Raw genomic sequence first — 60871 nt, forward strand, 5'->3', positions numbered from 1 at the left:
AACAAATTATTACCGTTAGAAACAAGAGATTAAGTTGAGGAAAATGTTTTTGTGTATTATTGAGTATAATTAAGTTGTCTATTCAAGTTGTATGGAATAATACAATATAAAAAGATATTTATAGGTACTAGGAGAATTATAATAATAAAGACGCAATCTCCTATAATAAATATTCAGATATATTAAATAATACTAATTGATCCTAATTATATTCTAACAATTACAATAAACGGCCCAGCCTACATTCAAATTAACAAGTCTTGTTAGTTTATATAGCTCAGATAATATTGTTTTTCTATATTCATTTAGAGGTTGTGGGTTCGAATCTCACTCTTAATTTTATTAGAAAAAAAAATTTGTTAGTTTATATATTTGTTGATACTATGCCAAAATGACTAAAATTAATATCTAAAGTAGGTTGGTCATTTTTGTTGGTTTAGACTCAATGATATCAGCTAAAAATTATAGAGATGTGGGTTAATTTATTCGACTTATTCGGATATCATTATTTGAGTTCGATTTGATTTGGGAAGCAATAATAATAAAGAGCTCCCATCTTACTACTTTGATTATTATTTTCAATGAAATAATTGAGTCAATGTGGATTAAGTTTTTATCTAGTAAGAGAAAAAACTACTTAATAACTTAAAATAAGATCTCACTAAATGATTCTACTTAAACTCTTGCTTAACCGTTGAAATCCTTTACAAAGTGCCGCCTCCAACCTCCTCACAAAACTCATTTGTTCACAATTCGTTTTAATAAGTACACCTCGTAACAATATTAATTATGCATATATCTATTAAACTGTGATATTTCATTTTATTGTTGGGTTAAGATCTTCTAAAATGAAAAAAAAATAGTAAAATAATAAAGTGAGAATTTAATTACTCTTAAATTAAGACAGTGAAATACATATTTTATAGAAGTTACAAATTTAATAGTAATTAATGTTTTAGTTTATCACTTTATCAACTTTCTTATTTTAAAGAATTTAAATTTCTGTTGTCGTATCACATTCAGTAAACAAAAGAATATATATCTACGATTTATACAACATTATTATTCTGATTAAAAAAAATAATCTAGCTTACAAATTTACTTGAATTTATGAATTAAGTACATGGTATAGTTTAGGATTTTCTACCGTCCTTACAAGGGGGCGCTAAATGGCGGTGGTTTTTTTATGATTAACGGTGGTTTAATCAAAGGTCTGCAATTCACCTGACCGCCCTAGTTATGGGTGTTGGAATTAGATTTGGCGGCGGTTTTAGAAAACTGCTAGTATAATCGCCGCTAAATAAATATTTTGCGACACACGATTAAAAAATCGCTGCTAAATGTGAGTTACAGGATATGCTTCATGTTTACCGGCAACTTTGAAACCGGCCGCTACTCACCCACTGCTACTCTCTGCTTCCGCCGTAGTGCGTCCTTTTTACTATTAGTCAATTAGTGATTAATGATACACGTTATAAAAAATTATACCTCTAATATATTCTGTTACGCAAAATTTCTTTTGGAGTTTGTATGATTATTTTGTATTTTTTTTTTCTGTTAGCCGCCTTATACTGAAAATTTTCTTTTGAGTTAATAAAGATTGAACTCTAAATTTTTAAATTATAAAAATTTTGATATTATATCATCAAATTATTTTTTTAAAAATTTAAACTAATAAAAAAGACACATAAATAATTATATCTCAAATAATATATTTTTTTAATACGTATATATACACGCATACCATTATTTTAAAATTGGAGGAAGTATATAATTTTCGATAGAAAAAGTTGAAGGGCCAGCAATTTTATTAAATTCTGGTCAGCATGTAACCAGCAAAAAAAAAGTGAGCAATTAGATGAAATCTCACACAAATTTCACACCATTAAAACCATTATTAATGACTATTTGATGGTTACAAATCACAAAAGTTGCTGGGCTTCTAGCATTTCTCAATTCGATAATTCCAAGCATATACCTTGAATGACTGTTTTCATTGTGCATTATGATCATTAAACAAACATGATTATGGTCTTTTTCCTTGTGTTAAGGTTAATAATGATATTGTGTAACGTAATAAGAGAAGTAGGAAGTTGAGAAACACACAAAAACATGGGTTTTATAAACGCGCATGCAAGCATGCGGGAGGTAAACATGAATTTTGAAAGAAGCCCCATTGATGAGAAGGAATGATTATGAGTTTTATAATCTCTAAAAATGGCATAGGACAAGAAGTAGACAAACATATATAGGTGTTAATATAAAAAGCTTACACAACAACAGCCAGAAAGGCTTATACATTGGGATTGGAGCTCTAAATTAAAATTAGCATAATATATTGGTTTAATAACCATTAGCTTACTTAAAGGCATGGGCTGCAATCCTGTCAACAAATATTTTATATTGTGACATGAATTAATAATTGCATGAAGCCAAACCCCCATGAAATTCATAAGTGTAAATTGATTATTATAATGTTTTTCATTGCTAACCTCATATAAGTAGTGGAGAAGAATGGGTAATGCGAAGGAGCGTGTGAAATAAAAATGAAATGTTTCCTATGTCTATAACAAGTGTGTCTACTAATTAAGGGCACATGCATCTAATATATATGCTTTTATTATTCAATCCTCAATTACCCATAACTTTTTTTTTTTTACCAAAGATATGAAGACTCGAACCCGTAACCTCTTAGATAAATATGAGAAGATTATGCCATTTGAGCTATTACTCATTGGCTCAATTACCTATAACTTGCCTCTGCTTAAACCAAATTTTGTATATTTCACACAAATATTATACAACAAAACATTGTCAGATATCACACCCATCAATTAATTGTTTTAGCCTCTTTTTTTTTCCCTCTATTTTCCTTCTTTTTATTTTTCTTTTTAAGAGAAAAAAATATGATAAATAGAAAAAGTTTTTTTTTTATTGTAAGGAATTTATGTATTTTTTTTAACAATTAAAAAACTAACTTTGAAGTACTTAATTAAAACTTAATTACAAAAACATTTCTTGAATAATCTATCCTTTAGATGTTTAATGGACCATATATTAATTATTATTTCTGTTATGCAAGAAGTTTGGTTAGTTGGAATTTTATAAATGAATGAGAATACTTAGATTGAAAGAGTGTTATAGTAGGAGATTTTGAAGAGTTTGTGTGGCAAAGGAGCAATATAAAAGCTAGCAAGTGGAAGGAATTGAAGAATGAATGGGAAGCAGTGCGCACATACATAATTGGCACTATTATGAGCACTGAGTGGCCATCACTAACTCATTTTTCTTTGGATAAGCCTCCCAAATTACTCTCTACTCTCTATATCATATCACTCACACCCCCACCCATTTTATCTATCTATATTATAATTTATAACTCTCATCAACCATTATTTACCAAAAATATTTTCTATTATTACTTCCCCAACTTATATTCAACCTCAATAAAGTTTTCTTTTGATATTATTAGTTGCTCTCTCAAAATGATATAAACTTAGGGTTTGTCTAATCAATACGATAAGCATTAATTCAGTGCGAATCTAAATTTTATTATTAGTTAAAAAATTATTATATTTATAAAACAAATATTTAAATTTTTTAACACTTACTTAAAAAATAAGTAAATTGATTACTTGACCAATTCAAATTAAGTTATAATCTCTCGTCCTCATACTTTATTATAAACCTCATTTTAAAAAAATCTAAAAACTATGTTAACTTATTTATTAGAGTAAATATTTAAATTATTTTCGTGATTTTCAGAAACTAGGCTTTTTCATAAGCTTGAGTCTCTAATCTCTTTGGGGGTAAACTAAACAAAGCTTTTGATAAAAAGTTCTTATTTTTTTGATTTATATATATAAGGTTGTGAGAAATTGAGAATGTTAAATAAAAAAAAATGAAAGAGTGGTCCACGCGTGGCAGTCACGTGCCATGGCAGTGTTTGTGAATGGGGCGGTTTATATAAAGCCATGAAAGCAGAGGAAGGAGAGGGCGCACTTGAGCACACAAGAGAAGAGAAGAGAAGAGAAAAGAGTGCTTGCCTCTTGCTCACTCACTGAAGCAACAACAACACACACATATATAGAACTCAATAACTTGATGATGATGACATCATGATTCTGATGATTCTTTCCATGTCACACATTGGATGAGCGATAGGTTCAGCAAAAAACAATCCTTAAAATCTTTTAGCTTCAGCAGCGTTACGTTGTTATTGTGAGTTGAAGAGAGAATGGAGAATAATGGTGAGAAGAGGGTGTCAAAGTTCAAGAGGGTTTGTGTTTTCTGTGGTAGTAGCCCTGGCAAGAAGAGTACCTACCAAGATGCTGCCATTCAACTTGGCAATGAATTGGTAAATCTGAATCACCCCTTTTCACCTCATAAACTGCTACATTTACCTTAATCTTCTCTTCAATAAAAAACACCCCCTTTTTCTTTTCTGGGGTTCTAAAAAGCTTGCTTTTTTATTCACTTTGGGTTTTTGAGCTGTGTTCATCATTCATTGTTACCTGACAAGATCATTGCTTCTTAGCTAAGCACTTTTACGAATTTACAAAGTTCCCTGTGCTGATTGAGCTTCTTTCTCTTTTCTAGATTTCAAACAGTATAAACTGTTCTCATGCTAATATATTCTTCCAAACGAGCTAGTCGTCATCATTTTAGTACTTTTCTTTTTTTGGTTTTAGTATCATGGCCACTCTTATCATTTGCTTATTATTTGTGTTAAATGTCTCTCAAGGTTTCAAGGAACATTGATCTGGTTTATGGAGGTGGAAGCATTGGTCTAATGGGTTTGGTTTCACAAGCTGTTCATGATGGTGGAAGGCATGTTATTGGGTATGTATGAGTATGACACTATGACACTCTTTTTGAGTTTTGTTTCAATTCACTGTTTCTATGATTATTTTCTCCTTTCTCTTTCTCTTTTTTCCCCCAAAAGATGTGGGGTAAAAAGGGTAGAAGGATCAGAGTCAATGATTCATCTAACTATGTTTGATTGTTTGTTGGTTGGTCTCTACTTCTTTTACACTGTTTGTGATGTTACTATTTCTTTGCAGAGTTATTCCCAAGACGCTCATGCCTCGAGAGGTATGTCTGCTTCTGCTTCTGCTTCAGCTTCAGCAGTAGAAAAAGCTTCTACTCTTTTTGCTTCTCATAATAAAATATGCCTACTTGTTCTTCCATTTTTATTTTTTTTTAGTTTTATATGTTTCTCTACAACAAGGAGAGAGTAGAACTCAGATTTTGTTCCTTTTTTATTCTTTCTATGTCTTATTCATCTGTGTACCCTCTACTTATGCTTTTCTTGCTTATGTATCTTCATTTTTCAGTTAAAAGCCTACTCAGTTCCTCTGTGTTCAAAATAAGCTTCTTGACAATTTCAAAACTTGGCCCTTTGTTCAATTTCTTGCAATTTCTTTTGTTTTTTCTTCATTGGCTTTTACTATACTGAAACTTTACATGAGGAATGTACTGTAGTATATTAAAACTAATTACTTTATTTTTGTTTTCAACCTCTTTGGCTGCACATTACATTCCTGACGTCAACATTTCTAGATTAGATGCATCATGCATTGGATTACCTATCCTCCAAATGAGTAAAATATTATTTGAACATAGATATAGTACTTTGTGCCAACATATAGTCATTGGTTAGAATTTAAACTCAGATTAAATTCCATACTCTATCCAATAATAATGACAAGTATATGGCTTGAAATACAATAATGACCATGTTTAAGAAACATTTTTCTTTCTCAAAAACCTCATAACTACTAAACTATTCAGCTCTTCTTTCTTGTTATTTTCTGTTGTCTCAACTGTGCAAAATGGTACACTCTGCAGCTAACTGGTGAAACAGTGGGAGAAGTAAAGGCAGTAGCAGATATGCATCAAAGGAAAGCAGAGATGGCTAAGCATTCAGATGCTTTCATTGCCTTACCAGGTTAGCCTTAAAAAGAAACTCATTTGGTTTCATTAAAATAGAACTATATAAGGTATATGAAGAAAAAATAAAACATAAAAAAATAGAAACATCATGGTGCTTGTAGTTTTCTACTTTTATCATGTAAGCACTGACCGTATCTCAGTGTATGCAACTTTCAAGACTAAGTCTCCCAATTGGTGTCTGTCTATCGCCCTTTTTATATTCAGCATTTAACAAGACCGGTTATGCTTTTTTTTTTTTTTTTTGTCTTAACATTATTAAAAATTAAAAAGCTTATCACGCCTAATCATGAATGTTGTTGACAAGTTAATTAACTATATTAATATTGATATTATGTACTTGTTTATGATTTTGGAGCCATATATAAGTAATGGATGTGGACTAGTCCTTCCTTCACTTGTTAAGACATTTTTTTTTCCTTATTTTGGGTCTGACTTATTCATGAGTCATTTTGAAGAAACCAGAAGTAGACAAGGTTTTTCATGATTTAAAAAAGCGGATCGAATAAATAAAAACTTTTTTGTGCCAGTTATGTATATTCAATTCAATTTGACCCTGCTGCCAAAAAAACAATTTCTCTGTGACTTTATTTTTTTTTCACATATTCCAATGCTATGACTGTGATGATTGATTAGGGTGCCACTCTTTTCAACCATCTTTGGCCAAAAACAAAGAACTTGAGCTGCTATGAGTTTATCTGTGGTTCTGGTTGAATACCAATTTTACCTTTCACTTCAAACCATGACGTGATTGTACAAAAGCCTTACCCTTTTTCAAATGAAGAACTTTGACATGATAAGGTTTCTAATTAGCACCTGTACCTGAAATTGGAATGATGCTTTATCCTTTTCTAAGACCTTTTTGTTTTTTTCTTTCTAGTAGTTATCAATCTTAGTATTTGAGTGCTGCACTTTTGTGACAGAGTAGAGAGGAGGCACGCAAAGATAAAGCTCTTAATCACTCTATTGCTTAGATGACAAAAATATGGGAATAAATTTTTTTTTTGGGTACTTATTTTGATTTGCACATTAATTCGACACATACTTTTTCACTTTTTAGATAGAATGTGAACTTATTCAATGTGGATTTTATACTTAATCCAAAAGTGGATGAGTTTATGTTCATTGTTACACAATATACAGAGTAAAAATGTATCAAAGCTTGATCTTAATGGTAGGCAAAATGGCTTGTCAAGCTACGAACCGAATCCATAATGGCATGCATTGCACTTTATAAGGAAAAATGGATTTTTGGCTTAAACATTTGATGAGTAAAATTAGTGTTATACATTAAAATCTTTGTTGGATTTAAGTTAGTATTTACTTTCTTAGTGAATTCACTCTTTATGTAGAACAGTTAATACTAAAGTGAATTCCAATTTCTCTTTTTAAGTTGTTGAAAAGCTCATGGAAGTTACATGCAGGTGGTTATGGGACTCTAGAGGAACTTCTTGAAGTCATAACATGGGCTCAACTTGGGATTCATGACAAACCAGTAATAATACTTCACTTTTCCCATTTAATTGGAAACTCTATTACTATAAATTACTATAAGCTCAAGTTTACAAAGTTGCCTAACTAGATTTGATACTTTTCAACCTGTAGGTGGGGTTAGTAAATGTTGATGGATACTTTAATTCCTTGTTGTCATTCATTGACAAAGCTGTGGAAGAAGGGTTTATTAGTCCAAATGCTCGCCATATAATTGTATCAGCACCAACAGCAAAAGAGCTTGTCAAGAAATTGGAGGTGATTTCTCATAGCAACACATATAACTAATTAACTATATTACTGCTACCATGTTTTATCTATAACCTCATTTCGTTGCAAGTTGATAGATTTAGTATATTTAAACCTTAAAAGTGTGACATTTATTACTGTGGTAGAGAGAATGTATTTAATTAGGCAGAAGATGAAATAATATTCTTTGTTTCACAGGAGTATGTTCCCTGTCATGAAGGTGTTGCTTCCAAGTTAAGCTGGCAGATGGAACAGCAACTTGCTTATCCTCAGGAGTATGACATGTCAAGGTAGCTGCAATTTCTTAATCTGCACGGAAGATATGAGACTAGGAATAGAATTTTGGAGGTGGAAGAAGCTATAGTGTTATATCAGTATTCTAGCCTCTTTTTTATTTGGTGGTGAACTTCTTTTGTAAAGTACTTGTGATTGACCTGAAAAATGTGAAAGTACTTTGTTCTCCCTTCATGTGAAACTATGATTTCCTCTCAATTTGTAACTTGTAAGTACCTTTTTAGTTATTAGTATTACTCCATGTTAACTAATTTTACCTTTCAACCACTCTTCAGCGTACCTTTGACAGTATATTTTCTATTCAAGTAATTTTTGTTTGACTTGGCAAAGTTTCAACTTCAACCACACAAAAACACTTCATTAAATTTGTAAACAAAGATCTTCTATTTGGAAAGAAGAGAGACAAACAGAGGACACAATGCATGGCTTGGGAAGAGGTGGGGGAAGGTGTTCATGCAGAATATAGTCCAACTTGAACAGGATCAAGTGTTAATAATTTTAGAATGGGACAGATAGTGCAACAATCATGTTCATTGCTTGTCTTGAAGTAACTGCTTTCAAATTTCAACGGTTGTGATTCAGACCAATACTTGAGTGGGAGTACAATTTAGATATTTTTTACATGAATACAAATTTGCTATTTTATATTTACATAAATGATTGACAGTAAGAAGAGTCGCTCAAAATTTACTGTATTAATTTAGCACCACATCTTTTTTTGTGAATCTTAAACATTTCTGAATGCGATTTTACTTTATATTCTAATAAGTTGTTTGATTAACTTGGAATATGTTGTTTAAGATGATGGAAAATTTGATAGAATCATATGTTAATGTGAGGCATATAGAAAAGCATATGATTGATAAATGTGATTCTGTATTCTCACAATAAAATTTAGTTGCATTAATTTTTATTTAGAATGCACTTATTTACTTTCGAATCTTGCCAAGTTCAATTAAGATGATAAAGTATAATGTGTTAAATTTATATTTATAGAAATGAAATTTCTTCCCTCAGCCTAATTAGGCAAAGAAACTTCAATTTATCAACTTTGCATACCAATAAATGTTCAAGATAGCATGACACTCTTTTTAATAGCTTTTACTATTACTTGTGAACTCTGATATAAAAAAATAGATGGTTTAATTAATATACATAAAAGATTTATTAATAAGAAAAAGTTTGTAGGCCCTATACATCCTATCAAACATGACATTGCCATGTGTTAAGCAAAGGCCACATGGGATCCAAACTAGAAATGAAGTGATCATGTGCCACATGCGTGTAAGGACATATTATCATAGCATTCCCAATCCATTGATGTTGTTGGTCCCCGGTATCTTCTTTCAAATTGCCAGTTGTTGAAACAACTTCTTTGTACATTTTTGGGGTCTCTAATTCGATAAAAAGCTCGAGTAGTTTGTATTGGTAATCATGCTTTGATTTGAAGCCATGCTCAACTGAAACATGGCATGCCAAGGAGGAACACAAATTTGAAGCATCAAGGTCCTATATATACAACACTCTAGAGATGTTGATGGCGATGGATACAACTGTTCTGTGTTCTGCAAGAGAACTTATCAAATGTTTTAACAGAAACTAAGCTAGTTGTTGCATTGAAACTTATCAAATACTGCATTAAAAATGTATAATGTTGCATTAGTAGTATATTTCACGGCTTAAACTTGTGACCTTTAAGATCACATAAAGACAGCTCAAGTATTATTCTAAGACTGGGAATAGAGGTAAGTATAAATACGACAATTTAACATGAATTAAGGGTATACACAACATAGAGTAGGTTAGTTGAAAGTTGTTGTTTTGTGGTACAAAGTTTTTGCTTGAAATTAAAAGAATCTAGTAACGGCAAAGGGACTAAAGGATAAAAGGATGATTGTGTGATATGCAGTGATAGTTTGGGCAAACATCCACATCTTGGACCGCTAGCATGTAGAGTAGCTATCAACCACTATTTCATTGTTAGGTAAACATTGGTTTGCATATTCTGCCTCACATTTGTTTTCTTAAGTTAAAAGGACTTGCATTATGTATCCTAGTGTGTCAAATTATATTCCCTTTTCTACGGTTTCTGATCAATAAGGAAGATCTTCATGTATTAAACAGCAATCTTATCTTCATGCTTCACCATATACAGCATTTTGGTATATGCAAAAATGCAATAGTCCAATTATGTAACAGAGCATAGTGCTGTTCCTTCTTTTGTACTTTGGTTTTATCCTTTTCTGTAAACAGAACATTGGCCCTCTTTCTTTTTTCCTTTTTTTTCTTCCAATGAGATTGTCACATGGTGCTTCGTGCTTCTTGCTTTGGTTGTTGGAGGGAGTGGGGATCAATATACTATCATATTATATAATAAAGAAAATAATTAATTAATTGATTGATGCATTTACTCGACTTATTATAAAGAAAACTCTGCATTTATAAGGATTCAAAAAGTGAATGTCCTTAGCAACCAAAACAACATAAGCCATTCCTTTTAAGGTACTATGAAAAGCTCAAACTTTCCAAGTTCCAACTCCTCGTATAGTGATTGGTTTTCGACATTAATAATTAAAAATAAAAGATTGTATCACTAAATGTACATGATTGTATTAGATGAACTTTATTCATTGATATAATACAATGAATAAAGTTTTTACATGATTAAAAATAGCTAATGTAGATACACTTAGTGCAAGTGACAGTTGGTTGGTATAACTAACTCAGCTTTATCCAGTAACTAACTAACTAACTTGTCAATTAAGCAACTCAAATTCCCAACCGTCATTTGGAGTTTGTTGAGTTGGAAGGGCCACAAATATATATCCAACAAGTTGCAGAAAGTGTGGAATGATATTTAACATTATGAAAGTTATGCCCATGTCTTGTATGGTAAAATACGAAACTTTCCCAGTTCCTACTCGGCCTAAAGAAAGTTGAAGAATGAAGACTCACAAATAAGGGACAAGTAAACCAATACAATATCACTTTTTGGTGTAAAAAATTAAAACCCACTTTGAAGCCCAATAGGGTTTTTTTTTTATGATAGGAATATGAGTTTGGTTAAGAAAAAAGGCAAGGCCAATTTTTTTCATAAAAAAAAAACAGAAGTTCCGAGAAAAGGAAACATCTCATAAAGAACAAGATGACAAGTTTAACTACATCATGTACTTAAGATATTAAAAGTTAAATTTGAATTTTTAAAAATTTTAATCTCCTATCATTTAAATGTGGCTATTAGCCGATGAGCCTTAGCTCACATGGCATATCCCCCGTCCTCACCTCAAAGATCGCAGGTTCAAACCCTACCGGTTGCAATCAAGGAGAAAATATGGTAAGTGTGTGAGGAATGTGTGGGTGTGTGAGTGTACCTAGGATTGAGGGTTGTCCAATCTACTGACCAAAAAAAAAAAATGTGGCTATTAGATCACTTTAATGAATAGTAATGCACTTAGTGTTGTCCAAGAAAACATGATCTTCATTTAACAAAGCTATGATTTTCAGTGAACCATGTCAACAATTTTAAAGGAGTTATTTATTTATTTCAAGTCTTGGATTCACATGTCCATTACTCGGAAATATAAATCACGACTAAGTTGTTTTTATTCAAGCAAGTCTTTTTCAATTTTCTACCACTCAAAGTGCAATCAACGAAGAAGTCTGCAACATTAGTGTATATTTTCTCTTGCGCACACTTGATAGTTGATTTTACTATAATAATCATAGTCATGATATACTACATAAATTGTACAATTCTTCCAAGGAAAACACGAATTGTGGAAAAAGAAAAGGGCCATATTAGCAGGAATCCCTGATTTTATTTATAACTTTTGCTAGAAATAAATTCATAACCTCCACCAGTTTTCGGTGTCAAAATTTCATTGATCAAAGACCATAGACAAACATAAACCAAGCCTAAGACAATAATCAAGAAAGGGTATCGATTTGATTCGCAAGTGTGTTTAACACTACACGTATATCCTCACTTTGAGAATGGTCATTATCTCCAACTAAAAATTCATGGCTTTTACCATCCACTCTTATAATGCTAGAACCTGGAACCTTGTTTATTCCTTTCCTTTTCATCTGTCTCCTCAAGCTTCTCACCTCAGTCCATTTCTTGCTTGCTGCATATAGATTCGATAGAAGAACGTATATACCACTATCTTGGTATTCAAAATTTTGAAGTGATTTTAACATCTCTTGGGAGAATCCAACATTTTCATATGTACTGCAGGCACTTAAGAGAGCTCCTAGGATCTGCACATCGGGCGGCATTGGCATTGTCTTTATCAACTCCATAGCTTCCCCCACCAACCCAGCCCTGCAGAACAAATCAACCATGCATCCATAGTGTTCTAACCACGGTGAAATATTGTAACTTGGACTCGTCATCTGATTGAAAAGCTGACGACCTTCATCGACCAGGCCGGAATGGCAGCATGCTGTGAAAATGGCCAAAAACGTCACCTCATTAGGCCTGGTCCCAGATTCAATCAACTCTTCAAATTGTTTCAATGCTTCTTGTCCATGTCCATTTATTGCTAGGCCACCTATAAAGGCGTTCCAAGTTCTGATATTCTTAGAAGGCATATCATTGAAGACATGCTGTGCCATCTCTATGCAACCACATTTTGCATACATGTCAACCAATGCTGTTCCTATATGAACATCTTGTTTGATGCAGCTGCAATCAATGTATTCATGGACCCATCTACCATATTCAAGAAGCCCAAGACTTGCGGAAGCAGAAAGAACACTGGTCAGTATAACCCCATCAGGCTCAAAACCTGATGCCTGCATTTCATAGAACAGGTTAAGTGACTCATTTGGAAATTGACATCGCACCAATCCACCTATCATACTAGTCCAAGAAATAATGTCCTTCTCAGGCATCTCATCAAACACTTGCCTTGCATCAGCAACAGACTCACACTTCATATACATATCCATCAACGCATTGTCTACCACCAATTCCTTCCCATATGGACATTTAACTACCAACCCATGAACCCCTTTCCCTAAATTTAAACAACCCAGTTTTCCACAAGCCCCAAGAATGCTAACAATAGTTGCCAAATTAGGCTCCACATCCATTCTCAAAAACAATGCAATGGCATCATCAAACAACCCAGCCTTCACAGACCCAGATATCAAACCAGTCCAAGACACCACATCTCTAATAGGCATCTCATCAAACACCTTGCAAGCACTAGCATTGTCCCCACAAATGATGTACACATGCACAAGACTGTTCTGCACATACATGTCACACCACAAACCGTTCCTAACTACCACTGCATGCAACTGCCTAAGCTCGAAAATCCCAGAGAATCGAGCACATGATTTCAAGACAGCTGGGACAGTGAACACATCAGGAACAAATCCATTTTTGAAAACCCATCTATAGACAAGAATTGCAGCCCTGGGTGAGTGGGAAGAAGCATAGCTGGAAATGAACAAGTTGCAAGGGAAGGAGCTCAAGCTCCAATCCATTTGCTTCAAGTAATTGCTGGTGTAATGAACATTGATGACATGTTTACCAAAAAGATTTGCAACTTTGGCGACAACCAAGTCATTGGAAACAAGGGCAGAGGTCAATAATTGTGCATGAATTTTCTTGAAGGATCTCAAGTCCTTACATTTATCAATGAATTCCAACAGAACCCATTTCAGAGATTGCGTAGCCTTGTTCATGCCAATCAAGAATGCTCAATGCTCAAACATGATTAATCATTTGTTGCCATAACCAATGAATTATGTAATGACTAATATTAATGTTTTTTTGTCAACTTTGCATTCTGAAAAGTTAAAAAGCAATAAAAACAAAAGAAAAACACGTTTTTGGTGAATTCCTCGTCTCCTTGTTGCTATTTAAAATGGCCAAATGGGCCTTAGTTGGCGGACCTATGAAAAAGTTACCTGGCACTGCTTCTTCTTCTAGTGATGGTGTTGTGAACCATCCTCATTAGGCCATGTTGTGGTGAAGCTCCCGCCGCCTAGTTGTTCTTCTAATGGCTATGCTAACTCTTGTTCTACTTTGGCTCCTAGTTTGAGCTCTGGAACCACTGTTAACCAGTCCTAGTTTGGGGAAAGGGAAAAACTAAAATTAGAACAGTTTAATTCATAATTCAATTAAAATAAACAAGTTTAACAGGGGTTAATTTCAATTAAAATTTCAATTACTACTTTACTAGGGTATTTGCAATGTGGTTTGGTTCGGTTTTGATAGAAAAATATCTGACCCAGTCGTACAGAATTTAATTGGATTGATTTGATTCGGCTATTTTTGTCTGATCCCAATCAAACCAAACAGAATTTAATTTGATCGGTTTGGTTCGATTTTTCCAATTTTACCCGTCCTAGTCATATCTGGTGTATTAAAAACCTTGCCTATGCCATTTCAGCCAATAAATATATGCAATAAAATACCAACACATGAGAAGTAACAAGTTCAATTTCACAAAGTCACAAACTGCAGTCATAAAACACAATAACTAACATAATTGAAAGTTCAACATATCAAAATATAGGTGTTGATTTAAACACAACAGGTTCAGCCACAACAAAGCAAAAACAAAAGTAAATCAAATTACTTTGCTGTTTCTCCAGCTTGTTTGAACTACACAAATAAGTAAATCAAATTACTCTTATATTGTATTGTTGTCCATACTTAAACAAGCCAGAATAAGAACTTAAATGAACTAATCATATAACAACAAAGCGTCGCACCTGCTCTGATTTTCAATCTTGTTCCTCCCACTGCAAATAATGTCAAAACCACCCTGCAAACAGATATTGCCACTGTCAGATCTCAAAAATTTGCCATCATTGATTTAAGAGAGAACCACGGGTCCTACACACCAAAGCATTAAATATCTATTAATTAGAAATTCAGGACGCTACCAGTACTACACGGCCTCAGAATTCAGAAATCATATTTATATAAAGCATTTCCAGAATCCAGCTTAACTTGGACATTGTTCAATTTCAGTTCCAAAAGAGTGAAAATAAAAACTATAAGTATGGAAATGTACCTGATTTCTATATGGATAAATATAGTTCGATTTCAGTTCAACGTATTTGCTTCTAATTTTATCATGTTATAATTTATCACATTTCAGCTTTTGAAACTCGAGGTATCTTTTTTACATAACAAATTTTAGAGCTTGCTGAGTTGTCGTAAAGATTTTCTGATACAGAAAACAAATATATTACAACCAAATAATTTACTTGAGATTCAGAGCATAGTTATCATACCAAATCAGTAATCGAACTGAGCATGTGACTGAATAATCAGGTCACTGATTCTACTCGTGAATTACAGGTTGAACGGGTGGATTAGAGGTTGAACCGGTTGACCTGTGCATAACTAAATAAAAATAGGGTAAAGCATATTTTTTGTCCCTAAAGTTTTCGAAAAGTTTCAAAAATACCTTAAGTTTTAATTTATTTCAATTTTATACTCGATGTTTTAAATATGCTTTAATTATATCCTTTTGTTAATTTTTTGATAGTCAATTTTTTGTTTCCACAATTTTACCCCCTAATCCTAACAGTGTTTGGCACACTGCCTAATCCATTCCAATGCCTCCACCTTTCTTCCCAATCTCATTCCATTCCAACACCTCCACTTTTCTTCCCAATCATTGCTCATCCTCTCATCCATCTCTCTCGCTGCAACCACCGGCGCCACCACCAACCACCACCACCAATCTCTATCTCCGTCTCCCACTCTCTTTTCTCTCATGCCAACTCTCATTCTCCCTTGCTTCTCATTGTCTCACCAACCACCGTGCACAGCCAATGCCACTCATCCCTTCTTCTTTTCATTGTGCCGCCGCACTTGCCAGGTTACAATTATTAGATGACACTATTGTGATGGTTTCAAGTCCAATTATTCTTGGCTTTATGCTTTGATTATTTTCAATTTTCAAATATATGAATATCTAAAAAGTAATTAAGCAATGACATAGAAAATGTTTCAGATAAAGAAGGTCAAGACGTGTTCATCAAATTTATCTGTATTCTACAAGGCAATAGTTCAAAAAATTCAGTAATAAAATGATCCCTAATTCAGCATAAACCTTTATTTTAGACAATAAGGCATTGACTATATATTCATATTGCTAAACAGCCACGTATGTTAAGTTGTTAACTATTTCAGTATCCCAAGTGTGGGCAAATTTCATCAATTCACACATTTGGCTCAATTGTAGAATGAAGTGCCAAAGCTACAGCAATAGCAACGAGTTGAAAACACCAAAATTGAATATAAAAGAGTGATATTGACAAATTAATAGCAAAACCATTTGGGCAATTAAACCCTAATTGTAGATCTGATAAAGAAATTAAACCTCGTCGTTTCCATTGGGCTGTTTCTGAAATCAGTTAATGTTCAAGATCTGGACATGGGCAGAGGGAGAATGGGAGTTGAGGCTGTCGGAGAGGGAAGCCATAGCGCACATAACGGCGGACCTCGAGGCACGGTGAAACGCGGACGGTGGAGCTCTGGGCGTGGTGAATCGCGAGCGGCGGAGCTCCAGGCGCAGTTAATCATGGACGGTGGAGCATGAGCTTGAGGCGCCGTGAATGGTGGATGCTGTGTGAGACTTGAGTGTGTGGAACTGGGAGAAGAGAAACGTGATGAGTGATCGGTAGTCGGACCCTGTCTTTTGCTGCTTTATGATCATGAAAATGGAGATGGATGAGTGGTGAGGGAGATGGATGAATGATGTTGGAGACGAAGATGGAGATTGGTGGTGGTGGTGGTTGGTGATGGTGCCGGCGGTTGCAACGAGAGAGATGGAGAGAGGATCGGTGATGGTTGGGAAGAAAAGTGGAGGCGTTGAATTGGGTTAGGGAGTGTGCCAACCGCCAAACACGGTTAGCATTAGGGGATAAAATTAAAAATAAAAAGTTAACTATTGATTGATTATCAAAAAATTAACAAAAAAAATATATAATTAAAATATATTTAAAATGTCAATAGTAAAATTAAAATAAATTAAAATTTAATAATATTTTTAAATTTTTTTAAAAATTTTAACGATAAAAAATATATTTATCCTATTATAAAAGAGTAAGAGCAACCGCCAACATCGTTACAATTACAGTTACAGCGAAATGGCAAATTAATTAGTTTATCTAAAATTCAAAACTTCAATCAATTTTATAATTACAATTACAGCAAGAACATTACAACTACACCTAAAAAAACTTTATAATTACAATAGCAGTAAAATGGAAAATTAATTAGCTTATAAAAAATTCAAACCCTAAATCAACTTTATTATTAAAATCATAGGAAACTGGCAAATTAGGTAATTGGATGAAGAAGGCAAGAAGCTGTGAACTAGTGAAAATTGGAAAAGAGGGAACCGGGGGAAGACAGGGACTCACCATCACGAACCACAGGGAGGCCAGGAAGAGACGACAACGACGCACGAACCTGGGCGAGTTGCTGGCTGCTTCTGCTTGACTGAGCTAGAGTCAGAGACTGGACTCTGGATTGAGAAAGGAAACACTTTTTGGCGTCACAAATTAAAACCCATTAGGAACTCAAGTGTTGTAGCGGGTTATGGTTTGTTAAGAAAAAGGCAATGCCAAGTTTAACTACATCATGCACTTAGGATATTTAAAAGTTGAATTTAAATCTTTAAAAATTTTAATCTCCTATCATTTAAATGTAGCTATTAGATGACTTTAGTGCATAGTAATGCACCTTGTCCAAGAGAGAAGTATCCGCTTAATTAAACATGATCTCTACTTAAGAATAAGCTATGACTTTGAGTGAACCATGTCAACAATGTCAAAGAATTGATTTTTCCATTCAGTCGGCGCAATAGTACATAATATATGTTGATATTGCAACACTACTAACAAGACCTTTTTCTAAAGAAGATTCTTTGGAAAATGTTCCAACCTCTCTTACTCTTAGCTAGCTTATGGAGCTCTTTCCTAATACAGGTGCATTCCTTTTCAAGCTCTGAGACACGTTCCCTCAAGTTTCCACCACCTTGTTGTTGTGAAGGGTCTACTTGACCGTTATTAGCACTCCTTAAGTGACCAAGATTATTTCCATTAAGGCTGTTTTGTTGTTGTGCGTTCTCAAAGTTATGTGTGTCATCAAATAACCAGCTAGATATTGATGTTCTGAGTCTAAGTTGTTCAAAGAAGAGGACCTGCACAATTACTCTGAGTGGCAATCTCTCATTTTGTGCTGCATGTGTGCTTGCTTCCAATGACAGCTTTTGGCAGTTCATGAGTCTACAGAATTGCTCCCTCTCGGAATCCACTAGCCAAGGATGTGCCTGTATTAGTTGTCATAGATCAATGTGTTACATTATAAATATCAGCATATATATCACCATGTATATTTAGATTGCAACATGGTGTTACCTTGAGATACACATCTATAGCATGATATAAACCATCATCTATAGGCCTAGCATATTCTGGAATTGCAGTTGCAAGGGCCTGAAACTTTGGCAATTTGAAATTTACATCAAGAGCCACCTCAGCAAGATATGCATCTACCAAGTTGGCTACTATTGTCATAGGTGTTAGTGAATCAGCTGCACTCGCCAATGGCCCTTCTTCATGCATGCTTATGCACGGAGTAGTTGATGCAGTTGCAGGCAAGTATATGGACAGAAAATGATCTATAATCCTCTGAATGCAATCTGTATCGTAAAGTGTCTCAGCCGGTTGCCCCATGTTTGGAATCAGAAGATCAACAAGCATGGCTTGTTCAAGTTGAGAGCCAATCTTTTTCTCCAAAGTGTCTATGCATGCCTGACTTGCATGCAGAAGCATAGCTGTTCTTAGCATTCTAAGCAAATACTTGGAAGGTGTTACACCTTTCTTACTTGGAAGCATTGCCACAATTTCTTCAACCATAGCTCTTTGATCTGCTTCGGAATTTGTCCCTTGATTCACATCATTGTTGTTGTTCTTTTCCTTGAAGCTCGATTGCCTATTCATCAAGGGTACATATCTTGTAATATAACGTATCAAGGACCCTGCAATATTCTCAGGTTTCATACCTTTCGATTCGAGGGACAAAATTAGTCTCTTGTATAGTGGTAAACTCAACAATGATAGATCCTCATACCACCAGTCATCACCTTTGGTTTGTGATTTATCTTTTTCATTCAAGGAATCAGCTTCAGCCATTGTGGGCATAGGGTCAGGACATGCCTTGAGGGTCAAGAAATCAATGCATCTGGAAACTATGTTGAGTTGTTGTGCATAAGACATAACCTCTTCACATGATTGGAGAGCTTTTATTGTGTCTAGCCAATTGCTGAGAACTTGATTGAGAAAAGACTCTGTATGTCCAATGAGGTTGGATTCCCCATAGTTTTCATTCATTTCTAGATACTCTGCTGCACATCTTAGAGGTACTACATTAGACGCCACGACTTCGATTAGTACGCCGTAGCAAAACCTTGTTACAAGATCGAATGTTTTGTCTCCTCCGGGGACATCATGAAGTTGCAAAACACAGCTTGCTCCTTCTTCCTCCTCCTTTGAGGAGTCATTGATGAGTTTCTTGAGCAATCCACTTCTAGAAAGCAATGGGAACTGCATGCGTGCATCAAGCTTTACATATTAATGAACAAACATACTACCTCTGATCTCTAAGGTGTTGCATGAAATTAAAGCATATTTGGCATGCACCTTGTGGAGGAAAAAAGTTACTTGGCCTACTTCAATGGTAAGATCACTTGGGAGCCCCGTTGTACAATGCCTACAAAATTAACAAACATTTTGATCTGTGATTCTCATGTCTATAACAATTAATCGAAATAAAAGATGAATTTGGTTATTAATTACCAAGATTGGCCTTCTCGACGAAATGCATCAGAAGATTTAGATCCAAGCCTCAAGAGGGCCTCCATGTTATGTTTTACGTAAAAAGAACATTCAAGAGAATAGTAGAACGGAAAGAGGGAGCATGCATAGTGCAATTAGTTGCTGGTGTTGCTTAGCTAGATGATCCATTATTGTGATTATGGTCCAAATTAAACACAAACATGTAGCGAGTCTATAGCTCATAACTGAAAACGTAACCAACCCGAAACTAATGCTTAGCTTACGCACTTCATTTGCCTTCATCATCTTCAATAATTCTTAATCGCTTAAAAAGCCACGTAATTAATTATTATATATTAACATTAAAGTTTTCGCTACCTTGATTCTTATATATGCATGTAAAATTTCAATTAGAATTATTTGTAACTTATTACCAACAAGCAGAAGTGAACTTTATCCCCTAATAAGAGCTCGTTTGGGAAGTAGCAGAAGTTACTTTTTTTGACTTTTGGATTATGAAAAGTCATAATCTCTGTGATTGGTATCATTTTAAAAAAAGCTTTTAACTTTCGGAAAAGTTAATTTACAGCTTTTTGAAGAAGTAGAAATATATGACTTCTCAGCTTTTTGATAAGTCATTCTACTACTTTTTTTTTTTTAAATTAATTTCAAAACAAAAAAACTTTCCTTCTTGACTCTGTGAAAAATATTGACTCTTCACCACCATTTTCACTCAAGGTCTGCTAGAAGCACTGGCCTTTCACCATCATTCCACCATTATTCTCATGCAATGTTCCAAACATCACCATCATTTTCACATAATGATTCATCTGATAAAAGTATTGATCCTCTACCACCATTTTCATTTTCAGACAATATTGCATCTGAACAACCTACTGCATATATTCCTTCTAAATATTTTTTTTATCATTTTATCGCTCTATTTTTTATTATTAAAGTTGTATTTAACTGTAGTATGAAATTTTAGTTTTAATTTTATTTTTTTCACATGTGATTTTATAGCTTGCTATTATTTTCATAGTTAATTATAGCAAGTTCTTGACCTCAATAAAGGAGAAGGGAGTTCTAATAGGAGTAAAATAAAAAACAGCAACAAAATATACATTGATACATTTTATAGTTATTTTTTATTTTCACCTACCATATCATACACAATATTAGTGATTAGATTAGGTAAAATCAACATTCAATATTGGAAAATATTTGTTATCATCGTTATTTTAATATTCATCCTCTTTTGTAAAAAAAAATTATTTTTTGAGTTATTTATCCAAACACTACAACTTTAAAATAAGTACTTTTATAACTAAAAATCCAAACACAAAATAATTTATTTATAAGCTGCTATTAATAAAAGTCATTATGTTTTAAGCTCTTTTTCCAAAGAACTTATTTAAGTTATTTACCCAAACGGACCTAATTACATATGGTCCAAGTCACGAATCTGCCTCCCATCCGTTGCCTTTGTCCTTGACTAATCATTAGTACATGAAATATATTTTACAATTTTCATTCCTTCTTCCACATTATTGCAATCAATTTGCATCTGTTTCCGTCCTCTAGAAGGTGCAAATAGATACTTCTTAATTGTAACAATTCAAGTGGTGAAGCACTTGGTTTTGCATGACTATATAAAGCTACACATGCATATTTACAATTTTCTTGTATTTGTTTCACCAGTTAATTAATTAATATGGTGTCGTAGCTTTTCATTATTTAGAATTGTAATATTACCTGCACAAACATATTAAGTCTCTTCTGTTACTTTTTTATTATCAATTTATCATGGTTACTTTCAACATAGTATGAAAAATCTATTATATATTATATATGTTATTAATATTACAACTAAAATATATTATATATTACAATAAATTTTTTTTTCTAAAACTAAAAAATTTTCTCTTTCTCTCTTTTCTTTTTTTTATTTTTTTCATTGATTCTTTCTCTTATATTTTTTTTCCTAAGACAGTGGCATAATTATTTTATTACTAAAATAATTAAATTTGTTCAAAATTGGACTTACATTCAGAATTTGGGAGTCTCCCATAGATTGCTAAGCAATAGTACAAAACAACAATAGCGTAACTTCGAAAAAATTGAAGGAGTAACAAAAAAATCAAAGATGATCTTTCAAGGATTAGGGCTCAAACTCCTCTGTGAGTGGCGTTGCAGTTCAGTGCATAGCTTCATGACCGATTCTACCACTGCATTGGATGAGCTGTTGGTTTGTTCGAAGACTCTCAAATTCCTGCTTTTCTAGATGCTCCAATAGGTGATAGTAAGAATATTGAGCTCAAAATCTCCATGGTACTGTTGTGCTATATTTTCTTTCATTTGTGTCCACCACTCCCGGAAGGTCGTTGTTCTTTGCGGCGGTAATAAGCAGCTAATGTGCATTCTCTTCCACACTTTTTGAGCCTCAGAACAGTAGATTAGGCAGTGGGAGGTTGATTCCTCTTCCCGGTGGCAGACGGGACACTCCCCCGATGTTCCTGAAAACCTCCGGTGGATATTTTGTAAGACTGGGAGGCGGTCATGCAGCGACTTCCAGAGGAAGATCTTTATCTTATGAGAGATCTGGAGCTTACATAATCCCTTCCACAAGGGGTTTTGTCTGAAATAGTCTAGGCAGCTTTTGATTGGGCTGTGGAAGAAATTGTAAGCAACTTTATATCCTGAAGCAACAGAGTATTGGTGCGTATTACTCAGAGCCTAATGTAGCTTGTCTTCATTTTTCACCAATTGGATTGTTAATATTCGATTACTGATGTCCATATGAAAAATCTCTTGGATGAGTTGTTGGTTCCAGCTTCTCTGTTCTTGATTTATTAAATCCTTCACTTTGAATACTGGTAGTGTTGTGTTAGTGTGCAGGGGTATGGCAGAGGAAGCCATGGCTCGCCAACAATCTGGATATCCTCTCCAGTGCCAATTCTCCATTGAAGCCCTTTCTCCACCACTTTCCTGCCTTCGAGGACACTTCTCCATCCCCAAGAAGGTAATACTTCAACCTTTACTTTCATTACATCATAGTATTTGAAGTACTTACTTTTGAGGATTCTGGCTAGGAGTGAGTTAGGACGAGTAATTAATCGCCAGCATTGTTTTCCTAGGAGAGTAAGATTTTGGGCCCTGAGATCTTTTAGTCCCAAACCTCCCTCACTCTTAGGTCGTGTCATAATATCCCAACTAACCCATTGCATCTTCCGTTCTTCCCCCTTTTGACCCCACCAAAATTGAGCTAGGATATGGTGAATTTCCATAATCAGAGAATCCGGCAATCGAAAACATGACAGAGAATACATTGGTATAGCCTCTCCTATAGCCTTAATTAATAGATGCATGTCTTCCACCAGCCGAGAAGAGGTTGCGCTTCCAATGCTGAGCTTTTTTCCGGACCTTTTCTTTAATCAAGTTGAAGGTAGACCGCTTAGATTTATTAATCGTAGCTGGAAGCACAAGATATTTATCTTGCGTTCCAATGTGATCAATGTGGAGAGCATTAGCCAGTTGGCGTCGAGTCTCCATTGGATTGTTGTGACTGAAAAAGATTGCTGACTTGCTCAAGTTTACCTGCTGGCCGCTGCAACTTCGATAATGCTCCAATAGGTCCATAATTCTTTCACAGTTTGATGCTGTAGCTTTGCTAAAGAGTATCAAATTGTCTGCGAATAACAAGTGGCTGACTCGAGGACACCTCCTGTTAATCTGAACTCCTTGAATGAGTCTGTTTTGCTCCGCCTTGTGTAGCATAAAGGATAATCCTTCAAATCAGAAAAGAAATAGGTATGGCGATAGAGGGTCTCCTTGTCGGATACTTCTATTTGGTTTGAAAAAACTAAAAGGTTGACCTTCCACATTGACGGAATAAAAAACAGTAGTGACTAACTCCCGGATCCATGCTATCCATCTCTCTTCAAAACCCAATTTTTTCATAATGAACCACAAATAATCCCACTCAACTCTGTCATACGCCTTACTCATGTCCAACTTAACTGCTATTTCATACTCCAGTCCTTACCTCTTCTTCTTAAGATAATGCATGTACTCATGAGCAATAAAGATATTATCCGAAATAAGCCTCTCTTTAATAAATGCACTCTGAAACTGACTAATCAAACTGTTTATAATAAGTTGGAGTCTGTGAACAAGTATTTTTGACATGATTTTATAAATAACTGTGAAAAGACTGATAGACCAAATCTAAAATATACTGGTGATTTTTTTTCTTATATATTATTATTAATAACTAATTATTAATTTGATAATCAAATCAACCTTTGATTCTAATAATTTTTATTGGGTCAAGGCTTGAGATGTCAAATGACCACTTTACCTTCATCATAGCTAGACCCTCTTTGATTGAAAAACCTAATTATTATTTGTGGATGTCTGTTTCCATACTTACATTAATTATATTAGTGAAGGGAATAAATAATATAATGGACTCGTTTACTAGGGATTCAGAAAGCTAATATTGGAGATTTTATTTCAAAATCATGCATTTTTTTTCTTTTTTGTCTTTAGGTATATACTCAGACCCTATTGTTATCAAAAGTCTGACTAATTTATCTTAAGAAATCAATTATATTTTCCAACACGAATATATACACACTAAGCTCGTCAACTTGAAAACCATTGACAATCAGACACTGTCCTATATCTACCATTCAATCAAAACTGATAATAAAAAGAGCCTCATATATATCATCCATTCAGATAATTTCTTGAATTTTGAATGCATCAATTTTGTTTAAACGATGAGTTTTTCATATGTTGATTGCTTTTAAATTCAATAGTAATTTTTAGGGTAATTTATCTATTTAAATAAAGTGAAGACCAAAATTATCAGAATACACATTATGCAAACTGGATATCGAAATGCATTTTTTTCCTAAACTATGCAAACTGCGACAGGGTATCGCAGTTTACAAAATACACGTAATTCGCTATAGGGGAGTTGTGGATTACATTGGCGAAAACCATCACATAAACCACTAGGTGTCGCGGTTTATGTGTGTTTTTGATGCATGCATAAACCACTATAGGGGTGCAGCGGTTTATGCTGTGTAAACTCTGCCTATAAATACCAAGATAGGGAGTGGGTTATTTGAAGAGAGTCATTTTCACACTTTTAGAAATGGATAGAGAGGAAAGCTTGATGGTTCTAGTCCACTGTTCTGGTAAAATAAAAAAAAAGTAACATGCATGGTGTTAAGTTCACGGATAAAGAACCGTTGAGCATTTTTATCCGTTCGACTGATACTTTGTCGGATCTGAAGAGGAACATACTGCAGAAGGCAGGGTTAGCTGGGGCCAAGTCGGTGAAGAAGGTGTTCTACAAGATTCCGATGGCGGCCGTGTCGAGTGGTGTGCAGTATGAAACATTTGTCATCGGGTCGGATGAAGACATGTGGGTGTTGTTTCATTGTTGGCAGAGTTTTCCGGAGGTGAGAATACACGAGTTGTTTGCCAAGTTAAAAAACCGTGTGGAAAGTTCCGGAGCTTCAGTGCCAAATCCTCAGTCGACGACAATGGAGGGTGCTTCTACTTCGATGCCTGTCGTTGCACCTCCTACCTGCACCTCCACCTATTCTAGCACTGGCAGATATGTCACCCGGTTTGATTACTGGTTTTGTTGGGAGTGGTGAGCCGGATCACTATGAGGACGCGATGCGGGACTATGATTCGAACAATGAGCCCGATCACATATAAGGGGATAGTGAGGACGAGACTCCAGTGCCCTCACCTGCACCTCAGGGGTCATCCAGTTCTGGGTCCTACCAACAACCGCTGCATTTCTCGACGCTCAATCTGGAAGCAGTGAGCCAACAACCAGATGATCGACACACCTTCGACAACCGCGGATTACACGAGGGCAATGCTTCTGGCGAATTTCAGATTGGTCAATCTTTTCAGACTAAGGAGGAAGCTGTGATGAGTGTTAAGGATTATAGCATTCGTCGTGGAGTTCAGTATAAGGTAATGGAATCTAATCATCTGAAGTATGTTCAGAGATGCAAGGAGTTTGGAAATGGCTGCAGCTGGATCATCCGAGTTGCACTTCGGCAGCGAAAGGGTAATTGGGATGTTAGAAGGTACAATGGAGCCCACACATGCCTGGCCACGTCGATATTGAGCGACCACTGACAACTCGATTACCACGTAATTTGTGTGAGGATATATCCCTTGGTTAGGGCAGATGCAGCAATTACCATAAAGGTGTTGCAAGAAGCTACTGAGTTAACTTACGGATTCAGGCCTAGCTACAAGAAGGTGTGGAAGGCAAAGCAGAAGACAGTTGCCTAGATTTACGGGGATTGAGAAGAGTCATATGCGAAATTGCCCTGGTGAATCCTTGGGATGCAAGCAACGATGGACAGAAGCGTAGCTTTGTTGAAGACTTCTCCAGTGCGTGTTGGTGGTGAGGTTGATGAGTTTACGGAGTACTTTCATTGACTTTTCTGGACGTTCCCTCCATGCGTTGAGGCTTTTAAAAATTGCAAGCCACTTATCAGCATTGACGGAACGCATCTGTATAGGAAGTATGGCGGGACTTTGCTTTTGGCTATTGCGCAAGATGGAAACTTGAATATATTGCCAGTTGCGTTTGCACTTGTTGAGGGGGAGAATGCTGAGTCCTGGGCTTTTTTCTTATTCCACTTGCGTCAGCATGTGACCCCACAAGAAGGAATTCTGGTAATTTCTGACAAACAACGGCATTAAGGCTGCACAGGAGGCACCGGACAGTGGCTGGAAACCGCCTCATGCATATCGAGTGTATTGCATTCGACACGTTGCAGCCAATTTTGCTCTCAGTTTCAAGGGTCAGGATGCAAGGCGAATGCTCGTGAATGCGGCGTATGTGAAGACTGAGGCCGAGTTTGACTACTAGTTTGATATTATGAGGACTGAGAATTCGGCCATGTGTGATTGGGCCAACTGGCTGGAGTACGATAAGTGGACCCAACACCAGGATGGAGGCAGACGGTTCGGCCACATGACGACGAACATATCTGAGTGTGTTAACTCTGTACTGAAAGGGACACAGAATCTTCCAGTAACTGCCTTGTCAAATCCACATACAGGAGGTTAGCAGAGCTTTTTGTCGTCCGAGAGCAGACAGCAAAGGCGTAGTTGGGGTCAGGCCAACAGTTTTGCCAGGCCCTGGTCAAGGCGATAGAGCGCAATCTGAAAGATGCGAGGTGCTTCACAGTTACTTTGTTCGACAGACATCAGTCTGAGTATACCGTGGCTGAGACGACTCCTACCGGTAACTTCTCGCTTGGGACGTATCGAGTTTTCCTCAGAGATCGCACTTGTGACTGTGGGTACTTTCAAACTCTCCATTACCCTTGCTGTCATGCGATTGCATGCTGTGCTTAGTCCCGGTTAGACTGGGCTACATACGTTCATGAGGTTTATACCATGAGTAAGGTGTTCAGCATATACCGGATGGAATTTTCGCCCCCTATTCCAGAGGATCTATGGCCACCGTACGCCGGTCCTATTATCATCCCTGATCCTAACATGAGACGTGCCAGAGAAGGACGACTGAGGTCAACAAGAATCCGTAAACACCATGGATGAGGCTGATGCTAGTCGGCCGAAGCGATGTGGACTATGCAGACAGATAAGACACACTCGCAGGACTTGCCCTCAGCGAAGATCCACCCCCAGTGCCGAGGCATAGGTCAATTTAGGTCGTCAGGATTAGGTTGATCTTTTTCTCTCCTTGTTTGTGTTCTTGTTTTATCTTAGTATTGCTTACTGTTAATTGAAGTTGTATTTGCTGATCGATTCTCTATGTACTAATGATTCTCTCTGGGGTATAATTTTCTTGATAATTCTATGAGTACCATAGACTAATTTCAATTAAATCAATGCAGTAACCTATGTTGCGCTATACACAAGTTAAACTTTCATCCAAAAAACTCATCTTCTATAAAAAAAATGAACTAAGTCTTTATAAAGCATAAACCGCTACACCCCTATAGCGGTTTATGCATGCATAAAAAAAACACATAAACTGCGACACCCCTGTAGCGGTTTATGTGATGGTTTTCACCAACGTAATCAGTGACACCCCTATAGCGAATTATATGCATTTTGTAAACCGCGATAAGGACAATTAGTGTAAAATAAACACTTTTAGAACTAAAAACCTAAACACAAAATAACTTATTTATAAATTACTTTTAATATAGCCATTTATTATTTAAGTTGTTTTTTTAAAAATAACTTAATTAAGCTATTTACCCAACTAGACTTTAATATTACAAACTATAAATGTATAACCACATATAGGTATCATTTCTTTATTTTTTTAAAGACTTCAAGTAATGATTCACTTCAATAATGTTAGTAGTTGAAGTCAATACTATCCAACTTTAAAAATGATTGACATTAGTGAAGTATTTTAAGTAATCTTTTCATGATTGACTTTGGCTATTCAATAAAAAAACTCCAATTTTATAGTACCCGCGTTAAATCATTGTTAATTAAATAATATGCATTAATAGCAAACATAATTAATCTTAATATCACCTTACCTAAATTTTTGCTTGAAAAAAATTTTAATTTAATCCAAAAATCTCCAGACTAAAGTAAATATTTTACATGGCTTTGCCAAATTTCATTTAAAAAAAAACAGAATTTAAGTGCCTAATCTCGTCCACTATTTCTACTGCACAAATGCATCCCTCACTGTTAAAAAAAAAAAAAAAAACATATTAATTGTCACGCATATATATGTTTTGCTGATTCAACTCGCCTTCTTTTGCAAGTTAACAAATTGTCTTGTGAGTTTCAACCCGCTTTAATGACTCTAATTACAGGCAAAAGCATATATATAAACAGCTTAAAATGGTTGATCATAAAAGGTACTATTTTACTGGTCAAAATAAAAAATCTAATGCAACCTAAAGAGTGATAACATCTAAAAAAAATAGTTAGAAATTAAAAAACTTCGGTATATCATATCATGACATAACTGATGCTGTCCTTGCATCAATTGTTTAACATGATATTACTTATCTCAACGGTATTACTTAAGCACGAATGAGACAATAAGAAGATTGTACAGTCAAGTTAAGCCATACCTTATTGATGTTTGAAGCTGTAAAATTCATTCATTGTATCTCTAAACCAATCAAAGCAATTTTGCTCTCTTCTAATCAAATATATGCTTCAAGTGAATCCTTTGTTAAGCTACTGCATCAAACTGCTTTATTACAAATGCCAAATATCAAAATTTTGGTGTTTACTTAATAGAAAAGATGGTCTTCAAATTGAATTTTAGTATTGTGCAGTATAACATCAAAAAAATAGAAAGCAGACTACATATATAAAAGCCCCAACATGATCAATGTGTAGTAGCTACATATTTACAAATGCTAATGGAAGTAGTGGGTCCAACACCCAAGCCAATCAGTAGATAAAGCGGAACCATGGTCTTGAGAAGCGGAACCAAAAGGACCATTTATACATAATTTTGGACAATGAGCTTGTCTCTTTCTGGTATAGTGGAGATATATCACATTCTTGACGTCCATTCTCAACTTGAAAATAATATTGACATTATATTTGTTTACAATTGAATACAAAAATTGAGGACACATCAGAATATAAAAAAAGTACAAAAACAAAAAGAACAATGCTCATCAACACCATGTAAGCAAGCACCTTGAGAATAAATCGACATAAGGTAGATATCTAACCAAAAGAAAAGTGAGAAAAAAAAACAAAGAATGGGGTGTTAATTAAAGTGTGTTCAAAGTCAACCCTAAAGAAATTAGCCTTTTCCTAATTGGAAAAGTCACTAATTTTTCTTCCAGGGAAAGCACAACGTTTCTTTAAACCATTGGAGCTTGCAGCATATTTAGTCGGGAAGTCGCATCAGATTTTCTTAAAAATCCTAATAATAGCTAATGTTCAAATACAGATTTTCTTGTTTTAGGAGGCAAAACAAATTTTCATTGAAAAGTACTTGGTAGATACTTCTTAGGAACACCAAAAATATAGTTCTAGTGAAGGAAATGGAATGCATGCATTTAAATTTTACCTCGCATATGTATTTGCTTTTAAAGGTTGGAAGTGATTCCAAAGTGACTTTCAATTAATCAATCTAAAGATTTCACCACATTTTCTACCCACACCCATTCTATCTTCTTTAACAAACACAACCTGAATGTCATCTTCTAGAATTTATAAGGAAAAGTTTTAGAAAATTAAAAGACAATAATAAACCCAGAGATGAAATCATTTTGACTGGCAGATACATCCCCAAAGTAGTGATATGTCAGAGAAAGAACCATTGCATTGATCATAGTGAACATCTCATATCCTAGTTCGATATGTACTGATCTAGATGAGAAAATGGAGGTTGAGATCCAAAAGCATTATTACCTTATAAGTTTGTCAGGACTCTCAAGCCATCATGAACAAGCTACACTGGAATTCCCTCCCTAATCCCATAAATCGTAAAATTCAATATACAAATCCTAAAATCACAATGAAACTATCTCATCAAAGCATCATATGTTTAAGCTGCAAACAAAAAATAACCTGCTCATGCTCATCAAAATTCCATTTAATTAAACCAAAATCTTTTCTAGTTCTTATCAATGCTTTTAAATGATGAAATATATATTTTCCAAGTTTATTGGATCATACAAAAACGTCAGCATTTGACATTTTAGACAATGGAGAATAAAGAAAAGAAAAAAAAAACAACAAAGCTCGATCTGTTTGAGCTTTGTTTTCTTTCTTAATTTCATGTTCTAATCTCCTTTTAATATATATTTTTTAAGTCACAAACTTAGGAGGAATAGAAATTGCATCAAAGGTTATATATATAACAAAACAGTAAGTTCATAGTTGCACTTTTGTCTAGTAGCCATTACCACGAAATTGAAGTTTAAATGAAGGAAAACGTTGAAAATCATTGCAGCCGCAGTGGTTTGTTCATTGGTTATCTGGGAATTGGGTTCTTCACTTCTTCCTACAGCCTTACAGTGTACATCACAGTAAAGAGTAGCTTCTAGGTCCTGCCAAATTGGCTGTTTTTGAATTTTTCTCTGTATCTATACTTACTGTAAAAATTAAAATTAAATTTTTACGTTTAAAGAAAAAAGTAAAAAGACAAATGTATTGAAAAAAAAAATGCATAAATAAAATACTATAGAAATCCATAGTAGAGGAATAACAGTAAGAAAAAAATAGCAAGATAGTAATTAAAAAAATAAATTTAGCAAAAATAGCTCAGACAACAGTTATTTAATATGGCTAAAAACTTGTGAACTATATTTTCTAATGTATTTGCACAAAGAAGCAACTTTTTCAAACTCTGGACACCTCTATTAATGAAATAAGATTAATTTTATGAAGAAAAAGTAAGAACAATTTTGAACTAAACAAAGTAACCCCTTTAAAGTCTATTTGAATTATAATCAGTTACCTTAAGAAGAAGAGCATTACACACACTATAGTAATGCTTTATCAATGCGTTTTGCATTAGACATCAAGAGATCATCTCCAACTAACTGCACCAACATTGTAATGAATGGAAATCATCCAAATAAGGTTCCTTATGAATAACATCTCAAAGGTAACAAAAGTGATTAATAATCTGAATTTTGATCACAGCAGAACCAATTTAGTTCTCACAAAGCGTAAAGAGCATTTTAGCCAATTTTTTGTTTTAGGCAGTCACACACTTCAGATCCAGTTCAAGTAATCAGTATTGGACTGAAAATAGCAACACAAATTAGATCATTCATTAATTCTGATTAAGAAACCTATACAAACAGCCACAACTTGGCAGTACAATGATGTAGTGGATACCGAAATGGTATCAAATTCTAAAGTTTACATGTTTACTGACTGAATCGAGTTTGAGTTGAGTTTTACTATTTAAGTTTACCTAAGTTTACCCTAACATTGTTAGCATTAGCTTGCCATTTGTCTTTACATAAGCATTCAGAATTTCACCCAATTTGAGAACATGTATAAAATATCAGCTATATTTTAGCCAAGAATCATATTCATTGTTGAAGAGTTTCAATTTTTCAAAGAGTATTTGCCTAACATCAATGTCGTAAGTTTGTTAACATCAATGTTGCAAGCTTTTAAACCGTTATCAAATTCGCCACATCCAGGAACAGATAACACCTTTCAACCATCAAGGCCAATACTGAAGTTAGTGTGAAGCCAACAATTATTCATTGTGAAAACCCAAGTTCAATGAAATTGCATGTATAAGAATTAAGAGGCTCAACAAAATATTAATATATGAAATCCCTAGCTGAGCATCTAAAAAGAAGAAGAAAAAGGAGCAAGCTAATGCTGTAATCCATGAAACATAGGATCACAATGAAAAAACTCAACATACTGTTTCAGATAAAAGAAAAGAAAATCATCCTCCCAGCCCACATCTTATTGGTACAACTATGATAGAGTAACATATATACTGAAACTTTTTTAAGAAAGATTAATATTTCTCTATCAAGTAAATATAGAGAATAGTCTGGTCTAATAAACATAATTGATATGAGAATTGATATGCAATTCTAAATTACATTTCTATCCAGAAAATTCTAAATCCTAAGCCTTTGCAACGAAGCATTAAGAGCATCAATAATTCCATCAAAACTACCAAACTTGGAAACCACCAGAGATAAAATTACTAAAATAACCTCTTCTTTTAAAGGAATTATGGACAATTCCAATCAGAAAAGATTGCTTTCAACCTGTTGTTTCTTAATTCAAACACATAAAAACACAAAGAATTAGTCTTTATCTCAAGGCATTGCTCTTACCAAAGCAGTTCACACAAAAATCATCTATACTTACTGAAAATTCATGTAACCTCAACCGAGCGATCAGTGAGTGGTCAAGTCACTGCCTAAACCAAGTGCCTCCATCTGTGTACTAAGCATTTTTTCTTCTCTTCTCTTCTTTCAGCATAAAAATCCAAGGGGCCGTTTTTTTAACATCCTAAACCAACTGTATCTGCATTAGTCATCACCAAGACCCAAACATAGCATAATGAATAATTTAGCTCAGCTAACCAAAATTGCTAATTAACACAATACTACCTACACCTAACACATATATGAGACCAAGAAGTAAGTCAATGACAGCTTAAACTAAAATTAAATTGCCGCTGAAAATAACAGATTGGCAAAAGATAATCCTACCAATATATCTGCTACCCAGACTCCAACATAGTTTCAGTAGTATGAGCATCCCAAAAGCTTCCCATTAATACAGAACAGGTTCCCATGAATACACCTCCAATGTTATTAAGTGAAACTGGTAGGGTATGCGCGATCTGCAGGAGAACAAATTTTGACCAAATGAAGAACAAATTAAAAACATGAAAAACTGATCAGCTACACACTAATTTTAAATTAGTTGTACAACACAAACACAAAACCTTGAAAAAGTTTTCTCTCACAGATTTTTTTCTTTGCATTGTTGATGATCTTCATTGCTCCATAATTATCTGTTATAGAATGTCCAAAACCAAATTATTCTTAAGAATAAGAATAAGAACCACATGAACTTCTAATTGAGACAATACTTAGTAGATCTCATAATCAATTTCACCATTCTTCTTATATCATATATCAGCAATTACTGATTTCTTCTTTACTCAAAGAAATGCTTACTCTCTACGTATGACTGACACATTATCTGCTGTCTCAAGCTCTTCCAATTTTTCCTGCATAGTTTAAGAAAACACAGCAAATGAATTTAAAAGAAAAATGAATAGCAATAAAGTTCGCAAGAAATTCTGACGGATAACAGACATTTCGGAATTTGCAAAGGATTTGGTTGCAACAAAATTAGATTCCACTTACCTAGTAAGCAAATCAAAATTACAAGAAAGAAAGAAGCCAAAGTAAGTTGTTGTCATGATCGAGGCGCTTAAGTTCTGCAAGAATCCTATGCTTACCTATGCAACTCGTTTGTATATGTGTGAAACCTAAACAGCAAAAGAAAAGCGACAAAAAAAAAAAAATAATACTTGAAGCAATCAGCAAAAGAAAAGATCTCTAATGTTGAAAAGTGAAGTCCAATAGTGTTAGCCCCATTTTAGAATAGATAACTAACAGTAGAAACAATATGCATTTGGAAAAAAGAAGAAGAAGAAGAAGAAAGAAAGAATCTTTTCCTGCTTTTAGGCGCGTGACGTGCAACAGATTCTATCGCCGTTCTATTTTTCCGACAGCCAGTTCTCCAATCTTTGTTTCTTGCTGCGGCGACACGTTGAAGATCCTTGTTCTCATGCTCTTCATTGTACACCTGAGGCTTTGCACCCTCCTCGGCTCCAAGCTTCCAATGAACCCCAAACTCATATTTCCTCAAACTCTGCTCTGTGCTTTGTTTGTTGCTATGAACAACAAAACATGAAGCTTAATAAGAACATAAATACACAGTTTAATAAGAATACATGTACATAAACACTTAAAAAACATAAAGTCTTAAAAAATAAAAGACAGAGTTCTTGACATAGGACTCTGTTTTCAATTAACTACTCCTTGAAGCCAAAAATGAAAGTTATCAAGGAAAAATAAGGCTACAGTTGGTGAGAGAAAGAGGAAGAGGAGGATTGGACATTGTTGATGAGCTCTTTAATGGGGCTCTTTTATCTCCTTGAATGCAAGTGCTGACGACGAACTTGCGGGTTTTCCGGCAAGCTTCTGCTGCTTCCACAGCTGATCAGTGGAGACAAAGAAAGGCTTCATCTGCACCCACATAGGCGATGACATTTGCAACTTCTAGCTCTATTCTGATGAGCGAATGCCCAGCCGTCTGTGGTGACTTGAGACACAATTCCCAGATGGTGAGATGAAGATAAAAATGAGGAGGACGATCAGAGGAGAGAAAAAGAGAAAGAGGGTCGAAGAGAAGAGAGTGATTCTGATTTCTGTGGGTAAAGGAGAGAGAAACTCAGAAATAAATAGGAAAAAGGATTGAAATTTGAAAATTTCTGAAGAACTGCACCCAAAATTTGCCCGCTCAAATTATTGCAGTAGAAAACAGACAGTTAAGCTTATTGCATACCTTAGGATTGCCGAAACCAAATTGGTGACAGAGAAGGAGAAAGTTTAACCAAATTGGTAAGCCTTGTCACCTCATTGATAAGCACGTGTCAATGTATTAGGCAATATGGGTTTATATCCCTGTTTTTTGCTATTCTACTTTTAATATTATAAAGATAAAGATATTTGCTATTAAATTCATAAGAATGTGAAAAAGAAAAAAATATTCGACAAATATTAGAATTTTTTTCAATCAGCTATCTATCTATCTATATCTATCTATATCTATCTATCTATCTATCTATCTATCTATCTTCGGAGTCGGAGCCGGAGCGGCCATGGGTGGGGCATTTGCTGGTCACTTCGGCTTTGGAATCCCGATTCCACAGTCATTGACTCTGGCCGCCCAACGAAGCGAGCCAATCGACTCGCTGGTTGATGATTGATCAGGTGCAATGTTGACAAACATCAATGTTTTTGAATCACCAACAAGATAGGGCTGCAATGCACATGCATACAACATAGAAAGTAAAGTAGTATGGGATGGACATCTATATAGTATGTAACAAGTTTAAGAATCATAGTGCAAAATTTATAGCTTAACATACCTGAAGAAGCTCTGTAAGTATTGAATTCCTGAAAGGAACATGCTTAGCTTTCTTTGCCAAAGCGCATATTACATCAATCAAAGATGAGAGACTGTCATTGATAGCCTGAATATTGCAGCAAAAGAAAATTAGTTACTATCTCTTTTTTATTACAAGCATTAATTACCATTTTGTTGAACAATGCAAATCAAATTGATACCTGATTTTCCTTCAACCGGTCCCCGGTTACCCCACTACTTGAAACTCTTGCAGTTCCAGCAAGATCAATCAGACTTAAGACACCTTGTTCTTGTTGTTTGGTGTTCTACACACATCAGAAAATAAAGTATTAGGACAAAAGAACAGTACAAAGATTTACAAGTGTGTCTCAGAATGAAAAGTAAAAGTTTATCAATGTGTATTAGGAGTCAAGTACCTCATTTGTCCCACAAATATGCACAGTTAAGACAAAATGGCTTCTCGATGATTCCTCATTCATCTGTGTCCTTCCCACAGACCTAAAAGAAGAGAAAGGGAACAAACCTAAAGTTATAAGTAAATTGTAGAACAAGAACAAAAATGTATTATGTATTATGTATATGATAAGCTGGAACTTGGAAGAGAACAATATTTCATTTGCAATTCATGTGAAAGAGCACACAGGTTCTTGCACATCCTCTCTACTCAAGAAATTTCGTTCAAGCATCATATTGGAGGATCCAACATATATAAACCAAACCATACCTGCATTGTGCAGCCCGATTTAGGAGTGAGGAAATATCGTTCATGCTACAAACATCCACAATGGTTAGGTCAGGAACGAATGCGTTTCCGTTTGCATCATGTCTAATGCGCTTCTTGCCAGGTCCACATGGCCTATTTAATAATAAATCCCTGATCTCCCTATTATATATTTCCAAGATTGACACCTACAAATGATAACAAAATATTTCAGCTCCCATTCATAGGTATAACCACATGAAAACCAGGGCAAAGTATACTAGGTACCAACCTGCATTTTGTACTTCCAACCCATATCTTTCAGAGATTGACTAGTCTGGAATATTTGTTCTAGCGAACGTGGTATGAGCCCTTTCAAATCTGGAGCATCAGGCCTGCCCATCATAGTGTAAGTTTTGCCAGCCCCTGTTTGGCCATATGCAAAGATACACACCTGCCATAACAAGCCATGACCCTCTTGTCAATGCAGTTTGTACCAAAAAGAAAAGCTAAGTGCTGAGTATGCCATGTCAAAGTAAAAAATCAACCTTGTATCCATCAAGTGCACTCTGCACCAGCTCGGATATCTCTAGGAATACGTCATTCTGAGAAGCGTCGTGATTAAACACCTTGTCAAATGTAAAAGAGTGCTTCTGCCCTGTTGATCATCAACGATGGCATCGTTATACTTGTTTGGCAAGCATAGACACTAAGTGAAAATCATAACAAACAATAGTAGCAGAGAGAATGGTGCTAAGAAATTTGTGCATATACCATCTTGAACCAATTCAATTCCCTAGCCAAGTGTTTCTGTTGGCGAAGTGTAAGAAACAACCATATCAGTTCCTGTGCCATCATCTGGTAGCAAAGGTCTCACCCGACAGAACACTCGAATCTTTCCTTTTAGGTCCTACAATTTGAAAAATAGAATAATGACCATTGGTTAGAATAACGACCATTGGTTAGAATACATTTGAAAATTAGAATAATGACCATTTACCAGAATGGTGTTCTGCATCTTTTTTCTCAGCTCCTCTCTTTCACGTAACTTCAGCTGCAGTTGAAGTATAGTGTCCTATAAAGAAAGCCCACTCTATTATGATATTCTGACTTATGGTCACATAATTAATAAAAAGGATAAAAAATTACGACGTTGGAAATCTGTACAAACCTCAAGGGCATTTGTTTCTTCTTTGTACTTTGCTAATTCTGCTGTTAAATCCTTTACTTGCTTCTGTTGACAAGCACGGTCATCTCTGATTTGTTTTAACTCCTCACGAAGGCATTTTAGTTCAGACTGCCAGCACAGAAACAGCAGAACTGCATTAGCAGGTGAAAGAAAGAAAGATCAGACTGAAAAAACTTACTTTAAGAGCGGCGGCTTTCTCTGTTTCAAGTTTTCTCCGTGCCTTGGAGCTTGCCGCTACATGTGTGGGTTGCTTGGACCTTTGAGCGGTAAGGACCCGCCACTTATCCTGAATAACACAAAAGAATAAAAATTAAAAACCAGACGCGAAATTTAAAAGGTTACTTAGGGATTTCGTACCTTGAGGTTAACATTGGATCGTGAGGTGAGAAATCGCGAAAATTTGGGATCCTGGAGGATTTTCTTCCAGTTCCCGGAACCATACTTCATTACTCCGGCTTTAAGAGCTTCTTCTTCGTCTTTCTTCCACTTTTGCCTGTGTTGAACCATTTCCGAAACTGCCTGCAGCAAGTGTTTTACCACCAATATAATACTCGACACTTTCAGTAACCTCACTAAGAAGATTACATAATAATCAAGCAAAAGGAAAACTTTAAGTACAAAATGCTAAATGATGCAATTATGCAGTGATTTTCTAAACATAAATGCTAAATGAACACACATAAATGCTTACTCGCTACAATTCTCAATTATTTAATGCATTCAATTTATGTATTTACAATATATATACATGCCATTAAACAAAAAAGTTAACAGAACCAATAATAAATCATTACCAAAGTCATATATAAGTTCTAAAAGAAACAAAATCATCACTGATAAAAGTCTAACAAAAGACTACAAATGAATAATAAAACATAAAGCAAGTAATTACAATCCATGCCAATAAAAGCTTCCTCCAGGGCATGGAATAAATTTGTAACCTAATACCTCTTTACTCCGAGACCAATTATAAGAACAGGTGTTCTCTTACCGATAAAAGTATTTGAAAGCAGAAGTAAATCAGAGCTTATTGAATTATGAAAAAGGGGATGAACTATGTAGTTATGGCTCACAAAGAAAGATTAATGTAGATGTAAGACAAAGCCCTATAGGTCTCAGAAGCATTAACATTCCAAAATTCTTCTTTACGGAGTAGCAAATTTAGAGCGATCCCAAGTATCAAGTCATTCAATAACCAATTTTAGAGTGATCCCAAGTATCAAGTCATTCAATAACCAAATTTAGGGCTTCAAGCAAATTTAATGGCAGGGGCATCTCCAAAGGGAAACAATCACAAGCAATTCAAACCGACAAGAAATTAAATCTATGGCCATAGAGAGCAGACAGCATTTTTCAAGAAAACAGAAACACTAAAACGTCAAAATGTTATATGAAAGTAAAGACCAGCCACAGCACATTGAAAAATCAAAAAATTATCAACATAACCATATCTAAATTCTGCCACCAACATTCAGCAACAAACAAAGCCAGCAAAACCAACAATAATTAGGAGCCAGCAACTACAAATCAAAGCAAAACCAGCAACTACAAAACAAAGAAGTATCCATAACCAGATACGAAAGTAAAGACCAGCCACAGCACATTGAAAAATCAAAAAATTATCAACATAACCAAGGTTCTGAGAACCGGACCGGTCATCGAACCGCTCTAGTTACTGGTTCACTGGTTTACTGGTTCAACCGGTCTAACCAGTGGTTCAACCGGAAAAATCGTTTTAGAATAAAATAATATATAAATTATAATTAAACACCCTAAAATATAATTATAATCTAATATAAATATTAAAAGATCCAAAGTACATCAGCAACCCTAAAACAGCAACACAGTATATTATCGAACAGCAACAATGAAACAGCAACACCAGTACATTATCAAAACACTACACCAGTACATTAGCAACATCATTCAGCAAGGCAGTGATAACACTAAACTAAACACTAAAAATAGCAAAATCAGTACATTAAAGTACTACTAAACAGATACGGTAAGCAGCAACAACAACAACAACAACAACAACAACAACAAGAATAACAAGAATAATAATAATAATAATAATAATAATAATAATAATAATAATAATAATAATAGCAGAAAGAAATTGCTTAGGTTGTAAATACTAAATATACAAATCTAAAAGCTAAGCCTTATATCAAATGCATGGCTCTGGTTTTTCTCAAGTTGCCATGTAGGTTAAATAAATGGTCCAGACATATGCACAAGAACTATTCAGCTGCAGCAATTGTAAAAGCAGCAATGGTAAACCATTAGCAGATCAGCAAAAAAATAGTGACTGAATTGAAGCTATATAGCAATTAAAAACCCTAGAAAAGCAAAAGAAACATAGAAGTTATTAACAAATGCAACTTCATCTGTGTTTATGAACCTGTAAATGGACTGGAGCAAATTTAAAAGTAACAAAATCAAAATAGGAGGACTGGAGCAAGTTATTATTCACAAATGCATTGTTAGCAGCAACAACTAATCCCTAGTCACACTGAACCTGAAATTTCAACAGCAGCAAGTACAGCAACAAGTAATCCCTAATCACACTGAACCTGAAATTTCAACAGCAGCAAGTAATCCCTAATCACACATTCACACTAAACCTGAAATTTCAACAAACATTACAACACAGCAACAAGTAATCCCTAGTCACACTGAACTTGAAATTTCAACAGCAGCAAGTAATCCCTAATCACACTAAACCTGAAATTTCAACAAACATTACAAAACAGCAACAAGTAATCCCTAATCCCTAAACAAAAATGTCAACAATGATTTGATTTTCAATTTTAGCAGCAACAAGAAAATTTCAACAAAAATTTCAGGAAGTAAAGAAAGAGCAGCAGCACAAAATCAGCAAAAATTAGCAATTTCACAGTTTCACATTAAAAATCAGCAAACAGAGGCTCTAGGGAGAGAAGACTGAGACACGAACAAGAACTGAAGAACTGAAGAAGTGAAATCAGCAAACAGAGGCTCTGGGGAGAGAAGACTGAGACACGAACAAGAACTGAAGAAGTGAAAGCTGTGACACTAACCTTCGACGGAGACACGGACGGCGACCGGGGAGACGACGGCGAGCGACGACACGGCGAGCGACGACACGGCGAGCTGCTCCAAGCCAACAAAACAGAGAAGCCACGGAGGACGGACGGAGGACAGGGGGAAGGAGAACGCTGAGCTACAAGAGAGGGCCTGGCCACAGACGACGCCGACAGCACGGACGGCGGCAGCAGTGCGGCAGAAATGTTGCAGGAGGACCTAGGGTTTTGGTTTGGGGATTTAACTTTGCTTCAGAGTAGAAAAACACAGTTGAGCTTGAATGTTTTTGTACCGTGCATGAAATGTAACCTCATGGGTCTATTAAATGAAAAAGATCAGAGAAATGTCATTTAAAGCTTAGAAGATAAATATGTATTTGACATCAACAAGATTTAATTTATTAGTGCATAAGGACAATTTGTGTATGTAAGTATGTTATAATAAAAGGTTACACTAAAATCAAAAGAACGATGTTTAAAATGAGTATAGTGTAGACATAAAATAAGATGAATTGAATTAAAAGAAAACTGATTTGAAGAAAATAATTAAGAGAATATGTATATGTGGTTATGTGGGTTTATATATTAATATAATTATATTAGATGTACACTAAAATCAATTATTAATATAAAATATATATATTAAAATATAAAAATATATAGTAAAAATAAATTACATATATATTTATATATAATATTTGATTTTAATAACAAATTTTAGCATGTATATGGATATTAATATTAGGTTGTGTCCAAATTGAAAAGTCAAAGTCATAGTCACAGGGACGACCCAAGCATAACAATGAGGGGCACTTATCCTATGATGTTTTTAATTTTTGTTTTAAAAAATATAGTTATATATAATATGCTCCCATTTTAAATTTTAAATGACCTCATTACAAATAAAATAAATTTAATTAGCTAAAGTTTTAAATTTATTTTTTTATTTTTTTATTATTTTGACTATTATTTAACCTAATCAAATATAATTATTGTACCGTCAATTCTTTATTCTCTTAAATCCTCTTCTTATTTTTATATTTTCAACCTTCTTTTTCTATTCCTTGTCTAATGGTTATCTTCTCTTCATCAAAAAGTAAATTTTAAATTCTCCAATTTTTTTATATAGTTCTCCATGACTCTATATATCTTTTAATTTCATTATTTTTCTTTTTTATATTTTCAATTGCAATTTTTAATTCAAACAATTATAGTTTAGGTATCAATCTAATATTTTATTTTTTCGTGACTTTATATATTTTATTTTATTCTCGATTTATTCATCCTTATTACTTATTTTTTATCTTTTGTTCTATTATATGTACCTATGTTGCATATAAAATTTTAAAATAAACTGATTAATTTACTAATTTAGAATATATTTTTTATTTTTAAAAATAATGATAAAAAGTATTTTAATTATAATATATAATTAAACAGATACATAAAATATTTTATCTAACATTATATCAAAATTAAATTAAAAAATATATAACAAATTTAATTATTTAAAAAAAATAAAAAAATTGTAAAAATTATGTTTTTATTATTTTATATAAATATACTTTTTATATAAAGACTTAATTTTTCTAGTATTTATATATAATTCTAATTTCAAATTATAAATACTAATGTATCATTAAGCGCTAATATGCCAGTTAATTCAGTCTTTTATTATTAAATGTGTATAAAACGATTAGTTAGGATAATAAGTTATCTATAATTTAATTAAAATATTTTAATTTTAAATTTTAGAAATAAAAAAATATTTTTTTATAAATTATATATAATAAATAGTATTTTAAGAATAAAAATGTTCGCTAATTCTTTTTAATTTTTATATCTCCATATAATTAATAATATTTAACAAAATATATATATATATATATATTTATCTCCACTCCTAAAATTTTCTGGATCCGTCACTGCATAGTCATAGATTAAAATCCGAGATTGATAGAAATTGGAAATGAATGGCGTGAAGTGGGACACAACATTCCAACGCGTGGAAGATTGTTTTGTCATTCCTTCTTCCACATTATTGCAATCAATTTGCATATGTTTCCGTCCTCAAGAAGGTGCAAATAGATACATTTTAATTGTAACAATTCAAGTGGTCAAGCACTTGGTTTTGCATGATTATATAAAGCTATACATGCATATTTACTATTGTTGTCAAATTCGCAAGTTAATTTGTAAACTCTTACACAAATTTATTTCTGAATAGATTCGGATAAACTCGCATAAACTCGGTCAAATTTGCGAGTTTATGGATGAGTCGGCAAGTTTGTTTTGTTTGGCTTTTTTCGCCAAAACGGCACTGTTTTGGACCCAAAAACTAATATTTAAAGGACTAATTTGATTAAAAAAAAATTTTAACGACAAATTTAAAAAATATCTTATCTTTTAAATACTAATTTGACTATTAATCCGTTTTTCATATGTTGATTGCTTTTAAATTCAATAGTAATTTTTATTATGGGGATTTTGGGCGACGGAACAAGTTATTCCATTATACTATAGGAAACTTTTCACATGTACCAATTACTTTATTGGTATACTAATATGACATGTACGGTTCGGTTGATGGTCATTATTTTGTCGTGGTGTGTGTTTGAAAATACCAAAAACATCCCTATTTTGCAAGTTAAAATTACATAAAGGTTTAGATTCCGTGAACAGCTTGTTTTAGCCAAGTGTAGCCAACAATGATAAAAGTGGCTTGAGCTAATGGTTACCGGTTAGAGTGGATGGGCCATTTGTTCTTTTAGGCTATGTGTTTCTTAAAATAAGATAAAACAACATAATAAGAACAAAATATAAAAGACAGAAATATAAAATTTAATTTATTTTTATTTTTTTATTTAAAATATTTGAGATGAAAAATATAATAATAAAAAATATAATTATAAAAAATTTATAAGAATAATAAAAAAATAAAAAATAAGTTGTATTTTTTGTTATTGTCTTCATGTTTTTTCTGTTAGAATGCACAAAAAATACACTAATTCAATGTTTCTAAATATAATATTTTTATCCATGTCTCTTCTATCAAACACAATTTTATATCTATTTTATCAATTTTTAGCAAATCGAAGGTGATTCGATATCTATTATCTGGGAGCAAAACCTACTCATCTTTGTGAGTACCAGTTTTCTTAAAGTGCATCAAAAACCTTTTGATTGAATAGAAACTTAAGGAAATATGAAAAAATAAATAAAAGACTTTGAAAATAAATTGACTGAATTTGAAATGAATTGCATTGAATTTAAATAAAACAGTAAAATGTCCTCGATTAGATCAAAGGACTTTTGAAATGGAAAATAAAAATACTGGAATGTAAAGTTTGAACAGAGAAAATAAATATTGCTTGAATGATAAACTTGCAAGAAAAGTAAAATTTGCAGAAAGTGTAAATGAAAAAGTTAAAACAGTAGAAAGAATCCTACAGAAAAGTAACTCGAACGCAAACTCAGTAAGTCGCTGGGATATGAGTGTGTTTGAGTATTTTCTGAAGCAAAATTCTAACATTTATTCCTTCTATTCTTCTCTTATTTATAAGAATCTTCCACCAATTGGGTTGAAATGTAACCTCCATGTTCATTAATTCATCAGTAAACATTTTTGCTTCTTTTGCTTGACAAAAGTAACCACCAGGAATAGCTTTCGAAACTTGGACCCTTTGATTTAACATTTCGAGCAGCTTGCTGAACAAACGTGATAGTTCTGACTTCTAACTCTTGTCCCGCATTCCTAGCCATAAACTTTTTCGATGCAAACCTTTCTTTAAAGACACGTGCTTACTGACTCTCAAATACACCTTTTTTCGGAATAAATTATTTTCGACTAACTATTTTAGTATCTCTATCCCAGTATTATGTCTCTCTAAACAAACACAATATTAGATTTTTACTAAATCTTGCAAAAGATCAAAGTGGATAATAGACAAACTTTGAGTATTTTTCATCACTATGTGTTCTTGTCAAGGGAACGGACAATATAAAATTAAAGACGACTTGAGATAAAATATGGTATAATTGTAATCGATTATATATGTGTGTATTTTTAAGATTGATAGTAATGATTGATGAATATTATTAAATATTAAAAAGAGTACTGCTACACATATAATAAGTCTTTTTGGTATATAAGTCATACAAGCATAGTTGTCAGAACCGAACCGGTGATCGAACCGGTCAGGTCACTGGGTCATTGGGTTACTGATTCAACTGCTGGGTTGCTGGTTGAACCGGTTGACCCAGTCCTATGTAAATAAAAAATAAAAAATAGTCAAAAGTTTAAAATTAAAATTTCAAATACATATTTTTACTAACATTTTAAAAATACCAAGTTATTTTAAAACAATATGGAACATGAACAATAAATATTTTATTATTTTTACTCTATCATAAATATTTTTATTTTGTTTTATATTAAAATAACTATTATTTTAAAATTTTAATAATTTATTAATTAGTTTATATCTTTTATACTATTATATACTACAAGTATTTATTAAAAAATAATATTAATAGATATTATATAATTATAAAAAATAAGTGAGTTTATAATTATTGTTAAATAAAAATATAATTAATTTAAGAATGAGTGAATTTATAATTAAAATTAAAATAAATTAAATAAAAGTAAACTATTTGATGAAAGATATCTATATGTATTATAATTTGTATATATTTTAATAGGAAACATAGTGGTTTGGTGGTTGTGGAGTGTTTTTATTTCCATGAGGGCAGGGGTTCAAACCGGTTCGCATTGGTTCATTCTGGATTTGACCGATTCACACCGGTTCGATTCCTTGTACAGTTCAAACACCGGACCGGATCGGTATAGGGTCCGATTCACTGGTTTTTTGGTCGAATCGGCCGGTCCGGTCTATTTTTACAACTATGCATACAAGTTAATTCTAATTCGAGTACTGCTAGGGAGCCAATGGTCTAAGTATACAATGTGTACAATGGCCTAAATCTTTGGTCCAAACCTTTCGGATCTAGAGTTCTAATACCATGTCATGAAACCACTCATCCCAAAAGCTTAACCTGATAGAAAAATGTAACACTAATCGTTATATCTCTAATACTTCCTAAACCTCTATTGTACACATTGTACAAAATTTTCATTGGCTCCCTATACTTTCTCTTCTAATTCAACAAAATTCACTTACATAATGCGTATCTTTGTATCCTACGTTCCTTCTCCTGCTCCTCTTCTTTCTTCTCTTTTTTTTTTCGTTTCTCATCCTTTTGCAATTTGATGTGGCTGAAGTCATTGGGCACAAATATAGTAAGAGGACTTGACCAAAATAAAAAGGCGTTATTAATTATATTTATTTTGCATTCAAATAAAATAAAATATGTGACAAAAATATAATTATTATATATTTGTGTATATTACACGCAAAAATATTTTATAAAGATAAATAATCAACTACTATATATTTATGTATAAATATATATGTTATTTTACTCAATTTTTTAATGAAATTATGGGCAAATCACTATATTAAGCCAAAGGGAGCAAAAAATTACACAAATCTGCCAAACCAAAAATTATTTCGTGAATCAACCAATGCACATTTCTATATAGTTCGAATTAGGTTGTTTCGAACTTGATTTACATGTAATTCGAATCACCTTGATTCAAATTACACACACATACACACACCCACTAATTCAAATCAACCTGATTCGAATTACACGCATACAATAATTCAAATCAGGGTGATTCGAATTACAACCTGATTTATTAAAAAAATTAATAATTTTTTAAAAAATTTATTTAAAAAAATAATAATTTAAAATTAAAAAAAATATATTTTATTTCATGCATTAAAAAAAAGCTAACAAAATATTTAATTACGAGACTTTTTTAAAATATTAATGAGCTATCAATTCGAATTCCATACAATACTCTTTTGTCCATTTTTTTTTGAAGAATTTTGTCCATTTTTAATAGCTCATGAATATTTTTTAATAAATTTTTTTAAATTATATGGTGAGATATTACTTGATTCGAATTACGCATGGAGAAGTTCAATCACTTTTATTCGAATTCTATACAATACTCTTCTGCTCATTCTTGATAGCTCATGAATATTTTTTAATAAATTTATTTTAATTATACCACAAAAAAATATTTTATTTTATGCAAAATAATTTAAAAAATGGCTTAAAAGATGTTAGGATTACTATACAAATTTGTAATGACTTAGGACATTAAAGAAATACTCTACATAGTCGATAATAATTTAGAATTAAAGAAAATATATTTTTATCATGTATTTACCTAAATCACTAGAATATTACAAACTTTTATAGTACTCATAACATCTTTTAAGCCATTTTTTTAAAATTATTTTGTATAGAATAAAATATATTTTTTAATTATTTTGGATGAAATAAAATATTTTTTTTAATTTCTAAATTATTATTGACTATGTAGAGTATTTTATTTAGAATTTGTGTACATACATGTATTTACTTAAGTCATTAGAACATTACAAAATTCCCTTAGCTTATTACAAAATTACATATAAACCAAGTTCGAAACAACCTAATTCGAACTATATAAAAATGTGTATTGGTTGATTCATGAAATAATTTTTGGTTTCGCGGATTGTGTAATTTTTTGCCCCTCTTAACTTATTTAAGTGATTTGTCCTGAAATTATTATCCCCTGAATAATCAAATTTAGCATAAAAAAATCAAATTTGTTATAATAACCAAGTAATTAAATTTTTTCATAAATACTAAATATGTATTCTTATATAATTAGTGGCTGATTTTTTTTTTTTGTATTTATGTAATATAGTTAAAAATAATTTGACATACTTTTTTTATATATCAAAGTTAATATCAGTATACAAATTTATAACTTATATGAATTTAAGTCGAATATAAAGTACATGGATACAAAAATAAATTTATGTATACAAACATTCTTTTATTTAAATAGAGTATTTTTTTTTCACTTCAAAATACTCATTTTATCTTAATATGTATTATCTGTATTATTTTATTTTATTTTTATATCTTTAGTAAATATTTTCTTAACAATGAATAATATTAATAATTTAAAATTATTGTTTATACTATTGTTATTTAAATATTCTCTTACTAATGAATACTAAAATTCAATGCTACAATTTATATAAGAAAAATTAGACACAGATGTATTAAATTTAATTTATAAAAATTGTATAATTATATATTTATATTTATTTTTATTTTTATTTTATTTTATTTAAATAAAAAAATTCATTAACCAATAACTCAAGCTCAATTGACATCTGCTTCTAACACTATATTTAGCCGGTCCAAGTCCAACACTAAGCTTTCTACAACACCACAATATGAGCTGCTTTGAATGTACAACAAGGGCATCAAGCCACATTTTAAAAAAATCCACTCTTCGGTTAACGAAATGGCTGGTACTCATCTCACGGTGTTCAACATCTACGCATATACACATCAAAAAATGTCTTTATAATCTTCACCACCAACTTATTTTATTCATTATATCCACGGTGAAAAATTAAAGAATACTAGTATGCCAGTAAAGTACAATGGCATACGTGAAAGTCTTCCTATACTATATATTTATGGCCATTTATTCGGAGACACGCATTTAAAGTATGTTCTGAAGATGTTTGTTTTGTTCAGTGAGATTTTAGGGCATGTGATATATAGTACTGCCTTAATTGGTCTGACTCCTCTCACCGTATATATACAGTTAGTTATACGCAGGATATATACACGTACACTGAAAAAGAAAATAGACGCTTCTGTTCCGTATTGTTGTTGCCTTGGGCCCTTCTGCCACAGACCCTGTGATGCCTACCTACTACGCTAACTATTATTCTTGAATATCTAAATATTAAACTAAATAAATATTTATGAAATATTAAATAATAAAATTTCACAATAAAATATGGAATTTAAATATTAGATTAAGAATTATATTAAAACGTAATAATACTATTAATAGTACCAATATAAAATTTTAAAAAGAATAAAATTATCAAATATCACATCACATATATATATATATAGCCAATTAGCCATAGGCTCTCTAACTCTAGACTCTGCCTACCTAATTAACTTTGATGAATTTCATCCCCCTTGGCGGTGCGGCGCTGCTTGCATTTGATTGATACTTATACTTACTTTCTTCTTCTTCTTCTTCTTCTTCTTCTTCAAGAGTTGATCATAAATGGAAAGAAAAATGTTGAGTAATAATCATGTATTAGTATATAAAATATATTATGTATATATTAAAATACAAATATATAATTAAAATAAACTAATAAATTATATATATTTATATACAAATATATTTGTGATTAATTTTAGTAGTTAATTTTAATGTATAAATAATATTTTTGTTAGTATATATATACTAATATAATATTTTGAAATTAATTACTATGAGATTTTGAATCCAACTAGCATTATAATCTAATTATGAAGCATTAATGCTAATAAAAATTACAAAAATTATATTTGTATATTAAAATTAACTATTAAAATCAGTTATTATATATTTGTGTATAAATACTTATTATTTAGTTTATTTTTAATATATATTTTATAATTTAATATATATTTTATACTAGTGACTAATTTTAATTTACACATAATATAACCATAAAATTATATTATAGTGAACTAACCTAACTTAAACTATATTATTTAAAATTGAATAGACATAAAATTATTAGTTAAAAGTTAAAACAAAACGAAAAAAAGTGATAAATATAATGATACTACAATAGTGTAGTACGTATCAAGTTTATGCAGTAAAAGTTTACTGTCAACCAGAAACAAAAACGAGAGTAAATAAAACTGTATATTATTAATGATTGATTTTAGTTTTCTCAAACTATTACTAGTATTGCTGTATATGTATCAATATCTAGCCAACTCATTCAGGTTAATGCCGTTGTTATTAACTACATCTGGCATTATTATTCCATATATATATGATTTGACTATTTATGTTTCAAGAAAGCAAACTAAAGGGTGAAGTGACGAAGTCATAGAAAATAATGTAATCGGGTCAATACAAATCGGAAACGGGGGACAAAAACACAGTTGAGCTTGAATGTTTTTGTACCGTGCATGAAATGTAACCTCATGGGTCTATTAATTAAATGAAAAAGATCAGAGAAATGTCATTTAAACCTTAGAAGATAAATATGTATTTGACATCAACAAGATTTAATTTATTAGTGCATAAGGACAATTTGTGTATGTAAGTATGTTATAATAAAAGGTTACACTAAAATCAAAAGAACGATGTTTAAAATGAGTATAGTGTAGACATAAAATAAGATGAAGTGATGAATTAAAAGAAAACTGATTTGAAGAAAATAATTATGAGAATATGTATATGTGGTTATGTGGGTTTATATATTAATATAATCATAAACAATTATCAATATAAAATATATATTAAAATATAAAAATATATTAAAAATAAATATATATTTATATATAATATTTTATTTTAATAACAAATTTAGCATGTAAATTGATATTAATATTAGGGTAATTTATATAAATAAACCAACATTCATCTAATATTACGCATATCACCCAAAATAAAAAATGTAACGTGAATCACCCCAATCACATTTCTATGCAAATCGAATCAAATAGATTATATTTAGTTCTCTATATAAATTGAAACAGTCTGGTTCGATTTATACATATTTGCATGTTGTGATAGTAAATATAATAAGGCTGTTTCGATTTATACATGCATGCATACTCCTCGTAAATCTAATAAGTGTGTTTAGATTTACTAGAATAGTATGCATGCATGCATAAATCGAAATAGTCTGATTAGATTTACGTTTCGATTTCCAATTTGTAATTTGAGAAAAATAATTAACATATTATATCAACAAAATTATCATAATTTATAAAATTAAGTTTAAAAATTATTTTCTTAAAATATTGATACAGTCTATCTCTACTGTTATTTGAAACCATCTATTTTGAATAGTTTAATACAAATAAACATGAAAAAGTCATTAATTTAAAATTAAAAATATAGATGAAATATAATTTAATTAAAGTTGATCTAAATAGTAACAATATATAAATTTTTATTTTTTAAATTGGTCTAAATTAAATTATTAATATTATTTTATTATGTTCAAAAATTATATTTTTATATTTATAACGTCATATATCTCGTTTATAGTATAAACAAGATAACTATGAATTTATCTTGTTATGTGTATTTTTTAAAATTCTATTATCTCGTTTGCAAATGAGATAATGCCAAATAAAATCGTATCTTATCTCGTTTACTGTGTAATATAAGCAATCTTAATTTATTTACACGGTAAATGAAATAATATGTAAAAAAATAAAAATTAATAAATATGCTATAAATTACCTATATTCATAAATAAAATATTTATTTAAAAAATCCTAATGTATGTGTATATATAGTGTATCAATATTATAAATAAATAATTTTATACTTAATTTCATAAATTATGATAATTTTATTAATATAATATGTTAATTATTTTTTTCAAATTACAAATTAGAAATCGAAACGTAAATCTAATCGGACTGTTTCAATTTATGCATGAATGCATACTATTCTAATAAATCTAAACTGACTAATTAGATTTATTAGGACAGTATATATGTATGTATAAATCGAAACAGTTTGATTAGATTTACTATAACAACATGCAATTATACAAATATGTATAAATCGAACCAAATTATTTCGATTTACATAAAAAACTAAATCTAATATATCTGTTTCGATTTGCATAAAAATGTGATTAAGGTGATTTATATTACGTTTTTTTTTGGATGATATAAATAATATTGAGTGAATGTCGGTTTATTTATGTGAATTACCTTTAATATTAGATTATTGTGTCCAAATTGAAAAGTCAAAGTCATAGTCATAAATCAAAATCGGAGATTGATAGAAATTGGAAATGAATGATGGAAGTGGGACACAACATTCCAACGCGTGGAAGATTGTTTTGTCACTCACTCACTCTCAGTCCTCAAAACATATCCCATCCAACAATAAAAATACAATTACATACATAACACACGAAAGCAACACAATAATTATTATAATATGAAAAACGAAGGAGAAGAAAAAAAGAAAAATGTGAATGAAACGTAGCATCTCTGCGTCCACACACTGCCTCCCTTTGTTGTCTTGTAGTTGTCAAAATTAACTCAACCTTGTCACACTCGCATTTCCCATTTGTTCCATCATCTTAATTATAATCTTTATATATATAATTATTAACATGTCTGATCTTCTATTATGTATAATTTTTTAACTATTTAATACAAAAATAAAAAAGAAGGTTCATTATTATTTCTCTCACTTTTTAAATAAATTATATATTAATATCTTAGACATCATAAAACTTTTCATATATTACTTATATTATTAACACTGTTAAAAACAAGAGACTAAATTGGAGGAAAGATTTGTGTATTATTGAGTGTAATCAAGTTGTTTATTCAAGTTATCTAAAATGATATAATATAGAATGATATTTATAGGGATTAAGAGAATCGTAATAATAAATATTTAAATATACAAAATAATACTAATTGATTCTAATTATATTCTAACAAACACTAATGCCTTGTTAAGTGTTATTATTGGTGTAAGGATAGATATAGTATAGTATGAGTTGAATCCAAAACCCTTGTTTCTAATATACATTATAATTTGTTCATTACAAATCCCTATTTAATTTTAAGAGTCTTATTTAGGACACACTTATTAAAGAAGTATTAAAAGAAAAATTTTCACAAAAATTCAAGGTTTTGATATTTTAAAAATTTTATAACTTAGTTATTATTCATATCTCTCCTTCATAAATTTTTAGCTAAATTCCTAATTTTAATATGCTCTAATACTCATTATTAATATTTTTAATTATATCATATATATTAACTGTTGAGAGATATAACTAAATACGAATACTCAAATAATTCAGCTAAAAATGCTATAAGAGTATTGGCTAGAGGATAAAAATAAAATAAGATCGTGCTAGGAGCCAATACTTTTAGTGTAAAAAACAAAGAAAATTAGTTAGTATTACTTCAACTTTAAAACAAAATTAAAGAAAAATATTAGCTCCCTAAAATTTTTTATACTAAAAAAATTATCGTATTTAACTTAACGTTTATAATTTATATATATAACATCTATCATTATATTACATTTAAAGTTATCTATTTATTTTAGTAATAATTAAAAAAAATTAAAAGTCAACTATTTTAATTTATATTAGCTAACACTTTTAATTAACAGTCTAATATCTTTAGTTCAGCAAGTCAACATTATACTTTTAGTCAATATTCTTAATATTATTGACTAACTGTTTATTAAAAAGTTTAAATTATACAGTTAGTTCCTACACTTTTAGTGAAATTATAAATTGGTCTTTATATTTTAAAAATTTGTAATTAGATCCCTAAAAAGAATTAAAATTTGTAATTTAATCTCTGCCGTTCAAAAAGTGTTGATTTAACAGAATATTCTCAAAATATTCTGTTAAAATATAAATATGCTAAGAATATTCTGTTAAATCAAATACTTTTTGAACGACCGAGACTAAATTGTAAATTTTAATTCTTTTTATAGATCTAATTACAAACTTTTAAAGTGTAAGAACCAATTTGTAGTTTCACTAAAAGTGTAGGGACCAACAATATAATTTAACCTATTAAAAATAATAAATTGTTCTAATCCTACAACATGATTTATTAGGGAATACAAAGTAAAAAATTTTATATTACTATAGGCTGATTTTTAATTTATTGTCTTCCAATTTTTTAAAGTGTTTATCTCAAGATATGTTTTATCATGATGACAAATTGTGTCGAGAAATAAAGGTGACCGAATTTTAATATCCATCTTGATGAGGCCATTAATTAATATAGTAGATAGGTTATAGGAAGGCATCAGTTCATAAGTAACAGTTTAGTGCTTATTATTTGTTGTAATGTTAGGAAAAAGTCAAATCCATGTTTCATCAATTAAGATACAAACATTGCTTCTCTCCAACTTGTCTCATGACACCAAATTTGAGTGTCTCGACATTAAAATAAATTAAACAGGCCTCATTATTTTTAATAATTTAAACATCTCTTGCAATTTAAGTTCATTATATGTGATCTTTAAATATATAAATAATATATCTACTCTACTTTAATAGCAATAGTAGCTCTAAATTTCATTTAACCTAAAAATTTTTAACATATTTTTATATATTTAATTTTTTTTAGATTTGTATAAATTTTGTATAGCTATTTTTTTTCTATTTTACTTGTTTTATGTGATATCATGTCATTATATTATTTATATACAAAATTTTACCGATAAAAATAAATATATAAATAATTATATCTCTAATAAAATTAAATATATTAGCTTAGTCTTTAGAAGAATCACATATAATCATAATCACAATTAGGACACAAATCAAAGGTGAGGAAATGATTTATAGAGATATGAACATATACATTGACTCAATTAGCTAATTAATCACATAATAATAAATATGAGTGTAAGAAAATAAATTTAAATAAAAATGAGAAAAAAATAGGAATAAGAGTTTGGGGTGATTGGGACGGATGCATTGTAGAACTACAAAGACAAATTCATTGCAAAGAAGGTGAGAGAGAGAGAGGGGACAGAGATTCACTTCAACGTCCACTTCTTATGCGCTCATGCCTCTAAAATTCAATTTCAGATATTAATATTAGGAAATGAATGAACATTATTAATCAATCAAGCATGCATCCACATCACATGCACATACATACATGATACATGACAACTTCCCTTTGCGGTTTCCCCCTCAATTTATTTAATTGCTTTCATATCAACATATGTTTGCATTGCTGTCCTCTTTAATTCCTCATCTCGTTCCTTCACATCAACAACACACAAATTATAGATACAACTCAACAACATATGACTTCTTATTAATTTCTTCTAAAAAACTCTTTGTGCTTAGCTTTTAACTTAATTAGATGTAATAATCTATAAGAGAGAATCACTAAACAAAATTAACTATTATGATGGAAGAGCCTAAAGTCTTATAATATATTTGTTTAAGTATTTGTCTAGTTTAATTTTACGATATTTCACTTGATTTTTTATCGGCCAGAATTTTTCACTAATCTAAATTCTCTACAAAAAGTCTTTTAATTTTAGGAATTATTCTGATAAAGACGTTTAAATATTTTTTTTAAATATTTTTAAATAATTATAATTTAATACATATAATTGATTGACCCATGCTATTTTTATTAAAATTAGATCAGACAATTTAATTTGGCTGAAAAATCGATAAATTATACTTTGAACCGATTTGAACTAATATTTTTTTATAAAAAATAACTTCAATATTTCTATTATAAAGAATAACTAAAATACTCTTATTATTATTATATAAAAATTTTGAGAACCTAAATTCTAACCGTTTTGTTTTCTTCGTTATAGAGTTAGGATTGAAGGTTTTCAAAATTAAAACATATATATAACAGGAATATTTTAGTTATTTTCTATAATAAGATTATGTAGTAATTTTCTACCAAAAAAATATTAATTTAGATCGGTTCAAGACTTGGTTTACCGATTTTTTGACAAAGTCAATTTGTCTGATTTAATTTTGACAAAAAGAACATAATTTAATCGATTATATGTATTAAATTTTAATTACTAAAAAATATCTTAAAAAAACGTTTTAAGCGGTTTTATCAAAATGGTTCTCTTTAATTTTTGGCTGGCCAACTCTAAACAAAAAGTACTAATATAATAAATTACAAGGCTTTAACACAAAAAAATTAAAGCCGTTAAAATGGGTTAAATTCATCGGATTAGTTTATTTACTATTTTTTTATTGAAAAGTGATATTTTTGTCAAAATGTTTTTTAAAAAATAAAATAAAAGGATAAACATACCAACTTGTTTAATCTATTGGGTTGGCTATAAATAATTCGAGTAAAAAAATTATGGTTCATAAATAAGGCGGATTTAGACGGACCAGCCTATTTAACCCACAAATTTAAATAAGTTAGGCCTAAATATATCAAATTGGTCCATTTGTCAATACTAAAAAAAATAATCACCACTATAATAATAAAAATATCTAAAATCTTATTATAAGTCTTTTTTTTTTCTTTAGATGATATCCTCTTCATAAGAAATTCTTTTTCAAATTTTGGTCCCAAAGATAGATTCATACCATTAACTTGATTATTATTATTATTATGAGAATCAAGTTCGTTCTATTTTACCTTGCCTTATTACTCTTTCATGCTCAAGTATACCAATTTAATAATTTCGTTCAGTTATATGTCCAAAGCAATATTTAAATTCTTTTATCTGGTCACTTAAAGGAATTAATTATTTTATTGAGACTAATTTAAAAGTTGCTTTAGAGTTTGAATAATGATCCTTACATACGTAATCTAATTAATCAAAAGAACACCTCACATGTTGAGTTGAAATCCTAATAAAACCAAGTATGATATGATCGGATAATTATTGCAGACACTGTTCCTTCAATATATATAGTCATCATGGCATGGCTCTTCACCAAGAACAAGATTGAATAAGAAAAACAAAAACAAACATAGAGCCACGACAACCATAATAATGATATATTGATGTATTAATAGCTATACCAGTTGTGCGGATATAGACCCAGACCAAGGCAATAACTTAATTAGTAGAAGAAAACTGGTATATATAATAACAGAGATAGAGAAAGAAATAAGATAATTTAGACAATATATACTTAAATAGATTTCTCAAATTTACGTCAAATATTTTTGTGTTAAAAAAATTGTATTAGGTTAAGATTTTAAAATTTTACAAAAATAATTAAATTATATTATTAACGACGATGAAATCAAAATGTTAGTAATAATCTGTAAGTGATTATAACCAATCAATTAGAAACTAATATGTAACTATCTAATTAACTGAATGATATCTGGCTCCAATATAATTATTGTTAATGTTGCAAGTGTGAAGAGTGTTAAAGTTAGTCCCATATCAAAGAAAGTAAGAAAGAGTGAGGAGTTTATAAAACGAGAGACCCATTAACTTAACACCTTAAGGTTTTGAGTTGAATATTGTGTCTTTTTATATTATGTTTTCTCGCTTGATTTCTAAAATCTCTCCGGTGGTCGAGAAGAAAGTATTTGGAATTTGGATGCATGGGTAGCAAGAAGACACATCCTCAAAAAAGATGGAAGAATTAAAATAGAAAGTAGATAGAAGAAAATAATTAAGTGGAGGATGAGACAAGTCATGAAGGGTGTATTTAAGTGTTGGTGGGATGGTTGCATTGCTTGCCATATAGTAGTAATACATTGAGGGTACAAATTTGCACACAAAACGGGTCATGCAAAGCTTCCAATTCAATTAGGAAGAGATGTATGGGATCGACAACTGCCTAAATTTGACGTCTGCCTCCATGTGTTTTCAATGTTACATCTTCAATTCAATTATGCCAACATCCATCTAAACCTATCTAGGTAAATCGTCTAGTTTCCATGACATCACCTAACTAATAACTAATCCCCGGATATACATGCATATATATACTTAAATTACACTTAATTATTTAATTAACCTATTCATTATTTGTAAATGGGAAGGAGGATCTTTCATGTATCTAGCTTTACCAAAAACTTATGTTTTTTGATAAATATTATTCTTGATGACACAAATATCATGTTAGAGTTTCTATATAATCAAGAGGTCTAGATTTTAGTCTTTGTTGTCTCCCAATTTCTTTTATCATAATTTTTAAATTTTTTTTAAAAAATAAATTAAACACATGTGTCCTCAAAACACAATTGATGTAAAAACATTGTTGGTGTTCTTTCTATATACACAGATATATATATATATATATCTCTTTCCGGGATCCCCACCACCACTCATATTTCATTTATCAATTAGGGCAGTGCATGGCTGGGCCTTACTAAGCTAATGGTGTATGTCTTTATTTTGTTTTTTTTTTTTGGTGGTTATAAGGTCTCTTTCTTGCTTATAATTATATCATGTTATGCTTCTTATTTTTATGTTTTATTTTAGCGCCGAGTCTTAGCTAGGCTTGCGTGGGCTAACATTTTTCTTCTCCCCGGGAATAACAAATTATTTGTCTCAATAATAGAAATAAATCCGAAGCTTATAAAAAATAAAGAGAAAAACTAACAGCTCCCCTGACAATTATCTCGAAAAATAATGAAGTTCTTGACAAAAAAAAATAAAAACTCAATCCGACCCCTTACAATTACCTCGAAAAGACAACGAGGTCCTTGTGCAAAAAAAAAGTTAATATTATTTTTTTTACACAAGGGCTAATCAGTCTAAAAAAAAATATCAAGAACCAAATTGAGTGTTTTTTTTTTAGGACCTCGTTGTCCTTTCGAAGTAATTGTCAGGGAGTGACGGATGGAATATTCACTCTAAAATAAATTAGAATACCTCTTATCACTGCTCTTAAAAATTTTAATTTATAAAAAAAAAACACATTGATAATTACTTTTAATATGTATATTTGGCTTTTACGTAATAGTCTTTTTTAAAATTTTTATAAGTTTTTGTATAATTTTTTTTAATATCTTATATTAAAATTCCTTTTTAAAATTTTTAATTATAAAAATTTTAATATTATATTATAAAATTACTAATTCTATCACATGATGAATATATCTTCAATAGTAGACAAATATATATAATAAAATTAAGAAAATAATGGATTCAAGTCATAATGATAAATGCTATATGTGGAATGGTTAAATTTGGCCTACAGCATAATAATTAATAACACACCACTTTTAATTTCATTGTTGTAGCAATGACCTCAAAATTAGGGGGAAAAAATTAGTGCCGCTCCATTTGGCAACAGTCTAGTGCTTGTTTTTAACTTCAATAGGTATGATTGGACCGTGCTATGCACCCATTAATAGATATTATCCAGCCTATAGTATAGCTTAAATGATTATATTTGCAAGATGATTCGTTTTATTTATTTGTTACTTTTTTTTCCATTTAATTGAAAGCCAATGGCTTAATGGCTTTGCACATATCTCTCATAGGCTCATAGATTAACCTACATATGTAATATAATCATCGACATTTTTATTAATCGTCTTGAGGTTATTGTGATAATATTTGGAGAGAAAAAAATGACCTAATTATTCTTGGACGTATTTTTTAAAAGTATTAGTTCAATAATTTTTTGATAGTAATTGAACTATATAATAATGTATCTCATTAGACATAATCTGAAAAACAAAGAGTTAGCAGAAGCTATTTTTTTTTTTTTGAATTATAAAAAGTCACGCGTGTTTGACACTATTTTAAAAAGAACTTTTAATTTTTCGAAAAGTTAATTCATAATTTTTTGAAGAAGTAAAAAAAATGATCTCAAAACAAAAAAAATTTTACTTTTATTCTTGACTCTGTAAAAAAATACTGAAAATATGGCTCCCTACTACCATTTTTACCCAAGGTTCCATCTGCTAGAAATATTATTGGTCTTCTACTATCATTTTCACGTAATGATTTATCTGCTGAAAATATTGACCTTCCACCACCATTTTAAAACAATGTTCCATCTGAACCACTTATTGCATATATTCCTTTCAGTTTTTTTTATCATTTTACCACTCTATTTTTATTATTAAATTTGTATTTAACATTGTGTGGTATAAAATCTTAATTTTAATTTTATTTTTTTCCATGTAATTTTATTTTTATATAGCTGCTATTATTTTTATAGTTAGTTATAGCAAGTTCTTGACCCCGGTAAAAGAGGAGGAAATTTTAATAGAAGTAAAAAAAAATAAAAAATAGCAACAAAATATACATTGACACATATTTCACATTTATGTTTTATTTTATCTACCATATCATACACAATAAAACAGTAAACACTAATTACACAATAATTTCTTTGGCATTGCTATCAAGATTATTGTGAATTAAAATTTTATTACTATACTGTTATAAGTGAAGATGAAGCAGAAGAACCAGTTTCTACCTAAAAAATAGAACTAATAATAGAGCAAATAAAAAATTAATTGCCTAAACAATTGTAATCTTAGTGATTAGGTTATAGAAAATCAACATTCAATATTAAAAAGTATTTGTTATCATCGTTGTTTTAATATCCATTTTTTTGAAAAAAAAATTATTTTTTGAATTATTTATCCAAACGCTACAACTTTAAAATAAGTACCTTTATAACTAAAAATTCAAATACAAAATAATTTATTTATAAGATGCTATTAATAAAAGTCTTTATACTTCAAACTCTTTTTTCAAAAGAGCTTATTTAAGTTGTTTACTCAAACTCGTATGAAGTAGTAGGGGCAACATGGGCCGGGTGAAGCCAGGTTTGATGTGACACATACCCGACCCGAAATATACATCGGGTCTATTTATTAGACCCGAACCCGACCCTAGACCCGATGAAACCAATACACTTTCGAGCCACAATTATACCGGGTGAAAATCGGGCCGTTAACATTACATTACGTTGATACCTTCTTGTAAGCTAGCATGTAAAAATATCCAAATTTCCAAGACTCCAACCATTATTTAACATGGTAAAATTCACTTAGAAAAATATAACAAGAACCAACCCTTCTTTAAAATTAAAGCATAACCACAATCAATACTAAAGCAAAACCACAATCAATACTAATATTGTCTAATAATACCAAATATTTAAATCAATACAAACAACACAATATTAAGCATTAGTCTAAAGTCTTATGCATTCTAAACATAAAACATTAACTTATAGTCTTATAATGACTAATAACACAAAATATTAAGGTTTACAATACTTAAATTCCACGTAAGAATAGTCATGATCCATAACTAATAACACAAAATATTAATTGTGTATGATGATCGGACCACCGGACCGACTTCGGGTGACCCGAGCTATAGCCCGAACCCGACCCAAAATAATGACCGCGTCTATTTTTGAGACCTTTACCCGGCCCTAAATCCGATGAAATCACACCAAATTAGTCTATAAAGTGTTCGGGACCGGGCCGGACCTTCGAACCGGACCGAGTCTGTGCACCCCTATGAAGTAGTGCCGATATGCATTTAAGAGAAATAGGTTAAAATTCTATATCAATGTTGGGACTTGGGAGGTCTAATAAGCGTCCAATATTAGAAGTCTTTTAATGCACTCAAAATTCTAATAAGCGTCCAAAATTCTACCACTCAAAATATAATTTTCTTAGAGTTTTTATTGGAATTTTTTATTTTAATATGAAAGAGTGAAGAGAGTTTTACGTTAATTTTATAAAAAATAGAGTTTTACAGTGATCTGGGGGCACTGTTCTGTG

At 31.7% G+C, this 60871-nt stretch overlaps 3 protein-coding genes and 1 pseudogene across 10 annotated transcripts; 1 reads left to right on the forward strand and 3 right to left on the reverse strand.

Moving 5' to 3' along the window:
* The first annotated feature begins 3992 nt into the window (after positions 1-3992).
* LOG3 (lysine decarboxylase family protein) lies at positions 3993-8253 on the forward strand. The gene is made up of 7 exons (XM_016329384.3): positions 3993-4357; positions 4745-4842; positions 5064-5094; positions 5851-5950; positions 7377-7447; positions 7558-7701; positions 7891-8253. Exons 1-7 carry the CDS (start codon positions 4238-4240, stop codon positions 7984-7986), a joined length of 660 nt encoding a protein of 219 aa, XP_016184870.1. The 5' UTR covers positions 3993-4237; the 3' UTR covers positions 7987-8253.
* Positions 8254-11784: 3531 nt separating this feature from the next.
* On the reverse strand, positions 11785-17601 carry LOC107626492 (Pentatricopeptide repeat (PPR-like) superfamily protein). Of its 6 annotated transcripts, XM_088504372.1 has the most exons (5): positions 16344-16871; positions 15247-15358; positions 14719-14771; positions 13909-14067; positions 11785-13787 (listed from the first exon to the last, which is right to left on the reverse strand). In XM_088504372.1, exon 5 carries the CDS (start codon positions 13681-13683, stop codon positions 11914-11916), a length of 1770 nt encoding a protein of 589 aa, XP_088360498.1. In that variant the 5' UTR covers positions 13684-13787; positions 13909-14067; positions 14719-14771; positions 15247-15358; positions 16344-16871; the 3' UTR covers positions 11785-11913. The 6 variants fall into 6 exon arrangements, with proteins under 6 accessions (XP_088360498.1, XP_088360495.1, XP_088360497.1 ...); XM_088504369.1 differs by lacking the exon at positions 16344-16871 and adding an exon at positions 17389-17601 and having other exon boundaries at positions 11785-14067; XM_088504371.1 differs by lacking the exon at positions 15247-15358.
* A 194-nt stretch (positions 17602-17795) lies between these two features.
* On the reverse strand, positions 17796-30870 carry LOC107628086 (BTB/POZ domain-containing protein At5g03250-like). Of its 2 annotated transcripts, XR_015905047.1 has the most exons (5): positions 30735-30870; positions 30238-30296; positions 28932-29053; positions 19672-19741; positions 19530-19575 (listed from the first exon to the last, which is right to left on the reverse strand). XR_015905047.1 is itself a non-coding variant. In XM_088504373.1 (4 exons), the coding sequence occupies exons 1-4, from the start codon at positions 19890-19892 to the stop codon at positions 17865-17867; spliced, it is 1758 nt and encodes a 585-aa protein (XP_088360499.1). In that variant the 5' UTR covers positions 19893-19907; the 3' UTR covers positions 17796-17864. The 2 variants fall into 2 exon arrangements, 1 of the variants encoding a protein (XP_088360499.1); XM_088504373.1 differs by lacking the exons at positions 28932-29053; positions 30238-30296; positions 30735-30870 and adding exons at positions 17796-18299; positions 19828-19907 and having other exon boundaries at positions 18388-19575.
* A 1362-nt stretch (positions 30871-32232) lies between these two features.
* LOC107628088 (kinesin-like protein KIN-14D) lies at positions 32233-40737 on the reverse strand (annotated as a pseudogene). Its single transcript, XR_015905048.1, has 18 exons — positions 40439-40737; positions 37734-37895; positions 37555-37662; positions 37359-37484; positions 37188-37262; positions 36962-37097; positions 36736-36845; positions 36480-36641; positions 36212-36396; positions 35904-35985; positions 35688-35792; positions 35489-35593; positions 34903-35379; positions 33696-34228; positions 33504-33556; positions 33269-33337; positions 33030-33163; positions 32233-32841 (listed from the first exon to the last, which is right to left on the reverse strand). The product of XR_015905048.1 is annotated as a kinesin-like protein KIN-14D (transcript).
* Between the last annotated feature and the right edge of the window lie 20134 nt (positions 40738-60871).

The sequence above is a fragment of the Arachis ipaensis genome, chromosome B2 (genome assembly GCF_059453495.1).
Source record: "Arachis ipaensis isolate K30076 ecotype BB chromosome B2, ASM5945349v1, whole genome shotgun sequence".
Lineage (NCBI taxonomy): Eukaryota > Viridiplantae > Streptophyta > Magnoliopsida > Fabales > Fabaceae > Arachis > Arachis ipaensis.

Bases quoted from the DNA above. Each gene is read 5' to 3' on its own strand.
- LOG3 (XM_016329384.3), top strand. From the start codon at position 4,238: ATGGAGAATAATGGTGAGAAGAGGGTGTCAAAGTTCAAGAGGGTTTGT. The intron at 7,448-7,557 runs GTAATAATACTT...TTCAACCTGTAG, and splicing joins TTGGGATTCATGACAAACCA to GTGGGGTTAGTAAATGTTGA. The intron at 7,702-7,890 runs GTGATTTCTCAT...TTTGTTTCACAG, and splicing joins AGCTTGTCAAGAAATTGGAG to GAGTATGTTCCCTGTCATGA.
- LOC107626492 (XM_088504370.1), bottom strand. From the start codon at position 13,683: ATGAACAAGGCTACGCAATCTCTGAAATGGGTTCTGTTGGAATTCATT.
- LOC107628086 (XM_088504373.1), bottom strand. From the start codon at position 19,892: ATGGAGGCCCTCTTGAGGCTTGGATCTAAATCTTCTGATGCATTTCGT. The intron at 19,742-19,827 runs GTAATTAATAAC...TTAATTTTGTAG, and splicing joins CGTCGAGAAGGCCAATCTTG to GCATTGTACAACGGGGCTCC. The intron at 19,576-19,671 runs GTGCATGCCAAA...GCACGCATGCAG, and splicing joins TAACTTTTTTCCTCCACAAG to TTCCCATTGCTTTCTAGAAG.